This window comes from Zingiber officinale, chromosome 5B (genome assembly GCF_018446385.1).
Source record: "Zingiber officinale cultivar Zhangliang chromosome 5B, Zo_v1.1, whole genome shotgun sequence".
Taxonomy (NCBI): Eukaryota; Viridiplantae; Streptophyta; class Magnoliopsida; order Zingiberales; family Zingiberaceae; genus Zingiber; species Zingiber officinale.
Genome location: NC_055995.1, coordinates 78940412 through 79012500, shown reverse-complemented (window position 1 = coordinate 79012500; position 72089 = coordinate 78940412). Strand labels below are relative to the sequence as shown.

Here is a 72089-nt window from a genome sequence, read left to right as displayed (position 1 = left end):
TGCAAGCCGGCTATGAGGGCCTCATACTCTGCTTCATTGTTTGTAGCTTTATAATCCAGCCGGACGGATAAGTGCATCTTTTCTTCTTGAGGGGAGAGCAACAGTATTCCAATCCCGCTTCCGAGCCGAGTGGATGATCCGTCCACAAATATCTTCCACATAGCTTCCGGTTCTGAATTCTACACCTCCGTCACAAAATCTACCAAGGACTGCGCTTTGATTGCCGAGCGGGGCTGGTATTGGATGTCAAATTCACTTAACTCCGTCGTCCATTTGATGAGCCGCCTGGACGCTTCAGGATTCAGTAATACACGCCCGAGCGGGCTATTGGTTTTGACAATTATGGTATGCGCCAGGAAGTATGGACGAAGGCGCCGAGCGGCTAGGACCAGAGCGAAAGCCAGCTTCTCGAGCCCAGTGTAGCGAGATTCAGCATCTTTTAAAATATGACTAAGAAAATACACAGGCTCTTCTCCGCTCGCCCTCACTAATGTTGAGCCGATTGCTCGCTCGGTTGAAGACAAGTAAATACAAAGTGGCTCACCTGCAGTCGGCTTGGCTAATACCGGGAGAGAGTTCAAGTATGCCTTCAAATCATCGAACGCCCGATCACATTCTTCGTCCCAGTGAAACTTCGTAGCCTTGCGCAAGATTTTGAAAAAAGGAAGGCTCCGGTCGGCAGTTTTGGATATGAATCTGGACAAAGCAGTTATCCGACCGGTCAAACGCTGCACCTCCCTCAGGTTTCTTGGGGGCGGCATGTCTTGTAGGGCTTTTACTTTGCTGGGATTTGCTTCAATACCCCGCTCGATCATTATGTACCCCAAGAAACGCCCTCCTTTTGCTCCGAACAGGCACTTCTGGGGATTTAGCTTGACTCCATATTTGCGTAGCGTTCGGAAGGTTTCTTCCATGTCTTTGAGGAGATCAGCCGCTCGGACGGACTTGATGAGAATGTCGTCCACGTACACTTCCAGATTTCGCCCGATCTGCTCTCTGAATACTTTATTCATCAGGCGCTGATATGTGGCTCCCGCATTCTTCAATCCGAACGGCATCACATTATAGCAATAGGTGTCATCGGCCGTCACGAAGCTGACTTTTTCTTGATCTTCGCGGGCGAGCGACACTTGATGATAGCCTTGGTAAGCGTCGAGCATACATCTTAATTCGCAGCCGGCCGTAGAGTCCACTAGCTGATCTATCCGGGGCAGAGGATAAAAGCCTTTCGGGCAAGCTTTGTTGAGATCCCGAAAATCTATGCATACTCTCCACTTGTTGCCCGGCTTGGAGACTAATACTACGTTAGCCAACCAGCTCGGGAACTGCACCTCACGTATATGGCCGGCCTCCAGAAGCTTCTCAACTTCCGCCCGGATAATGACATTCTGCTCGGCGCTGAAGTCCCTTTTTCTTTGCTTCACGGGCCGAGCGTCCGGTCGGACGTGGAGCTCATGCTGTGCTATACTTGGTGAAATTCCGGGTAGTTCATGTGTCGACCAGACGAAGACATCATGGTTTCCTCGGAGATATTGGATCACCTCCTCTTTCTGATTCGCCTTCAGATCGGACGCGATGAAGGTCGTGGCCTCCGATCGGGTCGGGTGTATCTGCACTTCCTCTTTTTCTTCGTAAACTAAAGAGGGAGGCTTTTCAGTTATAGCATTCACCTCGATCCGTGGCGACTTCCGAGCGGAATTTGCTTCTGCTCGGACCATCTCAACATAGCATCGTCGAGCTGCCAGTTGATCTCCTCGTACTTCTCCGATTTTGTCTTCGACGGGGAACTTGATCTTCTGGTGGAAGGTGGAGACGGCCGCTCGAAACTCGCTGAGCGCCGGTCGTCCCAAGATGACGTTATATGACGATGGAGAGTCGACCACCACGAAGTTTGCTGTCCGCGTCCTCCTGAGCGGCTCTTCTCCCAGTGATATGGCCAGACGAATCTGTCCGACTGGCTGAACTTCATTGCCCGTAAACCCGTAAAGGGGGGTTGTCATGGGCAGCAGCTCGGCTCGATCAATTTGTAGTTGATCGAATGCTTTCTTGAATATGATATTGACCGAGCTCCCTGTGTCAATAAAAACGCGGTGAATATTGTAATTGGCTATCACCGCTTTGATGAGCAGAGCGTCATCATGGGGCACTTCAACTCCTTTCAAGTCCCCCGGCCCGAAACTGATTTCGGGTCCACTCGCCCGCTCTATGCTGCAGCCGACTGCATGGACTTGGAGCTGCCGGACGCTCGCTTTTCTTGCCCGGTTGGAGTCTCCTCCGGTCGGCCCACCAGCTATGATGTTGATTTCGCCTCGGGGAGTATTGCTTCTATTTTCTTCTTCTCAGGCGGACGGTCGGGGGCGTTCCCTAGACATTCGGAGATTCTCCCGCCTCGGAGAGCGATGCCGCTCGGGAGTCGGTTGTTGCCGCCTGTCGGCTACCGTCCGATCGGCTTCACGAGGCCTTTGCCGCCTGTCGGCTGATGGCGACCGACGCCCGAAGCCTCTAGGAACGAGGTGGGCAATTAGAGGAAGACTGCGGCAATCCTTGGTGTTGTGTGTGTCCGTCCGGTGGAAGGAGCAGAACATTGGGGTCCATCTCTTCTTTGTCCTAGGCCGCTCGGCTGCTACTTCTTGTTGGTTGCTACTCGGAAAACCTATAGGTTCCACTGTACAAAAATTTTTGTACAAAGGTCTGAACCTTTTCCTAGCTACCATGTGTTCTTTTAAATTAAATTTTGGATCGCCTGCGGAACTTTACACGTTTGATCCAAAACTTAATCTATTTGTTCTTTTAGGTTTTGACTTGGATCTCCTGCGGAACTTAACACGTTTGACCCAAGTCTCCTTAAGTTATTAATTCCATTAAATATTAATTTCCATAAAAGGTTCCCAGTACTGACGTGGCGAGGCACATGGCCTTCTTGGATATGGGAGCAACCACCACCGACTAGACAAAACCTTTAATAGAAAGCTAATATTTAATTTCCTAAAATAACTTTAGGTTAACCAAAGAGAACAATCAAATCACAAGGAAAAGAAAGAAACAAAAGAACACAACTTCGAAAAACCATATTCGAAACACTAGAACGTAAGCCTCTTGTATTTAGTATTATTTCCAAAAATAACTAGTATGATGCGGAAAGAAAAATTACTAGTTATACCTTTTAGAAAAACCTCTTGATCTTCTACCGTATTCCTCTTCTTATCCCGGACGTCGTGTGGGCGACGATCTTCCGAGACGAGAACCACCATGCACCTTCTTCTTCTCCAAGCAAGGTTCGGCCACAAGAAGAACCACCTCCAAGGAAGAAGAACTTGATCACCACCAATACTCCAAGGGATCTTCAAGATGAAGCTTCCTCCTCTTCTTCTTCTCCTTCCTAGGTTCGGCCACCAACAAGAGCTCCAAGAGATGTATGGTTCGGCCACCAAAAGAGAAGAAAGGAGAGAAACAAAGGGCCGGCCACAAAAGAAGAAAAGAGGGAGAAAAATAGAATAGATTCGTTAGCCATGAAGCCTCCTCTACCCCCTCTTTTATAATCCTTGATCTTGGCAAATAAGGAAATTTTAATAAAAACTTCCTTATTTCTTTTGCCATTGAAAAGGAAAATTTATTTAATTAAAAATAATTTCCTTTCTCAATTTTATAATGGCCGGCCACAAAAAAAAACTCCAAGCAAATAAAATTTTAAACACCAATTAAAACTTCCTTATTTGCTTCCGGAATTTTATAAAATTTCTCAATAATTTTATCCCTTCATGATTGGTTTATAAAAGGAAATTTAATAAATTAAAATCTTTCTTTTAAACATGTGAATAAAAAGAAAGTTATCTCTAAAAATTAAAATCTCTTTAATCTACAAATAAGGAAAGATATCAAATCTTTTCTTAATCTCTTGTAGAAACTTATAAAAGAGAATATTTAATTTTTAAACTTTCTTTAATCATGAACATGTTTAAAAGGAAAGTTTTCTTAAAATTTAAAATCCTCCTTTAATCAACAAATAAGGAAAGATTTCAAATTTTAAACTCTCTTTTAAACATATAGATGATTTACAAATAAGGAAAGTTTTTACCAAAAATTAAAACTATCCTTTTAAACTACAAATAAGGAAAGAGATTAATCTCTTCTCTTAATCTTTTGTAGAAAGCTATAAAAGGAAATTTTTAATTTTTAAACTCTCTTTTAAAAACATGATATCCACATGAGAAATAATTTTAATAAAAATCCTTTTTAATATTCTAGTGGCCGGCCACCTAAGCTTGGGACCCAAGCTTTGGCCGGCCACCAACTTAACTCATCCTCTTGGTCTTGGCCGGCCCTAGCTTGGGTTCCAAGCTAGCTTGGCCGGCCCCATTGGATGGGTAAGAAGGTGGGTATACGGTGGGTATAAATCTCTATATACTAGAGGCTACGATAGGGACCGAGAGGAGGAATTGGTTTTGGTCTCCCGATAAAATTAAGCATCCCGTGTTCGCCCCGAACACACAACTTAATTTTATCAATAATAATTCATTCCACTAGAGAACTATTATTGAACTACCGCACCAATCCCAAATTATATTTTGGGCTCCTTCTTATTATGCGTGTGTTAGTCTCCCTGTGTTTAAGATAACAAATGTCCACTAATTAAGTAAGTTACTGACAACTCACTTAATTAATATCTAGCTCCAAGAGTAGTACCACTCAACTTCATCGTCATGTCGGACTAAGTCCACCTGCAGGGTTTAACATGACAATTCTTATGAGCTCCTCTTGGGGACATTCTCAACCTAGATTACTAGGACACAGTTTCCTTCTATAATCAACAACACACACTATAAGTGATATCATTTCCCAACTTATCGGGCTTATTGATTCATCGAACTAAATCTCACCCATTGATAAATTAAAGAAATAAATATCAAATATATGTGCTTGTTATTATATTAGGATTAAGAGCACACACTTCCATAATAACTGAGGTCTTTGTTCCTTTATAAAGTCAGTATAAAAGGAACGACCTCAAATGGTCCTACTCAATACACTCTAAGTGTACTAGTGTAATTATATAGTTAAGATATACTAATACCTAATTACACTACGACCTTCCAATGGTTTGTTCCTTTCCATCTTGGTCGTGAGCTACTGTTTATAATTTATAAGGAACCAATAACATGATCTTACGTGTGTGACACCACACACCATGTTATCTACAATATAAATTAATTGAGCAACTACATTTATCATAAATGTAGACTTTTGACCAATGTGATTCTTATTTCTAGATAAATATTTATACCAAAAGCTAGGCTTTTAGTATACACTCTAACAATCTCCCACTTATACTAAAAGACTAAGCTGCCATATCTGCTGCCATACATCTGATTCCCATGCCTCTCAAAAGCTCTTGCCTTAAGGACCTTAGGTTATCATCTGATGCAATCTAGGCGGCAACAACTTCTCCTCGTTTATACGATTTCTCGTATTGGGTGGTACTTGCGCTCTTTTGTGTTTACTTGCCTCATAGACTTATGGTTTCTTCGAGTTTGTTACTGCACCAACATTATTACAATAAATTGTAATAATCTTTGGACAAACCAGAAATCATATCTAAATCTATCTTGAGGTTATTGAGTCATTCAGCTTTTATGGCTACCTTAGAGGCTTGCCATATACTAAGCTTCTATGGTGGAGTCCAGATAAACACCTATGCTTATCACTCTTCCATAGTTATGACTTTACCTCCTAAAGTAAACACAAAACCCCGAGGTTGACTTAATATTGTCCCTATCCGATTGGAAGTTTAAAATCCATGCAACCCACAGGGACCAAAATAACTGCCTTGTAAACTAGCATATAATCTCTAGTGCCTCTAAGGTACTTATATGCTTTACTGCAGTCCGATATCCTTGTCTAGGGTTACTTTGATATCTGCTAACTATGCCCTTGGCAAAACATATTTCTGATCTCGTGCATAGCATACATTAGGTTGTCTAACTGCCGAAGCATAAAGAACTGCCTACATGTCCTCAATCTCCTTTGATGTCATCGAAGACATCTCTTTAGATAAAAACACTCCATGCTTAAAAGGTAAGAATCCTTTCTAGGAGTTTTGCATGCTAAAAACGAGTAAGGATTTTTTCGATATATTAAACTCGGGATATATCTATATATATTTTTCTTGCGATCCCTTATTACTTTGATCACAAAAATATATACATTCTCCCAAGTCCTTTATATCGAATTATTTGGACAACCATACCCTTACTTCTGACAACATTTTGATATTGTTTCCAACTACCAAAATTGTTATCTACGTATAGTACAAGAAACACCACCACGTTTCCATCACATCATTTGTATACACAAGACTTATTCGTTTACTCAATAAATCCAAAGGTCTGGATTACTTTGATAAACTGAATGTTCCAAGACCTGAAGCTTTGCCTCAGTCCATAGACTGATTGAGCTTTCACACAAGATGCTCTTAGCCCTTTATAATGAACCCTTCTAGTTTGCTTTATGTGGATGCTATCTTCAAGACTTCCATTAAGGAATGCTGTCTTGACATCCACTTGCCAAATAGATAAAATAATCTGGATAGACTTAAACATGGCTACCAGTGAAAAAGTTTCCTTTTTCATCAAGCCTTGCTTTTGAAAGTTTCTACCTTCCTGTCTATCCCTCTTTTCCTATTATAGACCTTTTTACACCCAAAGGCTTTTACACCATTTGGTATTTCTACAAGCTTCTAGATTTTATTAGAATACATATATTCTAATTCTGTTATTCATTACTCTTTGCCAAGATGTTGCATCTTTATCTTGGAGTGCTTCGTCATATGTCCGGAGATCAGGTTCATGTCCTCCAGGGATCGAGTCCAAAAACTCTCCCAAAATATGAATCCTTTTAGGTTGCCTAACAACCCTCCCACTACGACAAGGCATTTTCTACAATTGTGTATCATTTGTGATACGTGTTGCAGTTTCCTTGTGGTATCTCATCTTGTTCAGTTGGTACTAGATTAGACATGTCTTTTATTATTTCCTTAAGAACAAATTTTCTTATGGGCACATGGTTTATTACATAGTCATTTTCTAAAAATCGGTCATTGATAATGACCTTCTGATTTTTAAGACTATGAACCTACTTTTGTTTCTCTAGGATAACTCACAAACAAGTGAACTCCTGCCCAACTTATCAGTGTCTCTCATGTGCTAGACCACCCAAATCCGAATATACTAGGCTTATGCCCATTCTGCAATTCTATGGGAGTAGAGAGTTCTGACTTTAGAAGGTATTATGTTCACTTCTGTTTCTAGTGTATATCCTTAAAACAAATTTGGTAATAACTCATCATCGATCTAATTATTCCATAAGAGCCTTATACCTTCCTTTTTCTACACCATTCCATAGGGGTGTACCAGGTGTAGTTAGTTGGGATTGAATCCCTACTTTTGATAAGTGACTCTAAATTCTCCCAAGAGGTACTTGCCACTACGATCTCACCGTAGTGTCTTAATACTTTACTTTGACGTTTCTCCGCATCAGCCTTGTACACTTTGAACTAATCAAAGTACTTAGTCTTACGGCACATTAAGTAAATGTATTTGTATCTTGAATAGTTATCTATAAAATAGATGAAATATTCGATACTACCTCTTGCCTGGATAGTCATAGGATCACATAAATCAGAATGAACCAATTCCAACATATCTTTGGCTCCATACCCCTTAGACTTAAAAGCTTCTTGGTTATTTTTCCTTCCAAGTAAGACTCGCAGGTTGGAAAGATTTCCACTACTAATGAACCCAAAAGTTCATCAGCTACCAATGAATCCTACTCAAGTTAATATAACCTAGCCTTAGATGCCAAAGATATAATTGGTTCATCTCCGAAGGTTGCTTCCTCTTAAAGTTAGAAGATGTGTTATAATTTCCATTTATTACATCGTGGGAGTTATTGGATTATAAATTGTCAACCAACATACCAGAATCGATAACTTGTCTATTTTTCTTGATAACAGCTTTGTTATCAAAATAGACACAATATCTATTCTATAATAGTTTAGAAACTGAAATCAGGTTCTTCCTAAACTTAGTACGTAAAGACAATTACTAATAATCCAAATTTTATTCTTATTAGAGAATAAACCTCTCCCACTGCAATAGCTGCTACTTTTGCAGTAGTGCCCATGTGGACGGTATTTTTTATTTTCATTTAGTTGTCGGGTTTCCTGGAACCCTGCAATGAATCAGTGGCTCACATATCTACACACCAGGTACCGGTAGATAACTCCACTAAACATGTTTCAACTAATGAATAAAATACACCTATATTGTTCTTAGTTCTAAAAGGACAGTCTACCTTAATGTCCAAATCCTATTTCCAATCAATTATAATTGGGACCACTAAGTATATCAGCTAGGGATTGACCATTATCCTAAGAATCACAAAAATATTTGGTTAAGACCAACACCTTAAAAATCCCCATGAATTTTGTATGCCACGTTAGTGTGGACGTATACAAATTCAAAGAGGAAATTTTATCATTTAATTTTATTATCTCGTCATCCTTACTTTATGACGAATAAAATAGTTGGTCTATCTTTAATCAAATATTTGGTCAAGACTCTAAATTTAAAATAATATTGATTCCTCTAACAATACTATTTAAATTTACCAACATCTCAAAACACCGTGCATTTTGCATGCCACGTTAGTGTGGACGTATACAAAATCAACATTTGTAAGAGGAGGGTTTTCACCCATTAACTATCTTGTCAACGTAACTTTATGACAAATAAAATTATCTCAAACACCGTTAATTTTGTATGCCACGTTAGTGTGGACGTATACAAAATCAATCATTTGTAAGAGGGGTTTTAACCCTTTAATTTTATTATCTTGTCAACCTAGTTTTATGACAAATTAATAGTTGGTTTTATTTGGTCACACAAATAATAGCAGTGACTCCGATGGGGAGGATACTATTAGATATGTCTAAGTGTATACCATTACTTGACACTAAGTCCATTAATAAGATTATGCCCCTTCCGTTGGGGAAGATCACACGCTCTTAATTAACTTCCTATAGTCATCCAAAAATGGAAGTCTGTTCTAGTGATCTGCAAACTAGCTCATCCGTTATGGAGGAAGGCACTCAGAGCCAACGCGCAAGCTTGTTTGCATCACTTACAAACCAGTAATGGAGACCACGGATTTACTTAAAAATCCCTCTCCCACTTAGTTATTTATAAATGAGGAATTTTAACTATGCTAGCCTACTAAACTTGTAAACTAACATGCACACACAGCACAGTATAAAAAGCAATAAATAGAAAATCTAATTTTCAACTATTATGGCTTTAATCTTTAGTTGTCCTCTGTGTGTTGTCATCCCAAGCTACTGCCATATTTGGCCACTGCCTCCGGGTCTAGCTGTCGCATCCATCTTGCTCCTAGTTCCGCTGCGCCTCTGGTCCATAGAAGGTTCCACGCTTTGCAAGATTCGATCCACGACATAAATAGAATTTTACATTTTTGATCCTATATTCCATAAAAGGAATGTACATGTATCTAGATCAAAAATAAAATCCTAATAAAACTAAATACAGCTCCTGCTGTATTTTATAATACAATCATGCACACACAATAAAATGCCCTTGACATGTCCAAGGGTCCAATCACACATAATAACTATAAGCCATAATAGTTGGATCCTGCATCCATAAAGTTAGCACATCCTACTATTATCCTGCCTAAATTATGTATGACATGTGCATAATTAGACTAAATACCAAATACACAGAGGCAAACCCTAGCTCGATACCAATTGTTGGTTGCTACTCGGAAAACCTATAGGTTCCACTGTACAAAAATTTTTGTACAAGTGTCGAACCTTTCCTAGCTACCATGTGTTCTTTTAAATTAAATTTGGATCGTTCATGAACTTTACATGCTTGATCCAATTAACTTATTTATTCTTTTAGGTTTTGACTTGGATCTCCTGCGGAACTTAACACGCTTGACCCAAGTCTCCTTAAGTTATTAATTCCATTAAATATTAATTTCCATAAAAGGTTCGACGTGGCGAGGCACATGGCCTTCTTGGATATGGGAGCAACCACCACCGACTAGACAAAACCTTTAATAGAAAGCTAATATTTAATTTCCTAAAATAACTTTAGGTTAACCAAAGAGAACAATCAAATCACAAGGAAAAGAAAGAAACAAAAGAACACAACTTCGAAAACCATATTCAAACACTAGAACGTAAGCCTCTTGTATTTAGTATTATTTCCAAAATAACTAGTATGATGCGGAAAGAAAAATTACTAGTTATACCTTTTAGAAAACCTCTTGATCTTCTACCGTATTCCTCTTCTTATCCCGGACGTCGTGTGGGCGACGATCTTCCGAGACGAGAACCACCATGCACCTTCTTCTTCTCCAAGCAAGGTTCGGCCACAAGAAGAACCACCTCCAAGGAAGAAGAACTTGATCACCACCAATACTCCAAGGGATCTTCAAGATGAAGCTTCCTCCTCTTCTTCTTCTCCTTCCTAGGTTCGGCCACCAACAAGAGCTCCAAGAGATGTATGGTTCGGCCACCAAAAGAGAAGAAAGGAGAAAGGCTAGGGCCGGCCACAAGAAGAAGAAAAGAGGGAGAGAAAAATAGAATAGATTCGTTAGCCATGAAGCCTCCTCTACCCCCTCTTTTATAATCCTTGATCTTGGCAAATAAGGAAATTTTAATAAAAACTTCCTTATTTCTTTTGCCATTGAAAAGGAAAATTTATTTAATTAAAAATAATTTCCTTTCTCAATTTTATAATGGCCGGCCACAAAAAAAAACTCCAAGCAAATAAAATTTTAAACACCAATTAAAACTTCCTTATTTGCTTCCGGAATTTTATAAAAATTTCTCAATAATTTTATCCCTTCATGATTGGTTTATAAAAAGGAAATTTAATAAATTAAAATCTTTCTTTTAAACATGTGAATAAAAAGAAAGTTATCTCTAAAAATTAAAATCTCTTTTAATCTACAAATAAGGAAAGATATCAAATCTTTTCTTAATCTCTTGTAGAAACTTATAAAAGAGAATATTTAATTTTTAAACTTTCTTTTAAATCATGAACATGTTTAAAAAGGAAAGTTTTCTTAAAATTTAAAATCCTCCTTTAATCAACAAATAAGGAAAGATTTCAAATTTTAAACTCTCTTTAAACATATAGATGATTTACAAATAAGGAAAGTTTTTACCAAAAATTAAAACTATCCTTTTAAACTACAAATAAGGAAAGAGATTAATCTCTTCTCTTAATCTTTGTAGAAAGCTATAAAAGGAAATTTTAATTTTAAACTCTCTTTAAAAACATGATATCCACATGAGAAATAATTTTAATAAAATCCTTTTAATATTCTAGTGGTCGGCCACCTAAGCTTGGGACCCAAGCTTGGCCGGCCACCAACTTAACTCATCCTCTTGGTCTTGGCCGCCCTAGCTTGGGTTCCAAGCTAGCTTGGCCGGCCCCATTGGATGGGTAAGAAGGTGGTATACGGTGGGTATAAATCTTATATACTAGAGGCTACGATAGGGACCGAGAGGAGGAATTGGTTTTGGTCTCCCGATAAAATTAAGCATCCCGTGTTCGCCCCGAACACACAACTTAATTTTATCAATAATAATTCATTCCACTAGAGAACTATTATTGAACTACCGCACCAATCCCAAATTATATTTTGGGCTCCTTCTTATTATGCGTGTGTTAGTCTCCCTGTGTTTAAGATAACAAATGTCCACTAATTAAGTAAGTTACTGACAACTCACTTAATTAATATCTAGCTCCAAGAGTAGTACCACTCAACTTCATCGTCATGTCGGACTAAGTCCACCTGCAGGGTTTAACATGACAATTCTTATGAGCTCCTCTTGGGGACATTCTCAACCTAGTATTACTAGGACACAGTTTCCTTCTATAATCAACAACACACACTATAAGTGATATCATTTCCCAACTTATCGGGCTTATTGATTCATCGAACTAAATCTCACCCATTGATAAATTAAAGAAATAAATATCAAATATATGTGCTTGTTATTATATTAGGATTAAGAGCACACACTTCCATAATAACTGAGGTCTTTGTTCCTTTATAAAGTCAGTATAAAAGGAACGACCTCAAATGGTCCTACTCAATACACTCTAAGTGTACTAGTGTAATTATATAGTTAAGATATACTAATACCTAATTACACTACGACCTTCCAATGGTTTGTTCCTTTCCATCTTGGTCGTGAGCTACTGTTTATAATTTATAAGGAACCAATAACATGATCTTCTGTGTGTGACACCACACACCATGTTATCTACAATATAAATTAATTGAGCAACTACATTTATCATAAATGTAGACTTTTGACCAATGTGATTCTTATTTCTAGATAAATATTTATACCAAAAGCTAGGCTTTTAGTATACACTCTAACAATCTCCCACTTATACTAAAAGACTAAGCTGCCATATCTGCTGCCATACATCTGATTCCCATGCCTCTCAAAAGCTCTTGCCTTAAGGACCTTAGGTTATCATCTGATGCAATCTAGGCGGCAACAACTTCTCCTCGTTTATACGATTTCTCGTATTGGGTGGTACTTGCGCTCTTTTGTGTTTACTTGCCTCATAGACTTATGGTTTCTTCGAGTTTGTTACTGCACCAACATTATTACAATAAATTGTAATAATCTTTGGACAAACCAGAAATCATATCTAAATCTATCTTGAGGTTATTGAGTCATTCAGCTTTTATGGCTACCTTAGAGGCTTGCCATATACTAAGCTTCTATGGTGGAGTCCAGATAAACACCTATGCTTATCACTCTTCCATAGTTATGACTTTACCTCCTAAAGTAAACACAAAACCCCGAGGTTGACTTAATATTGTCCCTATCCGATTGGAAGTTTAAAATCCATGCAACCCACAGGGACCAAAATAACTGCCTTGTAAACTAGCATATAATCTCTAGTGCCTCTAAGGTACTTATATGCTTTACTGCAGTCCGATATCCTTGTCTAGGGTTACTTTGATATCTGCTAACTATGCCCTTGGCAAAACATATTTCTGATCTCGTGCATAGCATACATTAGGTTGTCTAACTGCATAAAGAACTGCCTACATGTCCTCAATCTCCTTTGATGTCATCGAAGACATCTCTTTAGATAAAAACACTCCATGCTTAAAAGGTAAGAATCCTTTCTAGGAGTTTTGCATGCTAAAAACGAGTAAGGATTTTTTCGATATATTAAACTCGGGATATATCTATATATATTTTTCTTGCGATCCCTTATTACTTTGATCACAAAAATATATACATTCTCCCAAGTCCTTTATATCGAATTATTTGGACAACCATACCCTTACTTCTGACAACATTTTGATATTGTTTCCAACTACCAAAATTGTTATCTACGTATAGTACAAGAAACACCACCACGTTTCCATCACATCATTTGTATACACAAGACTTATTCGTTTACTCAATAAATCCAAAGGTCTGGATTACTTTGATAAACTGAATGTTCCAAGACCTTGAAGCTTTGCCTCAGTCCATAGACTGATTGAGCTTTCACACAAGATGCTCTTAGCCCTTTATAATGAACCCTTCTAGTTTGCTTTATGTGGATGCTATCTTCAAGACTTCCATTAAGGAATGCTGTCTTGACATCCACTTGCCAAATAGATAAAATAATCTGGATAGACTTAAACATGGCTACCAGTGAAAAAGTTTCCTTTTTCATCAAGCCTTGCTTTTGAAAGTTTCTACCTTCCTGTCTATCCCTCTTTTCCTATTATAGACCTTTTTACACCCAAAGGCTTTTACACCATTTGGTATTTCTACAAGCTTCTAGATTTTATTAGAATACATATATTCTAATTCTGTTATTCATTACTCTTTGCCAAGATGTTGCATCTTTATCTTGGAGTGCTTCGTCATATGTCCGGAGATCAGGTTCATGTCCTCCAGGGATCGAGTCCAAAAACTCTCCCAAAATATGAATCCTTTTAGGTTGCCTAACAACCCTCCCACTACGACAAGGCATTTTCTACAATTGTGTATCATTTGTGATACGTGTTGCAGTTTCCTTGTGGTATCTCATCTTGTTCAGTTGGTACTAGATTAGACATGTCTTTTATTATTTCCTTAAGAACAAATTTTCTTATGGGCACATGGTTTATTACATAGTCATTTTCTAAAAATCGGTCATTGATAATGACCTTCTGATTTTTAAGACTATGAACCTACTTTTGTTTCTCTAGGATAACTCACAAACAAGTGAACTCCTGCCCAACTTATCAGTGTCTCTCATGTGCTAGACCACCCAAATCCGAATATACTAGGCTTATGCCCATTCTGCAATTCTATGGGAGTAGAGAGTTCTGACTTTAGAAGGTATTATGTTCACTTCTGTTTCTAGTGTATATCCTTAAAACAAATTTGGTAATAACTCATCATCGATCTAATTATTCCATAAGAGCCTTATACCTTCCTTTTTCTACACCATTCCATAGGGGTGTACCAGGTGTAGTTAGTTGGGATTGAATCCCTACTTTTGATAAGTGACTCCTAAATTCTCCCAAGAGGTACTTGCCACTACGATCTCACCGTAGTGTCTTAATACTTTTACTTTGACGTTTCTCCGCATCAGCCTTGTACACTTTGAACTAATCAAAGTACTTAGTCTTACGGCACATTAAGTAAATGTATTTGTATCTTGAATAGTTATCTATAAAATAGATGAAATATTCGATACTACCTCTTGCCTGGATAGTCATAGGATCACATAAATCAGAATGAACCAATTCCAACATATCTTTGGCTCCATACCCCTTAGACTTAAAAGCTTCTTGGTTATTTTTCCTTCCAAGTAAGACTCGCAGGTTGGAAAGATTTCCACTACTAATGAACCCAAAAGTTCATCAGCTACCAATGAATCCTACTCAAGTTAATATAACCTAGCCTTAGATGCCAAAGATATAATTGGTTCATCTCCGAAGGTTGCTTCCTCTTAAAGTTAGAAGATGTGTTATAATTTCCATTTATTACATCGTGGGAGTTATTGGATTATAAATTGTCAACCAACATACCAGAATCGATAACTTGTCTATTTTTCTTGATAACAGCTTTGTTATCAAAATAGACACAATATCTATTCTATAATAGTTTAGAAACTGAAATCAGGTTCTTCCTAAACTTAGTACGTAAAGACAATTACTAATAATCCAAATTTTATTCCTATTAGAGAATAAACCTCTCCCACTGCAATAGCTGCTACTTTTGCAGTAGTGCCCATGTGGACGGTGTTTTTTATTTTCATTTAGTTGTCGGGTTTCCTGGAACCCTGCAATGAATCAGTGGCTCCCATATCTACACACCAGGTACCGGTAGATAACTCCACTAAACATGTTTCAACTAATGAATAAAATACACCTATATTGTTCTTAGTTCTAAAAGGACAGTCTACCTTAATGTCCAAATCCTATTTCCAATCAATTATAATTGGGACCACTAAGTATATCAGCTAGGGATTGACCATTATCCTAAGAATCACAAAAATATTTGGTTAAGACCAACACCTTAAAAATCCCCATGAATTTTGTATGCCACGTTAGTGTGGACGTATACAAATTCAAAGAGGAAATTTTATCATTTAATTTTATTATCTCGTCATCCTTACTTTATGACGAATAAAATAGTTGGTCTATCTTTAATCAAATATTTGGTCAAGACTCTAAATTTAAAATAATATTGATTCCTCTAACAATACTATTTAAATTTACCAACATCTCAAAACACCGTGCATTTTGCATGCCACGTTAGTGTGGACGTATACAAAATCAACATTTGTAAGAGGAGGGTTTTCACCCATTAACTATCTTGTCAACGTAACTTTATGACAAATAAAATTATCTCAAACACCGTTAATTTTGTATGCCACGTTAGTGTGGACGTATACAAAATCAATCATTTGTAAGAGGGGTTTTAACCCTTTAATTTTATTATCTTGTCAACCTAGTTTTATGACAAATTAATAGTTGGTTTTATTTGGTCACACAAATAATAGCAGTGACTCCGATGGGGAGGATACTATTAGATATGTCTAAGTGTATACCATTACTTGACACTAAGTCCATTAATAAGATTATGCCCCTTCCGTTGGGGAAGATCACACGCTCTTAATTAACTTCCTATAGTCATCCAAAAATGGAAGTCTGTTCTAGTGATCTGCAAACTAGCTCATCCGTTATGGAGGAAGGCACTCAGAGCCAACGCGCAAGCTTGTTTGCATCACTTACAAACCAGTAATGGAGACCACGGGATTTACTTAAAAATCCCTCTCCCACTTAGTTATTTATAAATGAGGAATTTTAACTATGCTAGCCTACTAAACTTGTAAACTAACATGCACACACAGCACAGTATAAAAAGCAATAAATAGAAAATCTAATTTTCAACTATTATGGCTTTAATCTTTAGTTGTCCTCTGTGTGTTGTCATCCCAAGCTACTGCCATATTTGGCCATTGCCTCCGGGTCTAGCTGTCGCATCCATCTTGCTCCTAGTTCCACTGCGCCTCTGGTCCATAGAAGGTTCCACGCTTTGCAAGATTCAATCCACGACATAAATAGAATTTTACAATTTTGATCCTATATTCCATAAAAGGAATGTACATGTATCTAGATTAAAAAATAAAATTCTAATAAAACTAAATACAGCTCCTGCTGTATTTTATAATACAATCATGCACACACAATAAAATGCCCTTGACATGTCCAAGGGTCCAATCACACACATAATAACTATAAGCCATAATAGTTGGATCCTGCATCCATAAAGTTAGCACATCCTACTATTATCCTGCCTAAATTATGTATGACATGTGCATAATTAGACTAAATACCAAATACACAGAGGCAAAACCCTAGCTCTGATACCAATTGTTGGTTGCTACTCGGAAAACCTAGAGGTTCCACTGTACAAAAATTTTGTACAAAGGTCTGAACCTTTTCCTAGCTACCATGTGTTCTTTTAAATTAAATTTTGGATCGCCTGCGGAACTTAACACGTTTGATCCAAAACTTAATCTATTTGTTCTTTTAGGTTTTGACTTGGATCTCCTGCGGAACTTAACACGTTTGACCCAAGTCTCCTTAAGTTATTAATTCCATTAAATATTAATTTCCATAAAGGTTCGACGTGGCGAGGCACATGGCCTTCTTGGATATGGGAGCAACCACCACCGACTAGACAAAACCTTTAATAGAAAGCTAATATTTAATTTCCTAAAATAACTTTAGGTTAACCAAAGAGAACAATCAAATCACAAGGAAAAGAAAGAAACAAAAGAACACAATTTCGAAAAATCATATTCGAAACACTAGAACGTAAGCCTCTTGTATTTAGTATTATTTCCAAAAATAACTAGTATGATGCGGAAAGAAAAATTACTAGTTATACCTTTTAGAAAAACCTCTTGATCTTCTACCGTATTCCTCTTCTTATCCCGGACGTCGTGTGGGCGACGATCTTCCGAGATGAGAACCACCATGCACCTTCTTCTTCTCCAAGCAAGGTTCGGCCACAAGAAGAACCACCTCCAAGGAAGAAGAACTTGATCACCACCAATACTCCAAGGGATCTTCAAGATGAAGCTTCCTCCTCTTCTTCTTCTCCTTCCTAGGTTCGGCCACCAACAAGAGCTCCAAGAGATGTATGGTTCGGCCACCAAAAGAGAAGAAAGGAGAAAGGCTAGGGCCGACCACAAGAAGAAGAAAAGAGGGAGAGAAAAATAGAATAGATTCATTAGCCATGAAGCCTCCTCTACCCCCTCTTTTATAATCCTTGATCTTGGCAAATAAGGAAATTTTAATAAAAACTTCCTTAATTCTTTTGCCATTGAAAAGGAAAATTTATTTAATTAAAAATAATTTCCTTTCTCAATTTTATAATGGTCACAAAAAAACTCCAAGCAAATAAAATTTTAAACACCAATTAAAACTTCCTTATTTGCTTCCGGAATTTTATAAAAATTTCTCAATAATTTTTATCCCTTCATGATTGGTTTATAAAAAGGAAATTTAATAAATTAAAATCTTTCTTTTAAACATGTGGATAAAAAGAAAGTTATCTCTAAAAATTAAAATCTCTTTTAATCTACAAATAAGGAAAGATATCAAATCTTTTCTTAATCTCTTGTAGAAACTTATAAAAGAGAATATTTAATTTTTAAACTTTCTTTTAAATCATGAACATGTTTAAAAAGGAAAGTTTTCTTAAAATTTAAAATCCTCCTTTAATCAACAAATAAGGAAAGATTTCAAATTTTAAACTCTCTTTAAACATATAGATGATTTACAAATAAGGAAAGTTTTACCAAAATTAAAACTATCCTTTTAAACTACAAATAAGGAAAGAGATTAATCTCTTCTCTTAATCTTTGTAGAAAGCTATAAAAGGAAATTTTAATTTTAAACTCTCTTTTAAAAACATGATATCCACATGAGAAATAATTTTAATAAAATCCTTTTAATATTCTAGTGGTCGGCCACCCAAGCTTGGGACCCAAGTTTGGCCGGCCACCAACTTAACTCATCCTCTTGGGCCGGCCCTAGCTTGGGTTCCAAGCTAGCTTGGCCGCCCCATTGGATGGGTAAGAAGGTGGGTATACGGTGGGTATAAATCTCTATATACTAGAGGCTACGATAGGGACCGAGAGGAGGAATTGGTTTTGGTCTCCCGATAAAATTAAGCATCCCGTGTTCGCCCCGAATACACAACTTAATTTTATCAATAATAATTCATTCCACTAGAGAACTATTATTGAACTACCGCACCAATCCCAAATTATATTTTGGGCTCCTTCTTATTATGCGTGTGTTAGTCTCCCTGTGTTTAAGATAACAAATGTCCACTAATTAAGTAAGTTACTGACAACTCACTTAATTAATATCTAGCTCCAAGAGTAGTACCACTCAACTTCATCGTCATGTCGGACTAAGTCCACCTGCAGGGTTTAACATGACAATCCTTATGAGCTCCTCTTGGGGACATTCTCAACCTAGATTACTAGGACACAGTTTCCTTCTATAATCAACAACACACACTATAAGTGATATCATTTCCCAACTTATCGGGCTTATTGATTCATCGAACTAAATCTCACCCATTGATAAATTAAAGAAATAAATATCAAATATATGTGCTTGTTATTATATTAGGATTAAGAGCACACACTTCCATAATAATCGAGGTCTTTGTTCCTTTATAAAGTCAAGATAAAAGGAACGACCTCAAATGGTCCTACTCAATACACTCTAAGTGTACTAGTGTAATTATATAGTTAAGATATACTAATACCTAATTACACTACGACCTTCCAATGGTTTGTTCCTTTCCATCTTGGTCGTGAGCTCATTTATAATTTATAAGGAACCAATAACATGATCTTCTGTGTGACACCACACACCATGTTATCTACAATATAAATTAATTGAGCAACTACATTTATCATAAATGTAGACTTTTGACCAATGTGATTCTTATTTCTAGATAAATATTTATACCAAAAGCTAGGCTTTTAGTATACACTCTAACAATCTCCCACTTATACTAAAAGACTAAGCTGCCATATCTGCTGCCATACATCTGATTCCCATGCCTCTCAAAAGCTCTTGCCTTAAGGACCTTAGGTTATCATCTGATGCAATCTAGGCGGCAACAACTTCTCCTCGTTTATACGATTTCTCGTATTGGGTGGTACTTGCGCTCTTTTGTGTTTACTTGCCTCATAGACTTATGGTTTCTTCGAGTTTGTTACTGCACCAACATTATTACAATAAATTGTAATAATCTTTGGACAAACCAGAAATCATATCTAAATCTATCTTGAGGTTATTGAGTCATTCAGCTTTTATGGCTACCTTAGAGGCTTGCCATATACTAAGCTTCTATGGTGGAGTCCAGATAAACACCTATGCTTATCACTCTTCCATAGTTATGACTTTACCTCCTAAAGTAAACACAAAACCCCGAGGTTGACTTAATATTGTCCCTATCCGATTGGAAGTTTAAAATCCATGCAACCCACAGGGACCAAAATAACTGCCTTGTAAACTAGCATATAATCTCTAGTGCCTCTAAGGTACTTATATGCTTTACTGCAGTCCGATATCCTTGTCTAGGGTTACTTTGATATCTGCTAACTATGCCCTTGGCAAAACATATTTCTGATCTCGTGCATAGCATACATTAGGTTGTCTAACTGCCGAAGCATAAAGAACTGCCTACATGTCCTCAATCTCCTTTGATGTCATCGAAGACATCTCTTTAGATAAAAACACTCCATGCTTAAAAGGTAAGAATCCTTTCTAGGAGTTTTGCATGCTGAAAACGAGTAAGGATTTTTCGATATATTAAACTTGGGATATATATATATTTTTCTTGCGATCCCTTATTACTTTGATCACAAAAATATATACATTCTCCCAAGTCCTTTATATCGAATTATTTGGACAACCATACCCTTACTTCTGACAACATTTTGATATTGTTTCCAACTACCAAAATTGTTATCTACGTATAGTACAAGAAACACCACCACGTTTCCATCACATCATTTGTATACACAAGACTTATTCGTTTACTCAATAAATCCAAAGGTCTGGATTACTTTGATAAACTGAATGTTCCAAGACCTTGAAGCTTTGCCTCAGTCCATAGACTGATTGAGCTTTCACACAAGATGCTCTTAGCCCTTTATAATGAACCCTTCTAGTTTGCTTTATGTGGATGCTATCTTCAAGACTTCCATTAAGGAATGCTGTCTTGACATCCACTTGCCAAATAGATAAAATAATCTGGATAGACTTAAACATGGCTACCAGTGAAAAAGTTTCCTTTTTCATCAAGCCTTGCTTTTGAAAGTTTCTACCTTCCTGTCTATCCCTCTTTTCCTATTATAGACCTTTTTACACCCAAAGGCTTTTACACCATTTGGTATTTCTACAAGCTTCTAGATTTTATTAGAATACATATATTCTAATTCTGTTATTCATTACTCTTTGCCAAGATGTTGCATCTTTATCTTGGAGTGCTTCGTCATATGTCCGGAGATCAGGTTCATGTCCTCCAGGGATCGAGTCCAAAAACTCTCCCAAAATATGAATCCTTTTAGGTTGCCTAACAACCCTCCCACTACGACAAGGCATTTTCTACAATTGTGTATCATTTGTGATACGTGTTGCAGTTTCCTTGTGGTATCTCATCTTGTTCAGTTGGTACTAGATTAGACATGTCTTTTATTATTTCCTTAAGAACAAATTTTCTTATGGGCACATGGTTTATTACATAGTCATTTTCTAAAAATCGGTCATTGATAATGACCTTCTGATTTTTAAGACTATGAACCTACTTTTGTTTCTCTAGGATAACTCACAAACAAGTGAACTCCTGCCCAACTTATCAGTGTCTCTCATGTGCTAGACCACCCAAATCCGAATATACTAGGCTTATGCCCATTCTGCAATTCTATGGGAGTAGAGAGTTCTGACTTTAGAAGGTATTATGTTCACTTCTGTTTCTAGTGTATATCCTTAAAACAAATTTGGTAATAACTCATCATCGATCTAATTATTCCATAAGAGCCTTATACCTTCCTTTTTCTACACCATTCCATAGGGGTGTACCAGGTGTAGTTAGTTGGGATTGAATCCCTACTTTTGATAAGTGACTCCTAAATTCTCCCAAGAGGTACTTGCCACTACGATCTCACCGTAGTGTCTTAATACTTTTACTTTGACGTTTCTCCGCATCAGCCTTGTACACTTTGAACTAATCAAAGTACTTAGTCTTACGGCACATTAAGTAAATGTATTTGTATCTTGAATAGTTATCTATAAAATAGATGAAATATTCGATACTACCTCTTGCCTGGATAGTCATAGGATCACATAAATCAGAATGAACCAATTCCAACATATCTTTGGCTCCATACCCCTTAGACTTAAAAGCTTCTTGGTTATTTTTCCTTCCAAGTAAGACTCGCAGGTTGGAAAGATTTCCACTACTAATGAACCCAAAAGTTCATCAGCTACCAATGAATCCTACTCAAGTTAATATAACCTAGCCTTAGATGCCAAAGATATAATTGGTTCATCTCCGAAGGTTGCTTCCTCTTAAAGTTAGAAGATGTGTTATAATTTCCATTTATTACATCGTGGGAGTTATTGGATTATAAATTGTCAACCAACATACCAGAATCGATAACTTGTCTATTTTTCTTGATAACAACTTTGTTATCAAAATAGACACAATATCTATTCTATAATAGTTTAGAAACTGAAATCAGGTTCTTCCTAAACTTAGTACGTAAAGACAATTACTAATAATCCAAATTTTATTCTTATTAGAGAATAAACCTCTCCCACTGCAATAGCTGCTACTTTTGCAGTAGTGCCCATGTGGACGGTATTTTTTATTTTCATTTAGTTGTCGGGTTTCCTGGAACCCTGCAATGAATCAGTGGCTCACATATCTACACACCAGGTACCGGTAGATAACTCCACTAAACATGTTTCAACTAATGAATAAAATACACCTATATTGTTCTTAGTTCTAAAAGGACAGTCTACCTTAATGTCCAAATCCTATTTCCAATCAATTATAATTGGGACCACTAAGTATATCAGCTAGGGATTGACCATTATCCTAAGAATCACAAAAATATTTGGTTAAGACCAACACCTTAAAAATCCCCATGAATTTTGTATGCCACGTTAGTGTGGACGTATACAAATTCAAAGAGGAAATTTTATCATTTAATTTTATTATCTCGTCATCCTTACTTTATGACGAATAAAATAGTTGGTCTATCTTTAATCAAATATTTGGTCAAGACTCTAAATTTAAAATAATATTGATTCCTCTAACAATACTATTTAAATTTACCAACATCTCAAAACACCGTGCATTTTGCATGCCACGTTAGTGTGGACGTATACAAAATCAACATTTGTAAGAGGAGGGTTTTCACCCATTAACTATCTTGTCAACGTAACTTTATGACAAATAAAATTATCTCAAACACCGTTAATTTTGTATGCCACGTTAGTGTGGACGTATACAAAATCAATCATTTGTAAGAGGGGTTTTAACCCTTTAATTTTATTATCTTGTCAACCTAGTTTTATGACAAATTAATAGTTGGTTTTATTTGGTCACACAAATAATAGCAGTGACTCCGATGGGGAGGATACTATTAGATATGTCTAAGTGTATACCATTACTTGACACTAAGTCCATTAATAAGATTATGCCCTTCCGTTGGGGAAGATCACACGCTTAATTAACTTCCTATAGTCATCCAAAAATGGAAGTCTGTTCTAGTGATCTGCAAACTAGCTCATCCGTTATGGAGGAAGGCACTCAGAGCCAACGCGCAAGCTTGTTTGCATCACTTACAAACCAGTAATGGAGACCACGGGATTTACTTAAAAATCCCTCTCCCACTTAGTTATTTATAAATGAGGAATTTTAACTATGCTAGCCTACTAAACTTGTAAACTAACATGCACACACAGCACAGTATAAAAAGCAATAAATAGAAAATCTAATTTTCAACTATTATGGCTTTAATCTTTAGTTGTCCTCTGTGTGTTGTCATCCCAAGCTACTGCCATATTTGGCCACTGCCTCCGGGTCTAGCTGTCGCATCCATCTTGCTCCTAGTTCCACTGCGCCTCTGGTCCATAGAAGGTTCCACGCTTTGCAAGATTCAATCCGCGACATAAATAGAATTTTACATTTTGATCCTATATTCCATAAAAGGAATGTACATGTATCTAGATCAAAAATAAAATCCTAATAAAACTAAATACAGCTCCTGCTGTATTTTATAATACAATCATGCACACACAATAAAATGCCCTTGACATGTCCAAGGGTCCAATCACACACATAATAACTATAAGCCATAATAGTTGGATCCTGCATCCACAAAGTTAGCACATCCTACTATTATCCTGCCTAAATTATGTATGACATGTGCATAATTAGACTAAATACCAAATACACAGAGACAAAACCCTAGCTCGATACCAATTGTTGGTTGCTACGGAAAACCTATAGGTTCCACTGTACAAAAATTTTGTACAAAGGTCTGAACCTTTCCTAGCTACCATGTGTTCTTTTAAATTAAATTTTGGATCGCGGAACTTTACACGCTTGATCCAAAACTTAATCTATTTGTTCTTTTAGGTTTTGACTTGGATCTCCTGCGGAACTTAACACGTTTGACCTAAGTCTCCTTAAGTTATTAATTCCATTAAATATTAATTTCCATAAAAGGTTCCCAGATCGACGTGGCGAGGCACATGGCCTTCTTGGATATGGGAGCAACCACCACCGACTAGACAAAACCTTTAATAGAAAGCTAATATTTAATTTCCTAAAATAACTTTAGGTTAACCAAAGAGAACAATCAAATCACAAGGAAAAGAAAGAAACAAAAGAACACAACTTCGAAAAACCATATTCGAAACACTAGAACGTAAGCCTCTTGTATTTAGTATTATTTCCAAAAATAACTAGTATGATGCGGAAAGAAAAATTACTAGTTATACCTTTTAGAAAAACCTCTTGATCTTCTACCGTATTCCTCTTCTTATCCCGGACGTCGTGTGGGCGACGATCTTCCGAGACGAGAACCACCATGCACCTTCTTCTTCTCCAAGCAAGGTTCGGCCACAAGAAGAACCACCTCCAAGGAAGAAGAACTTGATCACCACCAATACTCCAAGGGATCTTCAAGATGAAGCTTCCTCCTCTTCTTCTTCTCCTTCCTAGGTTCGGCCACCAACAAGAGCTCCAAGAGATGTATGGTTCGGCCACCAAAAGAGAAGAAAGGAGAAAGGCTAGGGCCGGCCACAAGAAGAAGAAAAGAGGGAGAGAAAAATAGAATAGATTCGTTAGCCATGAAGCCTCCTCTACCCCCTCTTTTATAATCCTTGATCTTGGCAAATAAGGAAATTTTAATAAAAACTTCCTTATTTCTTTTGCCATTGAAAAGGAAAATTTATTTAATTAAAAATAATTTCCTTTCTCAATTTTATAATGGCCGGCCACAAAAAAAAACTCCAAGCAAATAAAATTTTAAACACCAATTAAAACTTCCTTATTTGCTTCCGGAATTTTATAAAAATTTCTCAATAATTTTTATCCCTTCATGATTGGTTTATAAAAAGGAAATTTAATAAATTAAAATCTTTCTTTTAAACATGTGAATAAAAAGAAAGTTATCTCTAAAAATTAAAATCTCTTTTAATCTACAAATAAGGAAAGATATCAAATCTTTTCTTAATCTCTTGTAGAAACTTATAAAAGAGAATATTTAATTTTAAACTTTCTTTAAATCATGAACATGTTTAAAAAGGAAAGTTTTCTTAAAATTTAAAATCCTCCTTTAATCAACAAATAAGGAAAGATTTCAAATTTTAAACTCTCTTTTAAACATATAGATGATTTACAAATAAGGAAAGTTTTTACCAAAAATTAAAACTATCCTTTTAAACTACAAATAAGGAAAGAGATTAATCTCTTCTCTTATTCTTTTTTAGAAAGCTATAAAAGGAAATTTTTAATTTTTAAACTCTCTTTTAAAAACATGATATCCACATGAGAAATAATTTTAATAAAAATCCTTTTTAATATTCTAGTGGCCGGCCACCTAAGCTTGGGACCCAAGCTTTGGCCGGCCACCAACTTAACTCATCCTCTTGGTCTTGGCCGGCCCTAGCTTGGGTTCCAAGCTAGCTTGGCCGGCCCCATTGGATGGGTAAGAAGGTGGGTATACGGTGGGTATAAATCTCTATATACTAGAGGCTACGATAGGGACCGAGAGGAGGAATTGGTTTTGGTCTCCCGATAAAATTAAGCATCCCGTGTTCGCCCCGAACACACAACTTAATTTTATCAATAATAATTCATTCCACTAGAGAACTATTATTGAACTACCGCACCAATCCCAAATTATATTTTGGGCTCCTTCTTATTATGCGTGTGTTAGTCTCCCTATGTTTAAGATAACAAATGTCCACTAATTAAGTAAGTTACTGACAACTCACTTAATTAATATCTAGCTCCAAGAGTAGTACCACTCAACTTCATCGTCATGTCGGACTAAGTCCACCTGCAGGGTTTAACATGACAATTCTTATGAGCTCCTCTTGGGGACATTCTCAACCTAGATTACTAGGACACAGTTTCCTTCTATAATCAACAACACACACTATAAGTGATATCATTTCCCAACTTATCGGGCTTATTGATTCATCGAACTAAATCTCACCCATTGATAAATTAAAGAAATAAATATCAAATATATGTGCTTGTTATTATATTAGGATTAAGAGCACACACTTCCATAATAACTGAGGTCTTTGTTCCTTTATAAAGTCAGTATAAAAGGAACGACCTCAAATGGTCCTACTCAATACACTCTAAGTGTACTAGTGTAATTATATAGTTAAGATATACTAATACCTAATTACACTACGACCTTCCAATGGTTTGTTCCTTTCCATCTTGGTCGTGAGCTACTGTTTATAATTTATAAGGAACCAATAACATGATCTTCTGTGTGTGACACCACACACCATGTTATCTACAATATAAATTAATTGAGCAACTACATTTATCATAAATGTAGACTTTTGACCAATGTGATTCTTATTTCTAGATAAATATTTATACCAAAAGCTAGGCTTTTAGTATACACTCTAACACTTCTTGGACATGAGGTCTTGGATGAGCTCGAATTGCTTCGGCCCGGGGTCCTCTGGGTGGCTGATGAGCAACGTGCGACTTCCGTTCGGCAGGAGGAGCCCGCTCGGCTGGAGTTTCTTTTTTCCGGGCCGCTTGCGCTTCCTCCACGTTGATGTATTCATTGGCCCGGTGTAGCATGTGATCATAGTCTCGGGGCGGCTTCCGAATGAGTGATCGAAAGAAATCCCCATCCACGAGGCCTTGTGTGAAGGCATTCATCATGGTCTCCGAGGTGGCCGTTGGAATATCCATGGCCACTTTGTTGAACCGCTGGATGTAAGCTCGAAGCGATTCACGGGCTTCTTGTTTGATGGCGAACAGACTAACGCTGGTTTTTTGATAGCGCCGACTGCTTGCGAAGTGGTGGAGGAAGGCCGTCCGGAAGTCCTTGAAGCTTGCGATGGATTCGTCCGGCAACCTCCGAAACCAACGTTGAGCCGATCCAAATAGGGTGGTGAGGAAAACCCAACACTTCACCCCATCTGTGTATTGATGCAGGGTTGCCGTGTTATCAAACTTGCCCAAATGATCATCCGGATCGGTGGTTCCATTGTATTCGCCGATCGTCGGAGGCACGTAGTGCTTGGGTAGAGGGTCTCGTAGAATAGCCTCTGAAAATTGGCGATTAATCCGCTCGGGAGATGAGTCCACGCGGGGGGCTTTTCCTTTTCTGTCCTCTCGTCTAGGCATTTCATCCGAAAAAGATCCCCGATCTCTGTGAACTGTTGCGGCTTCGGGGGTGCGGAATAGAGCCCGATGAAATGCGACGATGGCCTGTGGTGCTTCCGCTCGGCCACCAGATGCTGACGTTGCTTGCTGCTCCGGCCGCTCGGCTGTTGCTTTTTGTTTTTGCTCCACAAGCTTGGCGGCCCTCAACTCGATCAGAGCGTCGAGTTCCTTCGTTGAAAGCGTCACCGTGTGTTGTCATCCAGCCTCGTCCATTGTTTCTGTTCGGATGCAGGAGCATTCCCACAGACGGCGCCAAATTGATCCTGTCCGAATGCTGAATCAATGGACGTTGGGCATGTGGCGCTCCCCGGCTGCTGACGTGGATCTTCGACTGGTTGCACAAACCTCCGGCAAACCTGCATAGAAGTCGGGCCGGGAAGGGGTTCCCGGCGGTGACCCTCCGACGCTCAAGTCAGGTAAGATAGTAGTGAAAACAGTGGCTCCAAAGTTGTCCCACGCGTCTCTCCGACGAAGGATTAGGGCCTTTATATAGGGCAGCGGAGAAGCGAGTGTACACATACCGAGGTGTACACGTGTCCGCGGCCCATACCCCAGTAAGGGCTTGTCAGTGAGCTTACCTGACCCATACTGCAACAGTCCAAGCGTGTCCTCGATGGGACAGCGGAACCCCCTGTCATAAGATTTGAAGTATGGCCTACACGTGGAGCATACCCGCTGTCAGAAAAAGACGTCACTTGTCCTTTTGCCCTTACTCCCCGGAGAGAGTCCGGCCGGCCGGCTTCCGCGACATCCGGCCGGACGCATGCGGTGGTTTACTTGGGGAGATTCTTACTCACATGCTTTGTGGAGACTGTTAGCAGTGCTACCTGATGGCTTTGGCCGAGCGTGCACTCCGATCGGCCCCGCGATCTTGTCCGCTGAGCGCCGGAACCCTGACTTTCGACGAGACCTTCAACCCTCAACTAGACACCGCCGGGCCGCCCGGTCGGTCGAACCTGCCCCTATCCGCCCGGCCATCTGCTACTTTGACTTCCACGTGGCGTTGACCCCTCCGGACGGGGCCCCTGTTCCTACAACCGGATCATATTCATAATTGCACATCTAGAGATAATCACTAGTTGTGATCTAATTACAAATTCTCTCATACTATGAATTATATTACAAACATTCAGTAAATGAGTTTAAGATAATCAAACATATAATATGCACTCAAATAGTGAATCTATACTTATTAAATAAATAGAAAAAAACGTAAGGTGATGGCCTTAGGATATCCCTCAAATTCTAACGCATAGGACGTTGGCGCTGAAATCGACAGAAAAGAACATCGACGTCGAAATTGGCAGGGCAGGTCGTCGGCGTCGAAATCGGCAGGACAAGGCGTCGGTGCCAAAATAGGTAGCAATAAGAGGAGATGACAACGACAACAGTAAGCAATAATAGGGAGGGACAGAAAAAAAAATAGGTCAGAGAAAGAAAACCTTACTCTGATATCATATAGAAATTAAAAAAAAATTAGTCATATTATTGAATTCAAAATTAATTATTGGAAATACAGAGTATAAGGTCTTTATATAGTTTAGTTAAGAAACCCTAAAATCTAAATATAAAAGAAAAAAAAGATCAAATTACCTAAAAGTTATAAACAAATAAATATATATAATCTAACAATCTTCTCTCCAAGCCCCAAATTCCTCTCTCCGTCAATGTTCTTACTATCGTCATCATATTAACTTATAGATGATCGTGAAATAGTTAAGAGATAGAAGAAGTATTTCTTCAAGGACATGTGTTTGTCATTCTATTATAATAAATCTACCGTTTATTAATTATAAAAATTTACTTATAGTTGTCACTTCACTTTATTATAAGAAGAAGATAAAAAATAGATATGATTATTCGTATATGATATGGGAAATAGTGGATGACCCCACACATAGGGCAGAGATGATGGTTAAGATGGCATGGCAGTTAAAAGTCAAGAGGAGGTGGTGGTTAGGATTAAAAACTACGCGTCCAGGCAGTCCACTCCTCTATGCTCTGCCGACCTCTTAGCCGGTCAGACCCTAGTGGCTTAGTCCCCTCACTTTTCCAAGGTATCATCCCAATTTTACTCCAGGCCGACCTCTTAGCCGATCGGGCCCCTAGGGGCTCAGTCCCCTTACTTCTCCTGGGCACCATCCTAATTTTATTCCCGGTCAGCCTCTTAGCCGGTTGGATCCCAGGACTTAGTCCTCTCACTTCTCATGGGCAGGGCTCCCAATCTAATTCTGGCCGGCTTTACATTACTTGGACCCCCTAGGGCTCAGTCTGCTCATTTCTTATGGGTAGGGATCAAAATCTAATCCCAATAGATTTTACGTCGGTTGGACCCCCATAGCTCAATCCCCTCACTTCTTATGGGCAGGGCTCCCAATTTAATCCTGGTCGGCTTTACATAAACCCCCAAGACTTTCCCCTCACTTCTCTGGGGCATCATCCCAGCTTGACTTCCGGTCAACTTCTTAGCCGGTCAGACCCTGATGGGACAACACTGTCAAGGAATCACAATAATTTGTTAGAGAATAACAGCTATTCGTCAGAGAATATTGTCATACTCTGCCACATACAAATCGTGGAACCTTTCTCTACCCAATGGAAGCTTGTTGTACATCTTCTTGCACCCGACACCCCTTGACATTTGACATTCTCAGATATCTTATGATTGCGGATGTTACAAAAGGCAATATAAAAAGAGAGTTCCTTTCTGTTGACCAGGTACATGGTAGTCAGCAATTTTACTTACGTGCACGCGTTTTCTATTCTTTAGCTTTTTCCGTTCAACCTCTCTTCTGACTTGAACGTCTAAGGCCCTGCACCAGGGACCTCTTCCCTGATTCTCACTTCCAGGTGTTTGGCATGTGGTGTTTGCAAGATCGTGGGTACCATCAGTGATCCTCTCTACTAGGCCCTAGATTCCTCTCTCCGTTAACGCTTTTGCCATTGTCACCTGTACTCCCATCTGACTCAACTTTCGGATGGGATCAATATATTTTGGATTCTGATTTTTGCCTCAAAATAATATAATAATAAAAAAATGATTAATCAAATTAGATATCGTCAAACTTGAAACGACCGACTCATCCCCACCAAAATATCCCTCTGGCCACTAGGAGATAGTCGAGAATTATAAGTATTTTAATAATCCATTGTTAATGATGAAACAAGTAATATCGTACTCCGATAATCGCACTAAAATTTTTTATCGATCTCCAGATAATAATCTATTGTTCATATTATAATTTTCAGGGATATACTAATAATCATTAAGTCTTTATCTAGGTAATTGAAATTCGGTCCACCATTCATTAAAAAAATATTTATTAATTCACCCAAATTACTGAGAAAATTGAACAACAAGTTTATTTGAAGGAAAAAAAAATGATAGGCAGTATGATTCATGCGGCAAAGGCATAAACAGGAAGAAGAAGGGGAGTGAAAAAGTTGGTCAGGATTGTTTGACGGAAACCTAATCCGGTGGCGTTTTCTGAGCAGAAACAAGGGGACTGAGCAATTAGTTCCAACCTACCTCGGTTGGTGCGTTTCGATTTGTGAACTGCTCACGCAAGTGAAGGCCCACAGTGACATGCTTCGATGCGATTTTTAATCCCGACCAAACACTTATTTAGGGATTTTGCTCGATCGATCGATCGATCATTGAACTGAACTTGCAGAGGATCTGGCGATGGGGAGGTCGCCGTGCTGCGAGAAGGAGCACAACAACAAGGGCGCCTGGACGAAGGAGGAAGACGAGCGCCTGGCTGAGTACATTCGCGGCCACGGCGAAGGCTGCTGGAGATCGCTGCCCAAGGCGGCCGGCCTTCTACGGTGCGGCAAGAGCTGCCGCCTCCGCTGGATCAACTACCTCCGCCCCGGCCTCAAGCGAGGCAACTTCACCGCGGCGGAGGAAGAGCTCGTCGTCAAGCTCCACGGCCACTTCGGCAACAAGTAAGCCTTCATCTTCACGTCGCCGTCTGCATCTAACCGTTCGGGATTACCAGTCGACTGAATCGCGACAGGTGGTCTCTTATCGCGAGAAGATTGCCCGGGAGAACGGACAACGAGATCAAGAACTACTGGAACACGCACATGAGGAGAAAGTTACTAGACCGGGGAATCGATCCGGCGACCCACCGGCCGATCCACGCTCCGGCATTGGACTTCACCGTAAGTTTATCCAAGAGCGAAGACGGGCAGAACGGGAAGGTAGCGATCGGCAGCAGAGAGCAGGGGCCGCGGCGATCGCACGATGAGTTCAGGTGCCCTGACCTGAACCTGGACCTGTGCTTAAGCTCTCCGTCGACGGCGACGACGGCGGATGCGTTTGCAGGGCGCAAATCTGGATTCTTGAAGTCGAAAATTGAGAGTAACTGAGACAAACTAAAAGGAATTGGAATAAATAATCTTCTCAAAATTAAAAGATAGATCGATCAATTCGATTACTGTCGGCTGTTTATCATCATACTGATCCCAATTGAATTTGGTTAAATTAAATAGGAATAGGAATGAGAAAAATCGGTTAAATCTAATTAAATTCGAAAGTTCGGTCGCATTAATTTAATTTTTTTTAATAAAATATGTGTTTGCTGATTTATTTTATTTGATTTTGATTTTAAAATTATTATATCTGTAAACAGTTGTAATTTAATGGGACAGTAATTAATCGATAATTCCATTCCCAATGTCAATCAATTGATATCATCGGTGATAAATCATCAAATTTTATACAATAAATTTTGTTGGTCAAAATCGGTTCAATTAAAATTTTGGCTGGCCAGATTACATTTTATCATTATCAAATTGTATTTGTTTTTTCGCATTTTTTTAGAAATGCATTTAAAACCTGACAATTTTTTAAATTACCTTTTTAAATTATTAATATTAAAACATTTCTATTTTATTTTATTTTTATTTTACGCACTTTTGAATAATTATCAAAGGTTTGCAAAAATCAAAATCCTCTACAAATGGTCGATATTGGGAAATGTAATTGTGGTCGTGTTCATCATTTTGAAGGTCCCTTAGTTACGTTTTTTTTTAACAGGAATAAATCATGAAGATTTCGTCCAAAACTAAGGTCATAAATGAATCCAGTATTTAATGAATAAATTTAGTATTTAATTTGATAATAATTTATTTATATTCGTTCAATACACATAAGATCGATTAAATAAGTAAACTTAAACAACTCATTAAATTAAACAATTAAACTTGAATACATATGTGCTTGACTTATTAAGGTTCATAAATAATGATTTTAAATAATTTTCATAAATGATGTTCGTGAATAATATTCATGAAGTATGTTATTAATAAAACTCATATTGATATGTTAAATAAATAAAAAATAATTTTTAAAATAAATAAATAAGTTTGAATTATCAAACTCGATAATCAATCACATAAGTTTGAATTAAAAGTTCGATAACATCTAAATGAACTAAGCTCAAACTAAGTTCAAACTCATTAAAAAAAAATCAAGACAAGCTTGTGTTGGTGCAATTTGCACTAACAGTCTAACTCAAGTTTTGATGAATAACAAATAAGTTAAGTTAGGTATAATTATGATCTAACTATTTTACCAAGTGTGTGGGAGTTAACCAGATAGGTAGATCCGCCAACCGGATATCTGGTGAGAAGTCTAGATAGGTCGATGGCCCGACCGGATATCTGTTGAGAAGTCCAGATAGGTCGATGGATCGACCGGCACTACAACAAAAATCCTCATAGACATCGGTTTTCCACCGGTGTCTATTTCATTTTCGACCGATGTCCATGAAGCCGATGTTAAAAGTCTGCCATTTTAGACATCGGGCTAAAACCGGTGTAGTATCACTTAACGACACCGGTCTTCGAATCGGTTATTAACCGGTGTAGTATCACTTAACGACACTGTTTCATCAACGGTGTAAAACCGATGTAATATTATATATTAATAACACCAGTTTTGGCAGCGGTAAATGACCGATGTAATATTAGTTAATAACATCGGTTTTGCAGCGGTGGAAAATCGATGTAATATGTATATTTTTTAACATCACAAATTTGATTTCCGAAACAATGAAAAACCGACAATAATAAAAAAAAATACACAAATATTCACAAATTATACAAATATTCTTCATTCAACAATATCCATAAAATACACAAATATTCACAAATTATATAAATAATCTTCTTACAATAGTATCCATAAAATACTCAAACATTCTTTTTACATCGAAAGCTAGCTAATAGATATCAAAATCAAGGTAGAACATTCTTTTAACACATCAAGGTAGAACCGCACTTCAAATGTAATCTAGCATGCATTCAGCCCACTCGAACCGCACTTCATCAATTTCAACTCTGGAGTACTTGAGATTTGTAAACTGTAAAAACACATAAATAATATATTAGTAAACCAAGACCAAAGATCATAGTTGAAAATGCAATAAGAGCACCAGGTAACAAGATGACTAATTGGAATGCTTAAAAAGATAAATATTCATCAATTATCTCAACCACATCATATAGTGATAGATCTATGAATAACAAGTTCAAATCTAACCCTTGTATCCTTTTGGGAGGCAATCTAATTTGATAAACGAGCAAAAAGATGATTTACTCAAAATTAGTTTGCATTTGTAAAAAACAATATCACTTCTGATACTTTATTTTGTACATTTTATCAGTTAAAAGGAAAAAAGTACACTTACCACATTGAACACAACAGGGGCCTCTTTACCTGGAGACAAATTCATGTTCAGAAACAGATACTGAGACAAATCAAATTAATAGATGTGTAAATATTAGTGGAACTGTTTCTTTCGTTTTCGGTTACCTGTTTCAAGATCATGCCAAGGATGGGCAGCCACTGATCTCTTGGACAATGACGACAATATCCTTTCATTCAACTTTGGAGCTGCAACATTCTCCTGTTGTCCGCTCATATTTCTACATACATAACAACATAATAAGGAGTATTTGAGGAGATTGCAAGAGTTCATTGATAACAAAAGTCCAAGGTAACTCATGATCCATGAAAAAAATATATAGAGAGAAAACAAAAAACTAGCAATCTGGAAGTTTTGCGCCTTGGCATTATCAGAATGAAAGTTTAGTAATATGATAGCTGACGTCAAACAGAGTTGCAAATCCAAAAGATGGCCATTTGTTCCCCTATTATGGAAGTTAATTAACAATTGAACTTGTATCCAACAAATTAAAGAATGAAAAATTACTGGACAAGTTGGAAAATATGTTATTGTTTCATTTTAATGCTCGCATAATCATTGTGGTACTAATGAACTGTATACAAATTACAGGGCACTAATTGGATAATCAACCAACTGCTTGCATTTAAAGCAATGTAGAAGGTTTCATCACTTAACAAGACCTCATAAAAACAAGTCCTTCATCAAGTTCACCAGCATTACTACAGCAGATCGATAATTCACGAATAGTTTAATGATTTCAATGCAAGTAAATGATCAAAATCAAGACTAAAAGAGATTAAAGCATGAACCGGAACCGAGAGTGCGATGCTTTTACCTTGACGAAGGAATCGGAAGCGATGAGACAGAACCAACAATTGAGTTATTGGAGATGGATACCAGCCATTCCCTATGACCTTGATGACTGTTATCACCATCATGGACTTTCACTGCTACTTGAAGGGGTTGCAGCCCATCCCTGAGATCTTCACTGATCAAACCTTTGTAAACTCTACCAAATCCTCCAACACCCAAAACATGATCCTGCCTAAAATTCCCAACTTATTACTGAAAATGCCATACTAATTAACTCATGCCATACTAATTAATATCTATAACATGCCATACTAATTAACTCATGTATCTTGACATCTACATACTGAAAATGGCTCCATATCATATCTATAAATGGGATGTCCCTTGCTGTCAGATTCTAATTGCTTTCTCTCATAATTCCTTGGTCGAATTACTTCTTCTTCAAGTAGTTTCCACCTTTCAGAAAACGGCAACTACACCACCCAGAAAAAGCAACATGAGATAACTCTTGACACACTTAGCATATACAGTGGAAATTCATGACACAGACATGTATTGAAATTGTAATCACTAGAAAAGAATAGGATTTGAGCTGGTAGAGAAGGATAAAAATGAAAACTGTATGGCACAAGACTAGATGATAACTAAATAGGTCATGGGCTAGAACAGTAAGGTCATAGCAAAATATAGTAATATACAAAGTTACAGACATCTGGAGATGTTTTAAAATACATCTTTTACATCAATGTTTCAAAGGGAAGGAATGATAAAAGCTTTTGGTTGCTCATTCTAAAATGCAAACCAGCCAAAACATGGTTACATGGGAATTTAAGCTGCTTATCACATGAATTAAATTTCCTTTCTCATCCGTCTTCCATCTATTCTCCGATAGCTATGTATGCACAAATGACTGTCTCTGGGAAATGACGCAAAAAGTAGTGTGCTATTCCATTTCAGATAAGACAGTCAATTAAGCAGGTTTCAGAAAGAATGATGAGCAGAATATGGAAAGTGGCAATACCTTCATAACGGAGAAACCGTTTAATGCAACCAAATCATATGCTAAATATCTTCTCTTCTGTCCTACATCTGGAATTTGGTCGATAATCATTTCCCCATCAATCAGCGTATCATTATGGAAACTCTTTTCATGAAAAATAGAGAGATTAGGCATAAATACAGATTATATGAGTTATAAAACTTCAGACACTTATAAAGCCAGAAAAGGTGTACCTCAGCAGCATTCTTTAGGGGAAACCGCATTTGAACCCTACGAAAATAGAAGTTTCGATCAATTAGGTAGCACCCCGTACTGTTAATGAACATCATGTAGCGGGTTCCATCAGCCTTCCATGTAGCATAGTAGTATCTTTGTCTTAGTAGTTGCAGATTATCTCTGCACATAACATAATATTGATTAAAAATGAGTGTTAATAATGTCTTTTCTAACATAAATAAATTTGAATAACTAGGAGCTCCAACAAAGAAAATGTGCATCCTTACTAATTATACTTCTGGCAATAAATTTTAAATAAAAAGAAAAGTGATCAGATGTGTGTTTGTATGCTGTACAAATAACTTATAATTTCTAAAATAATGTAGGCAAAAAATGAATATGGAAAAGCACACACCCCTATTGTGATTCTTGCAGACTGTTCATGCCATTGCGCCCCCAGAGGACAACTCACAAAATGTCTGATTCTTGAAGTAAATCTACTTAATGAGAAGTGGAGATAACTAAAAGAGAAAAATAAATTATGACCAAATAAACTTGTATTCAACAATATCACTTAGCATGAAGATTTCCTAGGTACTCAAAAGACAAGCCATGCCATATCATTATAAGATATACTGCCATGTGATTCATATAAGATATACTGCCATGTGATTTCCTAGCATGGAGACATGTCTGGCTTATTCCAACACACAATTTAAAGACCACGCAGCAAACAATGAATAAGCATGTTGGATACCCTCAATAACAAAAGGCAAAACCACACAAACTCATTGAAAGAATATTAGATGGAAACACAATATATGTAAACCAATAGATTGTTTGTTCCAAAAATCCAAATATACATTCATAATTTTGCAGATTTGAACATTGAAACACAATGAACTACTAGCTGTCTTTCACGTCAGGCTAAAGATGTTAAATAAATAAGGTATGTATACACACACACACACACACACACACACACACACACACACACACACACACATATATATATATATATATATATATTGACAAGGATAAAGACACACCTGTTAAGAGAAACTGGATGTGAACCAGGAAATTATGGGTTTGTTCTTCCCTAATAACCAAGAATAAGAAACAGAGAACTAATAAGAAATAAAATATAAATGAGTTAATACGATCAAATAAAACCACAGCAAATAAGATCAAATCGCATTGTGAAAATGTGACTGTTAATTGAAAATTTTAGTAGGGCTGGATCTAAAGTATAACTATATTAGTTACCAAAATAACAGGTACTTGTGAATCAATAAATAACAGAGGCTCCCTGACTGATTATGTATAACAGATTCATAAAGGTTTGAAAAATAAAATTCATAAAGAAAGACCATAAAAGAAAAGTGGCAAACTGAGAAAAAACTGAATCATAAATCAAGAGGTGCTAGAAGAAGGAAAAAAAAAGTAGAGCTTATGATCTAAAATTCCAGTGTAATTGTAGCAACTTCCTATTACAGATGTAGTATTATTTAATGACCATTTAATGTGGATAATATAATTAAAAGAAATAACAACTATTACAAGGTGAAGTATCCATACCGGAGGCGGCATTAAATCAAGGAATTAGTAACAGAGGTGGCGCATTGCATCTTGCTGATCATAAGGTATTGCATCACCTAGAACATCATCATTTGTTAAAATTTTAATATCCACATTCTCCTGAAAAAGAAAGCAGGTGTAAACTTCAACATTCACCAAAATTGAAAAGATTATTGATAGTACAGTGCCTCTACTGACTGCTAAACCCACACAAAGAATAATAAAAATAGAGTCTTGTGTAAAGGATATCCATGACATATATACATACATTTTATAGCTGACACGATATGATGTCAATACCTCATCAAAGGTCTAATTATCCATGTAACAATTAACATTCTAGAGTAGATAACAAATACTAAAATCATATAAAATGTGAAATAAATCTTCAAGAAGAATGAGACCTTTTGAGAAAAAAAAACAGAAAGGCATATTTTCTGATCGCGCATTTGATTTCCACAATATAGAGAATGCATCAATTAATTCACATGACCAATATGCTATACACTAACAAATTCTGATCTAGAAATATCTAACATAGGAAAAAGAAAATCATTGTGCTGCATAAACTATCCTTTTGAATAGTCTCAACAATGATAGTTCTGGCCCCAATATTTCTTGGTAGGAAGGCATAATAAAGAGTAATAAGTACTGGAAGAAAAGAAAACAAGTAGCAGTGGACAAAGCAAGTAGCAAAACATGATCCTCAACTTCCTCAGGGTTTGAAGGCAGTTTGCTACCTTCCTTCTCCTCTTGTCTCACAACATGTGTCTGGAGTCTTGGGCATTCTGTTGATGGACAAAACAAGCTTTTACAACCCATGCTTCCTTTGGTGTATCTAACATGCATCAGTACAACACAAGCTAAAACCTGACTATTTGTACTAAGGCATAAACACGATTATCAAAAGAAAACATTGTTAAATCTGTTTCCCCCAAAAGATACAAAGTCTATAATGGTTTCAGGTCAAAAATTCACAAGCAACTTTAAAGAATACAAGGAAAACCATGTGTCTATTCCTTACTTGCAAAACCCCAGAGAACAAATAGGAAGTTTCTTTATCAAACTTAGCACGTATCTACTTTGCTCCTTAGCAAAATATCACAGCTTTAGCTATACTAAAAAATAAGTATAAGAAACAAAAAATCAACTCTCAGAGACAACCAAATCACTGGAGTTAAAAAAGAGGAGACCCACCTGACTTCGAACTGGATGACACTCCGTAGACGGATGTCTTCCCTTTGACCCAGCAGTTACCCATTAATTATCCAGGAACTACCAATACAACTCACCAGGCGCGAGATCAGCCAATATTTTTCACAAGTAGGGTTGAGGACAGAGATAGGAAGGCATCCACGACCAAAGCTCACTCCTTTCGATGAAGGAAGCGCACGGGGCTGCTGCTCTTGCCTCGCTACAGATTTTTCCTTGGTGCCAGACCGTGCGATAGTGCCCAAATTGTTCACCAGATCTCCTTGGTGCCAGACCGTGCGATAGTGTCCGATTTTAGTATTGTTCTTGATGAACACTTTCCATGGGCGGGTAGGGTGAGAGGAGGCCTACGTTTTCAGTCACGATAGGTAAGGTTTGACTTCATTGAAAGCACAGAGGCGGAGGAGACGTCGAGAGGAGATGGGTGTTCAGGTCGCTGGGACGTGGTCCGCCTCCACGACGCCGTCGCAGGCCGCCGTCTTCGCTGCCGTTGTCTCCACCGTTGGGTCCGGCAAGCGGAAGGGCATCGTGGGCTGCACGTTCCTTGGGGCTGGCGAATCGGCCAGGCTACTGCGGACTCGGTCGATGGAGGTTGGGGGAGGCAGAGGAAGGAAGCCGCTTGGACATGGCTTTTTACGCCGCCGCGCCTTTGGCGCCATGACCGAGTGCTTCCCTTCTGGCGGCGTCGATGATGGTCGGGCGGAGGAGGATAATGTGGAGGAGTTTGCTCAGAGGTTGGAGGAATCGATTCTCGAGCTTCAGCAGCAACAAGGAAATGGAGGAGACGCGTCCCTGTTCTCTGCTTCCTTTTGCCTCAACACGAGCTCGCCGCTGTCATTGAGCAAGCAAGAGCCTTCAACGGAGCCCCCGTGGGTGCCGGTGAGGCCAGAGCCGCCGGACTGGCCCGGCCAGATCGTGCCGGCGAGCGTGGAGAAGAAGCAGGTGGTTTTGATCATCCTCATCGATCCAAGATCCAAGAAGGGGAAGAGATCCAGTAAGGGGAAGAGGGAGATGAGGCTGATGGTGGAGGTTTAGGTTTAGGTTTAGACTGAGAGAAGTGGCGCGCTATTAGTTTAGGTTTGGAGGTAACTTTGTAAAGTGCTGTAAATTTTGGCTGGTGGAAAAATTAAATTATTTTTTTTGGTTCATTAACAACGGGTTTTAAAAACCGCTGTTAAAACTGGTGTCTATTAACAAAAAAAAAAGCGCTCATAGACATCGGCTAAAAAACCGATGTCTATGAGCGAAAATCTACGCTTATAGACACCGATTTTTGAAAAAGCCGGTGTAAAATATTTAAAGACATCGGTTTTTGCTTAAAACTGTTGTTGTTCCACCGATGTCTATGAGGGTTTTTCTTGTAGTGCGGATATCAGTTGAGAAGTCTAGATAGGTCGATGGACCAATCGGATATCTAGCGGGAAGTCCAGATAAGTCGACAGACCGACCGGATATCTAGGGGTGTAAATGAGCCAAGCCGCTCGTGAGTTATTCGAAGCTCGATTCGATAAAAGCTCGTTTGAGCTCGTTTAATGAGGCTCGTTAAGATAAACAAACCAAGCTCAAGCTTCACAATATTCGGCTCGTTAGTTCGTGAACATGTTCGTTAAGCTCATGAATCAACTTTTAAATAAAAAAATAATAATTTTGATATTGAATTTATAGATTTTACACTTTACTTATAAAAAACATAGACAAATATATTAAATTTATATATTAGAATAAAATTATAAATTTTAACAAGAATATCATAATTTTTTAAAAATATATAATTTAGTTTTTAATGAATATTTAAATTTATAATTTATATTTATTAAGCTCGTTTAGGCTCGATAAAAGCTCGAATAAGCTCGTGAGCCATGAATATATTCGTTAAATAAAGCTCTAGCTCGGCTCAATTATAAACGAGTCAAACTCAAACATCCAAGAGTTTGGCTCGGCTCGGCTCGATTACACCCCTACGGATATCTAGCGAGAAGTTCAAATAGGTCGAAGGGCCAATTGGATATCTGGCGAGAAGTCTAGATAGGTCGACGGACTGACCGAATTTCTAGTAGGAGGTCCAGTTAGGTCGACGAACTGACCAGATGTCTAATAAACTGGTAAGTAAAGGTAAGTTATTGGAGGAGAGTGACTAGGTGAGGACGTGTCCCAGTTGAGGGGACAGTAGGCGTCAGTCCAGTTTAGGTTCATTTCGGATCCCTAATCTGAGATCTTGACTAGTTCCGGGTCCTGGGTGGACAGGAACTAATTACTACTATTTATTATTGTGCTAACACTTATCTTGCAGGTCATTATTTGGTTTATTGGACTAATGTTGTTTTGTAGGACAAATGAGCAAATTTGCATTCGGATGAACAGTGTCCGAAGACGCCTTCAAGCAGATGAAGGCGCATTCATACTGTTCATGAAAGGCGCCTTCCAAAGGATAAAGTTTGGTGATCAAAGCGGATAAGGCATAACATTTGCGGGAGAAACTTTACTCAATTGGAGTCGCCTTCAATGCCTATGAAAGGTGCTTTCCATGCTCTATTTAAGGTTGCTCGCCCAAGGCTTCTACAACAACTCACATACAAGTTTCTATGCATCCGATTAAGGTTCCGACTACTCTGGCCTACTGTTGTGACTATGTTGACCGACACCGAGCCTAAGCTACAATCTTCGAAGGTATTGGGTAACAAGCTGTAATTTGTGTATTTAACTATTTGAAATAGGACAAATGTAGGGTGTTGCACTTGTTCCGTCTTTTTGTACTCGATTCTTTTTTTCGGAGGTACCGGAAAAGGTATTTTAGTAGATTATCTATCGATAGGTCTGTGAGACCTGGGTCTTGGAGTAGGAGTCGCCAAAGGCTCCGAATCAAGTAAAACCGAACGCGTGTTCTTTTACTTGCTTTTCTATTTCGATTTTTTTCATAGTTTTCCGTTGTGTATACTTTGATTTCAAAATGATAAAACTAGATTTTCAAAAACCACGTGATGCACCCCTCTTTCTCACGTGTGTATCGATCCAATAGCTTGAACAATTTTTTTCAAAAAATCTTAGCTTGATTACCTTATTAAATAAGCTTAAACACCTCAAACTTTAGCTCGACTTGGCTTGTTTATGATCTTACAGTAACAATAGTGAGTAAGGTTATTAGCGGAGCATTTTACATCTATTGAAAATCAACCTTGAATTTTTATGTGGCAACACTCTTATATAAATCATTTGAGCCGGTCCATAGGAACCACAATGACTGATCATCTATAGTAAAAATTAAAATCATCATCTTAACACTCCCTTAGGATGGCACCGCACTTCTTAAAAGGAATACAGAAAATAACACAAACATTGAGACATTCTTCCCTGAAAATATATTCCAAATTTATTTATGAAAATAGTCTTGTGTAATCATAATAGTCGATCATGTCCTCTCAGGGAGATGCGGTAGTTGAGGCATGAGATATTGTCGCGTGAGATTTTAGATGACATTCGGTGTATTTAAACATGTCTTCCCCATGTTTTGACCGCTTATATTAATGACTAATAGTTATTCATAATTTACTTTTTCTATATTAATCTAGGGACGAACTTGTAGAAATTAAGAGAACGAAAAACTAACCATATTATTGAATCCAAAATTCATTAAGAAATAAAGAGTACAAGGCCTTTATATAGTTAATTATAAGAAAAAAAATCTAAAACCTAAACTGAAAAGGTAAAAAACTAAATCTAAACCCTAAACTGAAAAGGTAAAAGATTAAATTACCCTCAAGGCTATAAACAAGTAATTCTAATAGATTATATAATATAAATTATATAATCTAACATCCCCTCTCAAACTCACGATGCTACAGCCAGAAGCATTAAGAGTTTGTTAGATAAAAATCGGAAGCGCGAAGCAGAATGAGCCTTGGTAAACATATCAGCAATCTGTAGTTTTGAAGGAACAAAAGGTAATTTGATGGTACCAATCTGAAAATGGTGACGAGTAATGTAACAATCAATTTCAATATATTTCGTCCGCTCATGAAAAACTAAATTGCACGTAATTTGAATAGCACTCTAATTATCACAATATAACGAAGTAGGTTGATGAAGAGAGACACCCATATCCGCAAGCAACCAACGCAACCAAACTATCTCACAAGTAGTTGAGGTCATGGCACGATACTTAGCTTCTGTGGAAGATCTAGAAATAACATCTTACTTTTTACTATTCCAAGAAATGAGGGAATCACCGAGAAAAATGCAGAAGCCAGTGATAGATTTGCGATCCGTAGGATCACCAGCCCAATCCGGATCAGAGTATGCACGCAGCTCAAGAGATGAAGTAGAAAGAAATAAAAGGCTTTAAAATTGAGTGCCTCGAAGATACCTGAGAATACGAAGAATAGCAATCCAATGAATTGTAGTTGGTGCAGCGACAAATTGACTAACCACATGAATCGCATATGTAATATCTGCACGAGTCACGGTGAGATAAACCAAGCTTCCAACAATAGTTCTGTACAAACTAGGATCCGGCAAAGGTGAGCCATTAGATGGAGAATATCGAGCATTAGTTTCAATAGGAGTATCAACAACTATATTATCGGTAAGATGAGCACGCTCAAACACATCAGATATATACTTTGACTGAGATAAAAGATAACTTTTTGAGAAATAAGCAACCTTAATGCCCAGAAAGTAGCGTAGTATACCCAAGTCTTTCATAGAAAAACAATGAGTCAACTCAGACCTCGGGGAAGTAATTCCATCATAATCATCACCAGTAATAATCATGTCATCAGCATATAATGATAAAAGAATATGACCTGCACTTGTATATCTGACAAACAATGTTGAATCATGATTACTAGGATGAAAACCAAACGAAGTAATCACTGTAGAGAACTTCTCAAACCAAGCACGAGGTGCTTGTTTGAGACCATAAAGCTCTTTACGAACTTTGCAAACTTCACCAAGTTTGTGTGAAATACGAGGAGGAGGTGTCATATAAACTTCTTCTTGAAGATCACCATTTAGAAATGCATTCTTGACATCCATCTGAGATATTCTCTATTGACAAACAGAAGCAACAATAATCAGAGTACGAACAGTTGTCATTTTTACAACAGGAGCAAATGTTTCTTCATAATTCATGTTATACTCCTGAGAATAACCTTTAGCAACAAGACGAGCTTTGTATCGTTCGATAGATCCATCAGATATAGTTTTGATCTTATACATCCAACGGGAACCAATAGTATGTTTTCCTGGTGGCAATGGAACCAAATCTCATGTATGACTCTGATGCAAAGCAGTTAGTTCCTCAGCCATAGCACTCTGCCAACGTAGGTTACAAACAGCTTCTCTATAGGATTCAGGCTCAGATAAACAATGAATAGATACAACAAGTGAAGCAAAAGAACGAGAACAACAAGAGTAAGTAAAATCTGATAGTTTAGTAGACTTACTAACACGAGTGGATTGACGATGGTGGAGAGAAAAATCATCTGCAACCTCAAGAAATAATTGGGCAGTGGCAGAAGGAGGAACATGTGGAGCGGATATCTCAAGAAATAAAGTACCATATTCAGTTGAACTACCAGTAGGATTTGTGGGTGAATCTTCCTCAGTATCAGTATTGAAAGGATTAATGCAAAGCAGATCTGACATTGTCATATTATGCGAACTAGCCGGAATAGAAAAGAATGAAATATACTCAAGAAACACAACATGACGAGAGACATACAATTTTGACTAACGGGATCAAAAGAACGATATCCTTTTTGACTAACACCATAACCCAGAAAGACACAAAGAGCAGACCGAGAAGCTAACTTATTACGCTCTGCATATGGACGAAGGACAAAACAAGTACAACCAAAAATACGTAAAGAGAAATAGACAGGAGCATACCCATACAATTTTTCAAAAGGTGACAAACCTGAATTGTGTGAGGTTGGAATTCTATTAATGACATGAGCAGTAGTAAGGATTGCTTCCCTCTAAAAGGCACTAGGAACACTGGCAGACAATAAAAATGAACGGGTTATTTCAACAAGATGTCTATGTTTTCGTTCCGCCACGCCATTTTGTTCAGGAGTATCTATACACAAGGTTTGATGAATAGTATCTGTTGGTTGGCCCTAGGATGATCGTACCGGTTCCACTGTACAAAAATTTTGTACAGGTGTCGAACATTTCCTAACAACCTATTGTGTTCTTTAGAAATTAAATTCGGAATAGCAAACGGAACTTAACATTGTTGATTCCAAATTTAACTTATTTGTTCTTTTAGGTTTAGACTTGGATCGCAAATGATACTTAACATTATAGATCCAAGTCCACCTATGTTACAAATTCAATTAAATATTTATTTCGGAAATCAGCTCCCAGGTCAAACATGGCAAGGCACTTGCCCTTCTTGGGTATGAGAACATCCACCACTGCCTCGACAAAGTCTCTTAATGAAATTCAATATTTAATTTTCTTATATAACTCTAGGTTTAACCAAAAAGAACAATCGAATCACAAGATAGAAAAATTAAAGAAACACAAATTTGAAACAAATCCGAACATCTAGAATCTCTAGCATCTTGTGTTTGGTATTTCAAAACTCATACAAAAATAAACATGAACTAAATAATCATGATGCGGAAACAATTAATTAGTTATACCTTTTTGTATGCTCTAATGACCTCTTGATCTTCTATTGTGTTCCTCTCATTTTCTTGGACTTCGTGTGGGCGACGATCTTCCAAGATGAAATCACCTGAGTCACTTCTTCTTCTCCAAGAATCTCTAGCCACCAAGCGATGCCAAAATAGGAAATTTCCTTCTCTTCTTCTTCTCCAAACGACCGACCACCATGTGCTTCGCCTCTTCTTCTTCTTCCTCTCTAAACAACCGACCACAAGGTTTTCAAAGCCTGGATGCCGCCGGCCCTAAGGAAGCAAAAGAAAAGGAGACAAGAGGAAAGGTGTCGCCGACCTAATTATAAGAGAAGAAAACAAAGAGAAGGGAAAGAAGCCATGGCCGGCCACCAAAGAAAAGAGAGAAGCATAAGGAGGGCCGACCACACCAAGGAAGAGAGGAGAAAGGCTAAGGTTATGTCTATAATTCTTGGTCTTGTCAAAAAAGGAAATTTTAATAACAATTAAAATCTCTTCTTTTTTTAAATTTCCTATTATCTATGACAGCAAAAGGAAAGTTTTAAAATTAATCTCTCTCTTTTAACCATGTAGACAACTACAATAAAGAAAAGATTAATTAAAACTTCTCTTTTAAATCATGGTTACAAAAAAAAAAGTAAAATTTTATTAAAAAATTAAAACTTTCTTTTAAAATCATGTGACCGATTATAAAAGAAAAAAATTTTAAAATTTAAAATCTTTTTTTAAAACATAGAAGAGATTTTTTTTAAAAAAAAAAAACACATCCCTTTTATTTTAATATGATCGGCCGTAGCTTCCAACGTGGACTTGTCAAGGCAAGCAAGCTTTTCAAACAAAACGTTGACAAAACAAAACTTGCTTTATCAAAAACTTGCTTGCCAACGTTTGAGAAATTCTCAAAACTTTTTCACGTTGACACATCAACGTTTTTAAAATTTCTCAAAGCTTTGCTTTTCAAAACTTCTTCAACGTTTTTTCAAAGCTTTGCTTTTCAAAGCTCTTAAACGTTGACACATCAGAGTTGAGAACCAACCTTGGATAGCAACGTCAACATACGGATTAGAAGATGGGCTTAGATGGATATAAAGTTTTATTGATGTTACAACAAGGTTTTATTGAGTCCTTTTTGTTTATGGTATGTCTCAATCAACTTCTGAGATTGTGGATCCTGAACATAACAATTAGATGAAGAAAAAAGAGACTAGAAATCTAGACTCATATAATTGATTAACAGAAATAAGATTTAAAGTAATACTCAGAATATAATAAACATTAATAAGAGATAAAGAAGATGTAACAATTGAACCAACACCTACTAATAACATATGAGTACCATCAGCCGTCACAGTAGATATAGATGAACTGGGAGAAAAAGAAACAAAAGATGACAAATTAGATAACATATGATGGGAGGCACCAGAGTCCAAAATCTACAAGGATGAAGATATACCTGAAATACCAGACGACGACAAACCTATATGAGAGGAAGTTGACAGAGGGTTACGTTGTGAACAAAAAAACTGTTGAAACTGCTCAAACATATATGAATCAGATTTCCATGAAGCATCTGCACGACCAGGGATGATGACAAAATGAATAATTCTCAAAATAATCAAACTGTAAGGATATACATTTGTATGATCTGTAAAAACTAATATCAGGACGACCAATGGTCACACAAAGAATATGAGGCAGAAAAAGATGTCAAATGTAGAAATCAGTAGCACAGAGCGTCGGCATCGAAATTGACAGCACAGAACGTCGGTGCCGAAATCAACAGAAATAGTGTCGGCATCGAAATCGACAGAAAATAATGTTGGTGTCGAAATTGGTAGGGCAGGACGTCGATGTCGAAATCGACAGAAAATAAATGTCAATGCCGAAATCAATAGCAACAGGACATAAAATAGATATCGGCGTCGAAATCAATAACAACAGTAAGAGATGACAGCGACAACATGAAACAATAACAGGGGGCAGTAGAAAAAATTAGGTCAGAGAAGGAGAACCTTATTCTGATACTATGTAAAAATTAAGAGAAGGAAAAATTAATCATATTATTGAATGTAAAATTCATTAAGAAAAAAAATACAAGATATAATTAATTATAAGAAAAAGAAATCTAAAATCTAAATTAAAAAGATAAAAAATTAAATTTAAATTCTAAATTGAAAAGATAAAAAATTAAATTAAATTATTCTCAAAATTATAAATAAATAATTTTAATAAATTATATAATATAAATTATATAATCTAATCGAATTAACAAATATTCTAAACATGAACCAATCACTTTGTTTACTGCATAATAGTCGATCATCGTCATCGATCATAGCCAATGTAATTGCAGACTCCTAGATCCAGCAGCACGATTTCACAGCCAAAATGCCACTACCCTCCCCGCGACACTTAGCTAGCTCGCGGGACCCTCCGACAGTCTCCACCGTCCCACTCACCTCCACCGACCATCCTTTGGCGCTGTCTCATCCACCCCCCAGCCCGCCAGCCGCCCGTCCTCCCCTCGTCCTCCACTCGATCGACCCGCACCCATCAACCTCAAGCACTCTCTTAAGTATCAAGGCGCCAGATCATCAGACACCGCCGCTTTTGGATTCTTCCCACCGTTCCATCCAACAGTGTCAGCCCCTACCCATGCACAGCTCACTCGCGTGGATCCTTGCTGCCTTGTCCTCCCATTGGATCCAAGTGACAGGGACGGCAATGGTACTCTCAGCGAGCAACAGGTACCGGAGAACTTTTTCATCCCGATCTCCATATTTCACTTATTTTTAAGGGTAATTTTTAAAATACCTTTGATGACTCATCTCAAAATTTTAAAAATCCAAATGGGATAAAATACTGCTAATAATTTTTTTAAAAATTAATATCAATTATCTAATTTATATCAATTAATTTAAGATAACCTATTCTATTCCATATGATTAAAATAAATTAAAAAATACTTACAATAAAAAGCAATTATCTATTAAAAAAAATTATCATTTAATATTGGGTAAAAAATTAATCCTAAAATTTTTGAAATAATATGATAGAAGATGAATGTACTTACTCAGCGCCTCCTCTAATGTTATGTTTACTCTAGAGTGTGGATGAGGAAAAGAAAGGAATTAATGATAGAATGTTATCTTTGGAGGAAGAAAAAAGAAAGGGTGAAGAAATCTTTTCCTTTGCATACTTATTTACCTTGATAGAGGAAGGTGAATACTTATGATGTAATTTTGTAAATAAAAAAGGGTACATGCGTCATTTTTTTTCGTATATGGGGTAATTTTGTGAATGCAAAAGGGGTACATGCGTCATTTTTTTTCCATCCGCTGCTTTCCGTCCGATTTTGAGATGATCAATTTTGGCTCCAAAATTATTCACTGATGAATTACGTTACTTTTCTTTCGAAAAATTTTAATGAAATAAACGACGAAAACTTTTCTACCGTGAAAATTTTTCTTTAATTTTACTTTCCACTCTTTTAAATAAACAGAGCCTAAAGGATTAACACAGAAAGAAAAAAACTACAATGTCTGATAAGGTAAATAACAGATGAAATGAATTTTCATAGATGGTAAGAATTTACGTCCTATTAATCTCCTAAGATTTTATTTGACAATCAATTTGTTACTTATTAATTTAGGTAGGCAAATTAGAAGGAATATTTTTAAAATAATGAAATCACATGGGGTGTAACGAAATGTTCTCTGACATAAGTAATCATCTCGCCAGTGGCAGCGCAGTCTCCCCCCACCGGCCTCTGCGAGTGGCCACAGGATCACGTGCTGTGCTTCGTGAGAACTCCTTGTTGCTTCCCACTTACGTAATTTGCCGCTCGGCGTCTCTTTTTAGCTGCTCTTCTTCTTCGCATTTGTATGCGCATTAATAGCTCTGCGAAAGCCGACGCACGCTACCTCGATCTCGTCGTCGTCCCAAATCTCTGTGATTAAAACACGCGCAACTAACGTCAGCAGAGCAGGAGAGAGACAGAGAGAGGCTCCACGCGCGGTTGGTGGATTTATTGCTTCGCTTCAGTTCATACCAAATCCAACATTCTCCTCTGCTGCCTCTTTCTTGCTTCTACGCACGCTCTCCGCCTCCTGCTCGCTCTTGCATGAGGATCGACGAGCGGAATGGAAGAATGTTTGTTTGCCAGGGTGAGTCCCCGCCTTGTCCTCTGGTTTTCGTGATTTTGTCGAGCTCGATCTGATCTTCTTGTTTTGTTTTTCTGAAGGAATTGAGTGGTGGTGGAAGCGAGAAGGCGCAGCAGAGAAAACAGAGTGAAACGTCGGCGGCGGAGGCGCTGAGTTGCCCGCGGTGCGAGTCTACGGAAACCAAGTTCTGTTACTACAACAACTACAGCAAGCTGCAGCCGCGGCACTACTGCCGGGCCTGCCGCCGGCACTGGACCAACGGCGGCGCGCTCCGCGACGTGCCCGTGGGCGGCGGCCGCAAGAACAAGCGCATCAAAGGAAGCCCAGGGAGCAAGCGCACCGACGTCACGCTACCGGAGGAGGAGGAAAACCACAGTAGCAGCAGCGGCGCCTTGGCTTCCATGAACGCGGCGCCGGAGAGAGGACTCGGTTCCCTGTTCTGTCCGGAGCCGGGCATTCTGGGGGGCATTCCCTTCTCGCCCTTGCTCTACGATCACGTCGGTCAACAGGACGGCGGGCTCTTCGCGATGGAAAGCGCGACGAGGCATCTGTCGCCGGCGAGCAACTTGAGCCACTGGGACGACATCATCGACCTCGTCAACCTCGAACTCAAGCCGCCGGCCTCCGAGCTTACCGATCACACTTTGACTTATCGATGATCACAAATGACGCTGTTGCTGGGATTTTTTGTAACAGAGGTTGGAACAATTCGGAGCTCGGGTTATAAATTGCCTTCATGGTTGCGCAGGCAAACATTAAATTTCCAAGATCGATCGAAGTTACTGAGCCTGATCGACATCTGTTTCTCATTTTCATTTACATCTCTCCATTTTCATGTTTTTTTTGTTGGGATTTACCTAGTATTGGACGATCAAGACTGCAAGTTTCCAAGGACTCATGTACTCTACTTCAAACCGGAGCTGCCGAGTTTACTTGCTGTCCGATGAAATATTTTTTTATTTGGTCATGGATCCTGTTTAAAACCTCGAGCGTTCTTATATCGTACATTAAAAAACATTCATCCGGAAAACTGAGAAAATCAGTCCGGATAATCTGCCCAAAGATTTGATTCATATAGACTTGGAAAATTGAAAAGGTCCCACGAAATCGCTAATTCATCAAAGGATTTGATCATTGGAAAATTTAAAAGACGATTTGTCAGGCGGCAAAAGTGATTATACTCGCTCCAAATGTCCTCACAATCTATTACCATGTGAAGGAACATAGATCATCGAGCCAGCATATAGTTGATAGCTAGGGTTGGAAGAATTTTTTTTTCAAATATATACGTCTGTTGAAAATTAATCTCTATCTCATTATAATTAATTTTGTCTGAAATCAGAGTTAAATGGATCATCGAATGAGGCAGTGGCGGATCCAGAAATTCAAGCATGGAGGAGCGATTTTTACGTGAAACAAGGGACAGTATCTTCTATCTTCACCGATGGAACCCCGTACTACTAGTGATTCTATTACCGACAAGGGGGGGGGGCGACCGCTGATGCCGCCCCCCCCCGGATCCGCTCCTGGAATGAGGTGGATGGAATGTTGATTGAATCGCGATGTCCCAAAGAGGGGTATGCTGAAATGACTTCAATGTTGACCAAGTCGTCAGAAGTCCTCTGATTAACGTTACCTGTAACCAGTGACCAGATCACCCCGGTCCCTAGTACCCCGATACTCGAGGCAGGCCCAACGAATATATAAGTAACAGACTAAAACGTATAATAATGAAATGAATGTAGAGTGATAACTATGGACGGAGCTTACATGGGCCCAGTGTGGGCAGTTGCCCACACTGGGCACGAACAAAACTATATATATATATTATTAAGGTTTTTTTTTCCCTAAATCAACCCCTAACTAAACTAATCGCTCTCTTTCCCTCTTCTCACGCGGTCACGCCGAACAGCCGAAATCCCCATCAGTAGTCAGTCCTTCCTCACCGCCTCCTCTTCGACTTCATCTTCCTCCCTTAGTCCCTTGGCGCCGCACTCCATAGCAAACTAAGAAGCTTAAGGTAATCCTTAACCCTAGAGTGCGTTTGGTTCAAGTCATCATGTATAACCTTGGTTATGTGATTACCTGGTAATCACATAACCAAGGTTATAGGGAATAAAACATAACCAAATGTTGTTTGGTTCAACTTAGGTAATGCAACAAAAACTTGTTTGTTTGAAGGTTTTAATGAATACCCTAGTTTAATATTTTACCGTATTACCCTCAGTTACAAAACCAACTATACATAATAATAATAATAATAATAATATTATTATTATTATTTATTTATTTATTTTATTTTTTTACTTTTCTTTTTCCTGGTATATTTTTTTACTTTTTTTATGTGTTTTTTATTTTTTTAAATGTTTTTATATTTTTATATTATTTATATTTATATTTTTTAATTTTTTACATTTTTTAAATTTTAATTTTAATTTATTATTTTATTTTTAATTTTTTTTATTTTTATAATTTTTATAATTTTTTTTTTTTTTTTAAAATGTTTAAAAATGTTAAATTTTTAAATTTTTATAATTTTTTTTTAATCTTTTTTAAAAATTTTTAAATTTTTTAAAATATTTTATCATTTTTAAAATTTTTATTTTTTATTTTTAAAATTTTTATTTTTTATTTTTAAAATTTTTATTTTTTTATTTTTTTTAAATTATTTATTCTTTTTAAAAAATAAATTTTTAAATTTTTTAAAACTTTTTTTATTTTTTTACATTTTCTAATATTTTTTTATATTTTTTCTCTTTTTTTCATATTTTTTCTTATCGGAGGGTATTTTTGGTAAAAAAAAATTCGTTAACCCCGGAATCAGGTACGCGCGTTTTCTATTTTCATTTTCTGGAAAATGCGCGTTTTCTGAAAAACGGTGTTTGGTTTGTGTTTTCCGCGCGCGTTTTCTAAAAAATTGGCTATCGTTTTCTAGAAAAACAGAGAATGACAAAAAGTCATTTTCTGTTTTCTAGAAAACGCGCGTTTTTCAGAAAATGAAAATGAAAACGGTGCAAACCAAACGCACCCTTAGTTTTCTGAGATTTTCCGATTCCGGGCTGCATGACCCTTTTGCTGACGTGTCGGGCATGGAACATTACTTAGGAATCATCGAATACCTAAATCAAACAAGGTTTTTGTTGATAACCTTGGATGGATAACCAAGGTTATCAAGAATAACCCTGAACCAAACGTACCCTAAATGTTTTTTTCCTGTTCAGCTGTTCTGAACAAAAAAATCAACGAGACGTTCTAAATTCTCACCTGCATGACATATTGTCCAGCATATGTTCCTGTTATAGTAGAACTCTGACCAGATGCCAGTAAGACTACTGCAAATAGCTTGGAACTCCAGTTTCCAAGAACATTAATTCAAGCCTGGATATTCCAATTCAAGTGAATAAGTTATCAGTTTATACGCAACTCACATTGCAGTACATTGAACCACACTCTTGGCAAGAATATTGGAAAATAAATAATGTTAAATTTTGAGTTTAAAGGCGCTCTTACTCTATTCTTGTTATATCAAAATTATGGAATTGCATTTTCATGCTCGTGATAACAAAGAACTGGTGTCCCGTGTCCAGTATACATTCCAAAACAGTGTTAGTCATGTATACCTTCAAGAGAAATGATGCTTTATTGAGGTCAAGGTCATTACCCATTAAAGTGCTTAACTTATCTTATATTTTGACAACATTTTTTGGCCATTACCCATTAACATTGTTCCTTAAAGAATATTAGGCCTCAGCTTGAATTTTATAGAGATGAGTCAGATGACTAATTGTCAAGTTTCTTTCTGGTAACAGGATGATATCTATGCTCAACTATACAAGATTTGAGCTTGTCACTAAAACACTCAAGTCAGTTTCAAAGGGTAGAAACACTCCTTAGACAATTGTATTTGCTACCATTTGCCTTGAGCTCGATTTGCCTTGTTCATAGGATAGTTAGGAACTTAGGATTACCATCAGTTGCAGGTTTCTAACAATAGTTCTGGTTTTATGGAGATAGCCAGAGACACTTCCCCTTCTCCCAAGAGGTTGTCTTCATTACTACTTCAGACGGCAGTGTAACTTAAACTTGAATCAAAAATGAAATGAGTTGATAAATTTCTTAATTGACGATGTGCTAATCTGCTAGCTAATATATGGATATATTTGTTCAATATTTCTATGTATTTTTTATTTTATTTTTCATGTTTATTGGACTTGGAAACATCAGGGATGTACTCTGCGCTCTTTGTACGCGTTTGATGTTGATTTATCTGAATCCATTCCATGTCAATGTGCTTAAATCTTAGCCTTTCTGCTGGAGTTGTCATACTAATAGAAAACTAGAAAACTAAGTTCTAAGTCTGTTTCCACAACTAATATTAGTTATTTGTATATTGTTTTGTTTTCTACCATATGCTTACAAAATTAAGAGCTACTAATGTTATAGTTTGGATTGCTAATTCATTTTTTAATTTTTTTATATTAGGAAATCACTATGTCTACAATGCATAGATTTTTTAAAAGAAAAACTCCAGAACCAGAAGAACAAAATATTGGAGATGTTACAGTTAGAGAAGTTGATTTTTCACAATTACCGGCAGATCCTGGACTAAGGATTCCAATTTGTTCTTATAATGCTAACATTAGGGATCAAGTTCGAAGGATATATTTGCAAAAGGGCCCATGTCAACCTTCAGGTTATGAATTCTCAAAACGAAAATTTGGAGTAAGCCAATTTAGACGGTTTAATCCTTCATGGTTTAAGGAATTTGGTGATTGGTTGGAATATAGTATAGAAAAAGATGCGGCATATTGTTTGTATTGTTATCTCTTCAAGACAACTAAGGGAAAACAAGCAGGAGGAGAGACTTTTGTTAGCGAAGGATTCACAAATTGGAAGGGTAAAGATAGATTAAATATTCATGTTGGCCAACATGATAGTGAACATCATAAAGCTCGAATGAATTGTGAAGCTTTGATGAATCAAGATGAGCACATTCAATCAATTTTACACAAACAGTCAAAGCAAATGCGAAATGATTATCGTATCCGTCTCAATGCTTCGATTGATTGTATTAGAGTTTTGTTGCGACAAGGGAATTCATTTCGAGGTCATGATGAGACTGAAAGTTCTCTTAATCCGAGTAACTTTCTTATTCTACTGGAGTTTTTATGTGCTCATAATAAAGAGATTAATTATGTGATATTGAAAAATGCCCCCAAAAATTGCAAGTTAACATCACTGGATATTCAGAAGGATATAGTAAGGGCTTGTGCAACTGAAACAATTAATGTTATTATCAAAGATATTGGTAATTCATTATTCTCTATTTTAGTTGATGAATCTCGTGATGTGTCAATGAAGGAGCAAATGTCAGTTGTTTTGCGCTATGTGGATAGTAGTGGGCATGTAAATGAGCGTTTTATTGGAATTGAACATGTTACTAGTACTACAGCACTCTCACTTAAAGCTGCTATTGATAAGATGTTCTCTAAATATAATTTGAGCATAGCTAATATGAGAGGACAAGGTTTTGATGGAGCAAGTAATATGCAAGGTAAATTTAATGGTCTAAAAGCACTCATTTTAAAGGAGAACCCATGTGCATTTTATATACATTGTTTTGCCCATCAGCTTCAACTAGCTCTTATAGCTGTGGCCAAGAAAAATCTTCCGATTTCTAATTTCTTTCGTATTGTTGGTGATGTGGTAAATGTTGTTGGATCATCCTGCAAACGTTCTGATCTTCTTAAGGAGAAACATTCAGATTTTATTGTTGAGACAATGGAGAGGGGTGAAATTTCAAGTGGTTGAGGACTTAATCAAGAAACTACCCTTCAACGTGCTGGGGATACACGTTGGGGGTCACATTACAATTCTTTAATCAGTTTGATTTCTATGTTCTCTGCTGTCATTGATGTGCTTGAAGTGATTTCAGAAGATGATTCTAGTTCTCCTGATCAAAAAACTGAGGCATTTAATTTATTGGAATCAATACTTTCATTTGATTTTGCATTTAATTTACATTTGATGAAACATGTCTTAGGGATTTCGAGTGAATTGTCGACAACATTACAAAAGAAAGATCAGGATATTGTAAATGCAATGGATTTGGTACAAGTATGCAAACACCGACTCCAAAATATGAGAGAAGATGGTTGGGATTCATTTTTAGAAAAAGTTCACTATTTTTGTCCACAACATTACATTGATTGTCTCAAAATGGATGATATGTTCACACGTTGGGCACCACGTGGTCGTCCCCATCGTAATCCACCGGAAGTAACAAATTTACATCACTATCGAGTTGATTTATTCTATGGTGTTATTGATATGCAACTTCAAGAATTAAATGATCGTTTCTCCGAGGCAATACAGAGTTACTTCTTTGTGTAGCTTGTTTGTGTCCACAAAACTCTTTTTTGGCTTTTGACAAGAAAAAATTGTTGCAACTGGCTGAGTTTTATCCATAAGATTTCTCCATATTTGATCTTCTCGTACTTGATGATCAACTTGAAACATATATATGTGATATACGTTCTAACAAAACATTTCAAGGATTGAAAGGCCTCGGTGATCTTTCAGATAAGTTAGTTATGTCAAAGAAAAATATGGTGTATCCATTGGTTTTTAAGCTTTTGACATTAGCATTAATTTTACCGGTTGCGACTGCAACGGTAGAGAGAGTGTTTTCTGCCATGAGAATTGTGAAAGACAGGTTGCGCAATCGAATGAGTGATGATTGGATGAATGATAGTCTTATTGTTTATGTAGAGAAAGATATATTTCTAAAGGTTGATAATGAAGCTATTATACAAAAGTTTCAAAATATGAAGACTCGAAAAGAACAATTGTAAGGTAATTATATTGTGATATTTGATTTCATAGTGCATGCTTTGTTAACAAAAAGAATTAATTTCTTGACTTAAAATCTTTACAACTCTCCTTTGAAATTAATATATTCTTTAAAAAATCATGTAGTTCTACTAATGCTGAATATGCCAAGTTATCACTATAAGTTTTAACTTTCCATTTTGAATTTTGATAGCAAGTGCTAATTTGTCTGATTCATTTGCAGCTATTTCTATGCAGATTTCAATGTGAATGATGCTGTCTTGATATTTGAAAATTATGAAGAACTTTTGAGTGCATCTCATAGCCAAGAATCTATTTGAAGATGGTGGAATAGATAGTTTTTTTATATTAGGGAGGCTAATCCGGTTGGACAAGCTCATCGGGTTAGTTTTCATTTTGTCATTTGGGGTTTAATTATTATATCAGCTTCTAGCCTTCTATGTATCATGTTCTGTTCTATTATATAACGAAATATGGTTAACTATTCTTTTCTCTAGTTCTTTCCAATGAGACACACTCAATATATATATTGCTTAGTCTCTGTTGATCTTTGATTTTATACCATACCATGCATAATTTTGCAATTATAAAATTTTAATTTTATTTTACTTTATTAAATATATTATATTATTGCCTACACTCAATCAATATCCTAGCTCCGCCCCTGGTGAGTACGGAGAGCGTAACCGAGCCCAGGGGAGCGTTCTCGGGTGGATCGGTGAGCTGGTCGGGACGCTACTCGAGTTGTCGTGACTCGGAAGAGCAGGTTACTCTGAGCCGAATGAAGAGTTGGGTCTAGCGGCGCGGAGCCGAATGCAACCTGGATTCGGAAGACGACATGCATGTCAGGATCTAGCAGCGACACGTAGATCGAGATATGACATCGGTGGGCAGACCGAGATAGGATATCGGCACGTAGGCCGAGATATGACAATGACACGCGGACCGAGAGATAATAGCGGCAAGCAGGCCGGACTATGGCAATGGCACAAAGGCTGAGATAACAATCGGTCGAGCGTCGAACAGTAACAACGACACGAAGGCCGAAACACAACAACAATACAAAGCTAGAACAAGGACGAGATCCATGGACTGCCAACATAAGGGTGTAAATGAGCCAGGCCGCTCATGAGCTATTTGAAGCTCGATTCGATAAAAGCTCGTTTGAGCTCGTTTAATGCGGCTTGTTAAGATAAACAAACCAAGCTCAAGTTTCATAATATTCGGCTCGTTAGCTCGTGAACATGTTCGTTAAGCTTATAAATCAACTTTTAAATAAAAAAAAATTGATATTGAATTTATAGATTTTACACTCTACTTATGAAAAACATAGACAAATATATTAAATTTATTTATTAGAATAAAATTATAAATTTTAACAAGAATATTATAATTTTTTTAAAATATATAATTTAGTTTTTAATGAATATTTAAATTTATAATTTATATTTATTAAGCTCGTTTAGGCTCGATAAAAGCTCGAATAAGCTCGTGAGCCATGAATATATTCGTTAAATAAAGCTCGAGCTCAGCTCGATTATAAATGAGCCAAACTCAAACATCCAAGAGTTTGGCTCGGCTCGGCTCAATTACACCCCTATGCCAACACATGGGTTGTCGGCATGTAGTGGTCGCCGACAAGGGGGGCTGCGGCGTATGGAGAAGAGGAGTCAGCGGATGCATGCACCCTTGACAACGATGGGCGGAGGTGACTGTGAAGGAGAGAGGGGCAAGAGACTGTCAGCGTTGTGTGATGTGAGTGGCGTAAGGAAAGAAAGAGATAGCGGTGACGTTCCTCAGCGGCGTCAGTGGGGAGAATGGTGAGCGGGGACGGTGTTGTTCACGAGGGGAGAGGAAGAAGGGGTCGGAGGCAGCTCCGACGGGACGAGAAGCAGTGAGACGGCTGAGGCGTCGTTGGTTGTGTTGGTTGTGGCTCCAACAGATAAGGTTGTGGGGAGAGAGGAAGAGGAAAGGTAGAGCAGAGGAGGGAGGTAGTGGCCCGACAGCGCCGAGGGAGAAGGCGAAGACGGCAACACCTCTGTCCTTGGTCGCGATACTAGGTAACCACCGGCATGAGGGAGGAGGCGACGAAGGCAGCTGAAGTGTGCTTGGCTTGGTTGGCGGCTGAAGAAACCCGAAACCCCTCCCCCCCCCCCCTGTGAATAGTGCCTCCTCTTCCTCTTATGCCCTAAACAGTGATTTGACCAAAATGCCCCTCTTCCTCCTCTTAATTCCTCCTATACCCTTAGGCTATATCCGTATCACAATCCTCTCCTTCAAGTCTACTCAAAGAAGGCGCAAGTCCGACTGACTAGACCAAGCCCAACGTAAAGTAGAATCACCCCTGAATGTGGAGTCAGATCGCTAGGCCGATCGTATAACATCAAACAAATAACGATGGCGATGCCGAACAAGTGACAAAAATAATGCTGAGCGAGCGACGAAAGATAATATTGAGCAGGCAATCAGTCTAATGCCAAGCGAGAGATCGAGCAATACCGAGCAGACAGTCGAGCGACATTGAGCTAAAAACTGGATCGATGCTGGTCGGGCTACTAAATGAGACAAAACGAACGACCGAGTGTTGCTGAGTGAATGCCAAGCGAGCAATTGAGAGAAACGTTGAGCGATAGGCTGAATGGAACAAAGTGAATGGCCGGGCGATATTGATCGAGTGGCTACGAAGATACCCAGCAAGCGATCGAAGGAGTGTCGACCGAGCAACAGAGATATATACTGATCAAGTGGAAAGAGGATGGGTGAGCGAAGCCAAGCACATGACCGAGAAAATGCCGATTAGGCAACAAAGATATTGCTGATCGAGTGGAATGAGAACAGGCGAGCGAAGCCGAGCACCCGACCGAGAAAATGTCGACCAGGCAACAGAGATAATGTTGATCAGGTGGAATGAGAACAGGCAAGCGAAGCTGAGCGCACGACCGAGAAAATATCGATCGAAAAATCAGGAGAACGTCGATCGGGTAGAGAGATGCTAGAAGAGCGGTGCCGAGCGTGCGACCGAGCAACAATAAACCATAATCGAGCGATCAAAAAGTGTCGACCGAGTGATCGTAAAATGCGACCAAGCAACCGAAAAGTGTCAACCAGGTAATAGAGAGAATGCTAAGCGTGTGGCCAACGAGCAACCAAGTGAATCCGAACAAGATGCAGAGCAAATGACAGACCTGATGCCGACTAGGAAATCGAGAGAATGTCGCACGATGTCGAGCGGGCGTGGAACCCGAAAATTGAGCAAGAGCATAATCCGTGATATCAAAAATAAACAGAAGCAAAACCTATGAGCCGAGCGGGCATAGAACCCGAAAACCGAGCCGGAGCATAGCTCGTGAAATTAAAGGCACTTGGGATCAAAAGTCATGAGCCGAGTGGGCGTGAAACCAATGAGCCGAGTGACAAGTGCTGACTGAGCGACGAACAACAATGTCGAACGAATGCCAAGCAACAGAGGCAATGTCGACCGAGGAATCAGGAGAACGCTGAGCGGGTGGCCCTAAGAATGTCAAGTGACATGAATGAGTGGTCGGACGGCTAGGCAATACTGATTGGTCAACAAAGAGAAAACTGACCGGGTGACCAAAAGAATGTCGAGTGGGTCTGGATAGACATGGAGCCTATGAGACCACATGAGAATGAAAGTAAAGCTGTAACGACCCGCCTCCTACTGACTAGGCTGCGAGGCCGATCGCTACAGTTATGCTGTGCTGGACTATTAATGCGGAATGAAAACTGGCTAATTTAAAATTTTACTGAACTAAATGCTGTAAAGTAAGATAATCTATGCCTCTCGGATGGCCTGCTAGCTGTAATCAGGCACTTCAATCGATCCATAGATCGATTGGGCTGTCGGATCGATCCCGTGATCGATCCAGCTTATTACTGGCACGGTACAACTCTCTGGACCGGTCGGCAGACCGATCCATATGCTCCCTCGCCTCTGTATGCGACTGGATCGGTCTACCGACCGATCCAGGAGTACCCTGATCGGTCAGCTAGACCGATTAGTAGCTCACTGATCGGTCGGCTGACCGATCAGTGAGCGTCGGAGCTCTCTGTTCGCACAATGGATCGGTCGGCTGACCGATCCAGCGACACGACCCACTCTCTGATCGGTCTGTAGACCGATCAGAGTTCTGATCGGTCTGTAGACCGATCAGAGTTCTGATTTCGGCCTGAAACTCTGATTTCAGCCTGAAACTCTGATTTCAGCACTTGGGCGTGCCAAAATCTCACATATGAGTTATACACTACATGAGAAACATTCTAATAACATAAAACTAGTATTCTAAACTTAACATGACACATAGTTCACTGGTTCATAGCATTACACAACTAAACGTGCATGAAAGTAAAACACTAAAGAGTTTTATGGTTTAAACTTGCTAAGTCCCCTAAGAATCTTTTATTCCAGTTCCTGCCACACACACCATCTCTACATTGGCCTCCAGCTTCCTCTGCTAGTCCATTTTCCTTTTACCTGTATATGCAGTATAAGGAAAATAGTATCTGTAAGCTAAAAAGCTTAGTAAGAAACTATCTACCTCACTAAAACATGCATACGATGCAAATATGATTTGAAATAATGTTGTTTGAAAGGATATGCTAAGTATACTGAACAAACTAACATGGCATGGCATATAAGCATATAATCATGGCATGACAACTAATCATATGGATCAATAAAGATAACTGAACTGAACATACAATAAGCTAAACTGTAGCTAAACTGATACTGAATTCCAACTCAACTAACATAACTAATTTGAGCTTTGAAAACTATTTCATAATAATTGAAAATACATAATCATGTTGTTTGGGCCCGACAACTGTACTTGCTGTGCGCGCATCCCTAACTAGACCCGGGTTTGCAAGTCCCGAATTTAGTAGGGTTAACTAGGTTATCTAAACCTAGGGACGACTGTGGGAGTCCAACCCAATGGATATCTGATCCAATATAGTGCCACTGAAAATAAAATACTGAAATAGCTAATACTATTTTGCTGAATCTAGGTTATCTAAACCTAGAACTAGGTTGTCTGAACCTAGAGGCAATTGTGGGAGCCCACACATTGGACCGTAGTCCCATATAAGCTAAAATAAACTAATTTACTGATTTAAATGCTTCTAATGCATTTAACTGAGCTATTAAAATGCCTAATTTACATTTTAACTTAACTAGCTATTTTATCGAACACCTAGTGTGCCCCAACTCTCCCCTCTATTAGGGAGACCACTTCTAAGCACCCGACAACGTCTAGGAACCCCCGCTGAAGAGGGAATACGTGTCCGGCCCATCTAGAAGTACTCACTAAATCCCTAAATCTGCGAGGAGGGTCAAATTCACCCTATGCGTCGATAAAAACTGCATATAGCTAAACTAGTGTGTATAAAACCAAACGGAGCTACTTATACTGCAGGTGAGGGGTTTCTTACCTTGTGTGCTAGATTTCTTACAAATCTAATCGCTAGAAATTCCGGTGGAGACGACTTCTCGACGATTCGCTCGCGTCCACGTGCTCTACTCGCGGAGGGGAACGTCCTTGTGCTGAAATCGTCGTCGGAAGATGTACTTGGGGCCCTAGGGAGAGAACCCTAGTTCCTCCCTTGTTGTGGCACCGAGAGAAGGAGAGGGGAGAGGTGGCGTCGGTGAGTTAGGGTGAGGGGAAGAAAGTTGCCGAACCAACATAAAATAAACCAAACCCCAACTTAAATTTCCTATTTATACTAATTAATTAATTCGGCCAAACCAATTATAAATATAATTGATTCCCTTTCCTTTCAGCATGGTGGTGTCGGCCTTTTTGCATGTCACAAGGCTCACCAAATTAATAAAGATTGGAACCCATTTAAATTAAAACTAATATTGTAGTAACGAGTCCCAAGTCGTATTTTTCCAAGGTTAACTAGTGAATGTGTGTATATCCTAGAATTAGTTCCAATCAAAGTATTACATCACAAGATCAAAGAATAAGATCTAATAATGTTCACTCTCATCTAAACATGATCCATTTCCTTCTCATCAAATAAGCATCAATTAAATTCAGATTTAAATGCACCATTGAATCAATTAACATACCTTCTATTTAAAGTCACAATAACAAAGTATTTCAAGCATTCTACACTCACCTTCTCAGAAACAATTTGAATCTCAAGTTGAGCATTCATCATCATAGCATGTTCACAGTTACAACAATCAAAAGTTAAGATCAAGGAGTTTTGATATAGGAATGGATTAAAGGCAAATAAAATTATGAAACTTCAAATCTAGATCAGATTACAGAAATTAAGAAGCTGAACAAAATTTGGATTACAGCAGTTCATCAAGATCAGGTTAGCAAGTAGAATTTCAGAATTGGGATTGCAAAGAAGAGCAAACAGAAATTAACAAAATCTGAAGTAAGAAACATAGAACAAAGATTAAAACACAATCTAAACTATCAAATCTTCAAATCTGAGCATGTTCAAGCAAAATTCTAAAACAAGATAAAGAAATCTAAAAACCCTAGCATTCCACAATCCGGATCCAAGCTCAAACTCCTCCAATCTGCTGTAAAACCAACAGAAATGCTCTCGGAACCCCTATAAGCATTCAACAACAATCAAACAAGCTTCCTTCTATTACCAGGAGATGTTCATAGCTCTGGGAAACCTCCTCTCAGCTCATACCCGCCTGATAATCTCATCAGCCAAAGAATAGAGCTTAAATTCTGTGAATTACAAAACTAAGTCGATTGATCGGATCTACTTAGCTTCGCTGCGGAATGGAGATCGGAACAAGATCAGAAGCTCTCAGGAGACCTCCCTCGAAGCTCTGGTGGATGCGAAATTCGCTGATCGGGAAACCTCCCCTCAGGAACGCGGCGGCGGACAGAATTCAAGTCGCCATCGGGAAACCTCCTTCAAACTCTCTGGTCATCGGAAGATGAACGCCGGCAGCTGGAGATCGCCGTCGTTGAAGAAGAGGAAGAACTAGATCTGATTTGAGGAATGGGAGCAACGACGCCGCAAGGAAGAAGAAGATGGCACTGTAGCAAAAATCGCGAACACGCCGAGCCCAGCTACTGTAGCTTCTCACCCAGGTTTTTAAACCTCCTCAGTTCAGATCCAACGGCTGAGATTCATTTGGGCTAGATCAACGGTGGAAAGTCATCCAAAATCCGATCTGAATGTACTGATGTTGATCTAGGGTCTGGATCTACTCTCCTGTAGGTCGGATCGATCAGATCATCACTGGATGGTCCAGATCAGCCCAGTCTTCAATGAACGGTCCAGATTAATCCGGCTGGATCAATGGCTGGATGAACTCAGATCTGGATCAAAACTTCTGGATCTTCATAAATGGCTCAGATCTGCTCCCCTTTAAGTTGGATCGGCCAGATCTTCAACGGATGGCTCAGATCTACTCAATCTTGGATGAACGGCCTATAATGCTCCGAGGCTTGATCTTCTTGTTTAGCCCTTGATTTGAGCCCAAATGCAGCCTGATCTGATCGGGTCCATGACCCTTTTGATGCCTACAAAATAATAAGCAAATATTAGCATCAAATACCATGAAAATAGACTAATTTGCAATTAGGTCCAAAATTGATACAAAGTATAAAAATGTAGTGTAAATGTGGATTCTATATATGAAAACTACATCAAACCATGATTGTGTGAATGAGAATAGTATAGTAAAATCATGGTTATCACACGGCCCTGCTGGGTTCACCGGTTACTAAGGCTAACTAAAAGTTTAGCGGACCCGAGAGGTCCCGGGTTCGATTCCCGCTTAAGCCTTTTTATTCTTCTAATTATTTTTGCTACTTCCGCTACTCGGAAAATTCCGGAAAAATATCTAAAAATTCCAGAAAAATCATAGAATATTCCTAAAATAGTTTTGAGAATTTTCGGGCGTTACAAAAGCCCATGGGTCGAGCGCGAATAGGAGCAGAGCGATCAAGCAGTTATACGAATGCTAAGCAAGAAGGAAAATGAGTATTGACCGAGGAGCGAATGCGGGGCAAAGCGATGAATGAGACGCGAGCTACAAATGTGAGGCAAATTGATGAGTGAGACGTGAGTAGCGAGTGTCGGGCCGAGCGGTGGGTGAGACACAATCAGTGAGTATCGGGCAGAGCGACGAGTGAGACGCGAGTGATGAGTGCTGGGCAAAGCGACGAGTGAGACACAAGAGCAGTTAGTGCCTACTCGCTTATAACTCGCATTGAGGCGAGAATCTGGGAGTCATGAGAGCATTGTCACTTATAACTCGCACTGGGGTGAGAGTCTGGAGCCCGACCGAGAGGTCATTGGTCGCTAAAGTATGCTCGCTTGTAACTCGCACTAGGGCGAGAGTCTGGAACCCAACCGGGAGGTCGTTGGTCGCGAGAGCATGTTCGCTTATAACTTGCGCTGAGGCGAGAGTTTGGAGCGCCGACCGAGAGGTCGTTGGTCGCGAGAGCATGCTCGCTTATAACTTGCGCTGGGGTGAGAGTTTGAAACCCGACCGAGAGGTCGGTGGTCACGAGAGTATGCTCGCTTATAACTCACGCTGAGGCGAGAGTTTGGAGGTGTGAGAGCATGCTTACTTATAACTCGCACTAGCGCGAGAGTCTGGAGGCCTGAGAGCATGCTCACTTATAACTCGCGCTAGGACGAGAGTATGAAATCCCGACCGAGAGGTCATTGGTCGTGAGAGAATGCTCACTTACAACTCGCACTAGCACAAGAGTCTGGAGGCGTGAGAGCATGCTCACTTATAACTCGCACTAGCGCGAGAGTCTGGAGACGTGAGAGTGTGCTAACTTATAACTCGCGTTGAAGCTAGAGTCTGGAGGCATGAGAGTATGCTCACTTATAACTCGTGCTGGGGCGAGAGTCTGAAATCTTGACCTCGAGGTCATTGGTCGTGAGAGCATGCTCACTTATAACTCGCACTGGGGCAAAAGTCTGGAATCCTGACCGAGAGGTCGTTGGTCATGAGAGCATGTTCATTTATAACTCGTGTTGGGGTGATAGTCTAGAGGTGTGAGAGCATACTCACTTATAACTCACGCTGAGGTGAGAGTCTGGAATCCCAATAGAGAGGTCGTTAGCGATACTCTAATCCGAGACCAGTGGTGATACTCTGGTCCGAGACCCGTGGTGATAGCTTGACCCCGAATGGGGGAGGTGAAGCCTTGAAGTCCATAGAAGTGGAGCCCATAGCAATATGAGGGAGGAGAGCCTTTATCATACCTGATCGTGGAGTGGTGTCGACCGACTGAGGATCTGTCTTGGTCCCTCAACTCCCGAATACCTGTGAAGCGAGGGGACAAGATAATAATCTGAGCTCTGACCGTCAAAGGAAGTGAAGCCTTTGGCAATATAAGGGAGCAGAGTCCATAGCAATAGAAGGAAGCAGAGCACTATGGGTTAAGGGAGCAGAGCCTGCAGACGTAAGAGGATGCAAAACCCCATAGCTGGAGGGTGCAGAGCATATAGTAGTAATAGAGTGCAACACCTATAGCAATAAGAGGATGTATAACCCCATGGTGAAGGGTGCAGAGCCTATAGCAGTAAGAGGATGCAGAGCCCTATGGTGAAGGGTGCAAAGCCTATAGCAGTAAGAGGATATAGAGCCCCATGGTGAAGGGTGTAGAGCTTATGACACACCTGATCGGGGAGCTGGGCCCCTGGTCCCTAATCGGAGAGTAAGGTCCCTAACCTGTAATCAAAGAACGAGGCTCCTAGATCCTGATCGGGAAGCTGTACTGTGAGTCACTGATCGGGAAGTTGTGTCCCTAGTGTCTAATCGGGGAGGTGTGCCCCTAATATCTGATCGGGGAGCTGGGCCCCTAATATCTAATCAAAGATCTAGGGACCTAGTTTTTTTTATCCAGGGACTAGGATCTTACTCTCTTATCACTACAACAAAAGTGACTTTCCACAGCACATCATCAACGACGTGCAATTAAAGCACGCCGTTAATAATAGTTTTTATGGCACGCCTAATTATGTGCGCCACAGATAGTATCATATTTATAAAAATGACGGCGTACAGAAAAAATACACTGTTAATAAACTTTTCTACGGTGTGTAAAGTGCACTGTTACAACTTAATATTAACAGCACGTGGAGTGCATTGTTAATAATTATTATATCTGGTTAAAATTACTTTTAACGACGCATTATTGGCAGCTCGCTGCAGATACACTACTGTCAAATCCTGTTTTTTTTTAAGTAGCCACATGTGCGTCTCTTCACCTTCGTCAAAAAAAATCCTTGCCGCCTTCTCCAAAAACACTCCTCATCCCTTTGCCCTTCTGTTCCGTCCCCCCCCCCCCCTCTTCAAGCCCTATCAAAAGAGGCGCCCCCTCTTCGAGCACCATCAGCGACAAAGGCACTGCCCCTCCCCCTTTGAGCACCATCAGCGGTAGATGTTCCGTCCCCTCCCTCTCTTCGAGCCCTATCAGCAGAGGCGCCCCCCTCTCTGAGCACCATCTCCCTCCCTCCCTCTCTTCAAGCACCATCAATAGCAGAGGCGCCATCCCCTCCCCCTTCGAGCACCATCAGCATTAGAGGTACATCCACCCCCTTCGAGCCCTATTAGCAGCTCCTCTTCAAGGCCCTTCAGCAAAGGTGCCCATCAGCGGCAAAGGCCCTCCCTTCGAGCCCTATCTCAGTAGAGGCACCCCAGCACCATCTACGAAGGGGGCGGAACGAGGCGTGGCAATTTTTCTAGCCTGATAATAGTCAGATGACATCTTGGCGTTGAGGTAACCCTTAGCCGTTTCGATTTTCCCTTCTTCGAATCAAGCCACCATGGCGGCGGAGGACAACTCGTCGACGGGAACAGTAAGTGATCCTTGTGTTTTCCTTCTTAATTCTTATCTTTGGATCCATTGTGCTAGTGCCCAGTTGATTCTTGTGATTGGTGTATTTCTGATCCTTAGCTCAAGGTGGATGAGGAAGAGTTATTTAGTGTCGAATCCTGCTGGGTTGAGGCACGAACGACCTGCGACCGCCTGTCATCGTTATGTTACGACCTATCTTAAATTCCTCTTCCGGTTCCCCCTGCTCTAGGTTTGCCTCTTCATCAACTTATGAATATCTGAATATCTAATTCAAGTTTCTTTTTTTTTTATAGCAAATCATCATACTACGATTCCATGTATCTGGAGATCAAGACGAATCAAGGTAGGAGATAAACCCTAACGATTTTAGAGGTTTTGTAAGGCCCTTCCTCGATTCAAATGGTTCATTATGTCTAAACTCCATCACCTGTTCATAATAACGTCTCCAAAACATCATTTAGTTAACTGGTTATGTAAAAGGAAATTTCAGGTGTCATCACCTTGCTGAAAACTGGTTGTGTTTGAGCTGTAAAGATGTTTTCTGCAGTCGTTTTATCAATAAGCACATGGTGAACCATCACCAAGAAATTGGGCACTGCCTTGCTTTGAGTTTCAGGTTAAATAAATTACCCTCTTAGTCCATGAGCTGATTAACTTTGAGTGAGCGCCTATTTAATGCTTTGTGATTAACAACATCGGGCAGCGATCTATCAGTTTGGTGCTTTAACTATGATGCATATATGGATGTTCAGATGATCAGGCAACTATGGCCTATTTATGAAGTTACCCATCTGCTAAAATTTGGTGAGCGACCTTCAACTATCACTCAAACTTTAAAAACAAAAATCAGAAACTTGCATCTTTGTTAGCAAGTTGATTTTCTTCCACTGTGTTTTATTATTCCCTAGTGTTTCCTTCAACTATTATGAAAGTTTTAATCCTTCTGAAACCACAAATTAAGTTACATGCAGTTGTTATCATATCTGAGCCTTTTAGTTTGATAGAAATCTATATGAGCTTTATTAGGTGGCAGTAAAATTCCACATTCTATATGTTAGCAGTTACTTTTTATTTATTTTCCTTGTGTTTTTGGTTTATGTATTTCATCGTTTTTTTCCACTTTTTCCTTGTGTTTTGGTTTATGTTCCATTTTTGTATATGCGCATCACCTTGTGTAAACTTCAGCTATTTCTATGTTTCGAAATCAACATATATATTTTTATCTTACAATCAATGTTAAGAACGTAAGATTACTTCAACTCATTGTCCGTAGTTTGATGAATTGAATATATGCTAAAGGTTGAATCCAAAAATATGTATGCATAAAAGTTTTTCATGAAATCATCTAAATGAGGTATAAGAAAGCCAACTGAACCATGTAGATAGTTATTAGTTCATTCTTACATTATTGTTTATTTGACTTTAAATTCATTGGTTAGTTCCACTGTTAAATCTTCAATTAGTTATTTTTGTTCTTTTACTATAATTTTCACTTCACCTTTTACATATTTTAAATTAAGCTATGTAAACCTAAGCCATGATCTGAATGCATATCAACTAACAGAGGAATTGACAAAGTTGGACGAAAAGCTTAAGCTCACTGAATCACTATTGGAAAGCAAGGTAATCAGTATATTTCCTTCATCTAGTTTTTATTGATATTTGTTTTGTGAATTAATGGTTGATGGGTGAGTAACTTTGCAGAATCTTGAAATTAAGAAGATAAATGATGAGAAGAAAGCAGCCTTGGCTACTCAATTTGCAGCAGAGGCAACACTTTGAAAAGTTTATGCAACTCAAAAAGATGATGACACGCCTCCAATTGAAGCCATTCTTGCACCTCTTGAGGCAGAGTTGAAGTTAGCACGACAAGAGGTATCCGGTTGAAATTTTATTCTCTAGCAAAATTATTATTCAGCTAATATTTTTTGGAGAAAACATCTCAATTTTGTGTTTCACATCTATTCCTGTCATTATCCAATTACCTTGAATCAAAGAACAACTTAATTTCTGTACGAGATATATGGATATGTTTTTTGTATTATACAACTTAGATATAAAGGAAACTTTTCAACTGCACAACATAATGTTCAAATTTGTCATATTGGGAGGTAGTTTTACTATCCTGAACACAGCTATTCTGAAGCTGTGTATATGCATTGTAGCTACCTTATGGTCATTCGGATACATATATATACAATGCCTGTTATGATTTGATATCATTTGAACAAACAGTTCCATGTTATTCAAACTTCAGACCTTAGTCTTTCCTGTTCAGGTTTAAAACTTGTTCCGTTGAAGATATTCCATCCTTTTTGGAAGGTTAAAATTTCTTCTATTTTTTGTGCAGATTGCAAAGCTACAGGATGACAACAAGGCTTTGGATCGGCTTACTAAATCAAAGGAAGCAGCGCTATCTTAAGCAATGCGTTTTTAGTGATGCAGAACCTTGGGTTTGCTCCTGAAGGCAAAGGCTAACTTCTATTTAGGAAGACTAGATCAAGCATTTGAATTGTTGAAGAAGCTTGAATAAGGGAATAGTATACTGGACAAGTACTGTTAAATTTCATTAATTTTTTTTAGAATTTAACAGGATAATGTTTTTCTCTTCAAATATGTTCTTACAAACTATGACTTTTATTAATAGTTAGTTTGTAATAGCAAAATTTAACAGGATTATGTAATAGCTAGTTTGTTATAGATTTCGTATCTTATTTTGGATCTTCAGACTTTGTTTTGGTATAATAAAAAATTATGACTTTATTAATTTTGTGTATATTTGATTTGCACTAAATTTGTTGTAAAATTTTAGTTTATTGTCTTTGTTAATGAAATTGATTTTTTTTTAATATAGATAAGATCATCAATAGCATATATTTGCACACTGAGAATTATTATCCACAGCGCGCACTGCACGTCGCGAAAAATATTATCCGTAGCACGCAATGCACGTCGCAGAAAATATTATCTGTAGTGCGCAATGCGCACCACAGAAAATATGCGCGCTGCGGATAATATTTTCTACAGCGTGCATTACGCATTGCGGATAATATTTCTCGTGGCGTGAAGTGTGCACTGCGGATAATCTAGGACATTCAACGGCTTTTAATTGTGCAGCGCGCAATGCACGCCGCGGAAAGCAAATTTGCACGCTGCGAAAAATCATTTTTGTTGTAATGTATCAGGGAGATATAGCAGATCTTGTAACTATAAAAAGGGAGCATAGCCCATAATGTACCTGATGGAGGAGTCGTGCCAGCCGGCTAAGGATTTGTCTCGATCCCTCGACTCCCGAAGACCTGTGGAGTCGGGGAAAAAATATAATAAAAAAACTAACCTGTCGACTCCTAAATACCTGTGAAGCGAGGGGAGAAGATAATATGTTCGTCAGGATCCTCTAGGACTGTGATAATGGCATAGAACCTCTCGACGTCGTCCATCTTCACGTTCCAGAATAGGTGGTGAAGATTCCCACAGACGACGCCAAATTGATCCTGTCTGGAATTTAAGTCAGACAGACCACCAGGTGAGGTGAATGAAATGTTGACCGAATCGCGATGTCCCGAATGGGGGGTATGCTGAGATGACTTCTATGTCGACCAAGTCATCAGAAGTTCTCTGGTCAATGTTACCTATAGCCAATGACCGGGTCGCCCCGGTCCTTGATACCCCGATGCTTGAGGCAGACTCAATGAGTATATAAGTAACAGACTAGGACGTATAATAATGAAATGAATGTAGAGTGAGTATGGAGAACGTACCCTGGCCCAGAGGGCAACTTCGGGTGGATCGGTGAGTTGGTCGGGACGCTACTCGAGTTATCGTGGCCCGGAAAAGCAGGTGACGCTAAGCCAGATGAAGAGCTAGGTCTGGTGGCACGGAGCCGAATGCGGCCTGAATCCAAAAAATGACATACAGACCAGACCTAGCAATGACACGTAGATCGAGATATGACATCGGTGGGCAGGACGAGATAGGATATCAGCACACAGGCTGAGATATGACAACGACACGCAGGTCGGGAGATAATAGCGACACACAGGCCGGGCTATGACAATGACACAAAGACCGGGATAACAATAGGTCGAGCGCCGGATAGTAACAACGACACGAAGGCCGAAACACAACAACAACAACACAAAGCTGGAACAGAGACGGGATCCGTGGACTGCCAACGCATGGGTTGTCGGCATGTAGCGGCAGTCGACAAGGGGGGCTGCGGCGTATGAGAAGAGGAGGCAGTGACTGCGTGCACCCTTAATGATGGTGGCCGAAGGTGACTGGGAAGGAGAGAGGAGGAGGAGACTGTCAGCGTTGTGTGATGTGAGTAGCATGAGGAGGAAAGAAAGAGACGGCGATGGCGTTCCTCGACGGCGTCAGTGGGGGGAATGGTGAACGAAGGCGGCATTGTTCACGAGGGGAGAGGAAGAAGGGGTCGGAGGCGGCTCCGGCAAGACGGGAAGTAGTGAGATGGATGAGGCGTCGT

At 38.6% G+C, this 72089-nt stretch overlaps 5 protein-coding genes and 1 long non-coding RNA gene across 8 annotated transcripts; 4 read left to right on the top strand and 2 right to left on the bottom strand.

Moving 5' to 3' along the window:
• The first annotated feature begins 31009 nt into the window (after nt 1-31009).
• LOC121984632 (myb-related protein Zm38-like) lies at nt 31010-32037 on the top strand. The gene is made up of 2 exons (XM_042537684.1): nt 31010-31543; nt 31615-32037. Exons 1-2 carry the CDS (start codon nt 31281-31283, stop codon nt 31967-31969), a joined length of 618 nt encoding a protein of 205 aa, XP_042393618.1. The 5' UTR covers nt 31010-31280; the 3' UTR covers nt 31970-32037.
• Nucleotides 32038-35411: 3374 nt separating this feature from the next.
• LOC121987520 (mRNA-capping enzyme-like) lies at nt 35412-36377 on the bottom strand. The gene is made up of 3 exons (XM_042541284.1): nt 36340-36377; nt 36128-36250; nt 35412-35579 (listed from the first exon to the last, which is right to left on the bottom strand). The coding sequence occupies exons 1-3, from the start codon at nt 36367-36369 to the stop codon at nt 35427-35429; spliced, it is 306 nt and encodes a 101-aa protein (XP_042397218.1). The 5' UTR covers nt 36370-36377; the 3' UTR covers nt 35412-35426.
• A 41-nt stretch (nt 36378-36418) lies between these two features.
• On the bottom strand, nt 36419-37422 carry LOC121987519. The gene is made up of 3 exons (XR_006113637.1): nt 37372-37422; nt 36738-36801; nt 36419-36502 (listed from the first exon to the last, which is right to left on the bottom strand). It is a non-coding gene; the product is annotated as an uncharacterized LOC121987519 (long non-coding RNA).
• A 12093-nt stretch (nt 37423-49515) lies between these two features.
• LOC121987518 (dof zinc finger protein DOF1.7-like) lies at nt 49516-50807 on the top strand. The gene is made up of 2 exons (XM_042541283.1): nt 49516-49919; nt 49997-50807. Exons 1-2 carry the CDS (start codon nt 49896-49898, stop codon nt 50573-50575), a joined length of 603 nt encoding a protein of 200 aa, XP_042397217.1. The 5' UTR covers nt 49516-49895; the 3' UTR covers nt 50576-50807.
• Nucleotides 50808-54416: 3609 nt separating this feature from the next.
• LOC121986765 (zinc finger MYM-type protein 1-like) lies at nt 54417-55727 on the top strand. The gene has a single exon (XM_042540706.1). It carries the CDS (start codon nt 54417-54419, stop codon nt 55725-55727), a length of 1311 nt encoding a protein of 436 aa, XP_042396640.1.
• An 11636-nt stretch (nt 55728-67363) lies between these two features.
• On the top strand, nt 67364-69399 carry LOC121984631 (RING finger protein ETP1-like). 3 transcript variants are annotated; one of them, XM_042537680.1, is made up of 7 exons: nt 67364-67604; nt 67703-67782; nt 67897-67946; nt 68084-68219; nt 68307-68407; nt 69168-69226; nt 69308-69399. In XM_042537680.1, the coding sequence occupies exons 1-7, from the start codon at nt 67572-67574 to the stop codon at nt 69383-69385; spliced, it is 537 nt and encodes a 178-aa protein (XP_042393614.1). In that variant the 5' UTR covers nt 67364-67571; the 3' UTR covers nt 69386-69399. The 3 variants fall into 3 exon arrangements, with proteins under 3 accessions (XP_042393614.1, XP_042393615.1, XP_042393616.1); XM_042537681.1 differs by having other exon boundaries at nt 67703-67816; XM_042537682.1 differs by having other exon boundaries at nt 67703-67832.
• Nucleotides 69400-72089: the final 2690 nt, after the last annotated feature.

What these genes read in the sequence shown, in the direction of transcription:
- LOC121984631 (XM_042537680.1), top strand. Translation starts at nt 67,572, where the DNA reads ATGGCGGCGGAGGACAACTCGTCGACGGGAACA. An exon ending in GGAGATCAAGACGAATCAAG is followed by an intron (nt 67,947 to 68,083) that starts GTAGGAGATAAA and finishes GTTATGTAAAAG; the next exon opens with GAAATTTCAGGTGTCATCAC. An exon ending in TACCCATCTGCTAAAATTTG is followed by an intron (nt 68,408 to 69,167) that starts GTGAGCGACCTT and finishes ATCAACTAACAG; the next exon opens with AGGAATTGACAAAGTTGGAC.
- LOC121987520 (XM_042541284.1), bottom strand. Translation starts at nt 36,369, where the DNA reads ATGCGGTTTCCCCTAAAGAATGCTGCTGAG. An exon ending in CCCTAAAGAATGCTGCTGAG is followed by an intron (nt 36,251 to 36,339) that starts GTACACCTTTTC and finishes TTTCATGAAAAG; the next exon opens with AGTTTCCATAATGATACGCT. An exon ending in ACGGTTTCTCCGTTATGAAG is followed by an intron (nt 35,580 to 36,127) that starts GTATTGCCACTT and finishes TGGGTGGTGTAG; the next exon opens with TTGCCGTTTTCTGAAAGGTG.
- LOC121986765 (XM_042540706.1), top strand. Translation starts at nt 54,417, where the DNA reads ATGCATAGATTTTTTAAAAGAAAAACTCCAGAACCAGAAGAACAAAAT.
- LOC121987518 (XM_042541283.1), top strand. Translation starts at nt 49,896, where the DNA reads ATGGAAGAATGTTTGTTTGCCAGG. An exon ending in AAGAATGTTTGTTTGCCAGG is followed by an intron (nt 49,920 to 49,996) that starts GTGAGTCCCCGC and finishes GTTTTTCTGAAG; the next exon opens with GAATTGAGTGGTGGTGGAAG.
- LOC121984632 (XM_042537684.1), top strand. Translation starts at nt 31,281, where the DNA reads ATGGGGAGGTCGCCGTGCTGCGAGAAGGAGCACAACAACAAGGGCGCC. An exon ending in CACGGCCACTTCGGCAACAA is followed by an intron (nt 31,544 to 31,614) that starts GTAAGCCTTCAT and finishes GAATCGCGACAG; the next exon opens with GTGGTCTCTTATCGCGAGAA.